At 41.0% G+C, this 56275-nt stretch overlaps 1 protein-coding gene across 1 annotated transcript; it reads left to right on the plus strand.

The window, feature by feature from the left end:
- Window positions 1-10806: 10806 nt before the first annotated feature.
- On the plus strand, window positions 10807-49612 carry LOC134546243 (mediator of RNA polymerase II transcription subunit 27). Its single transcript, XM_063388926.1, has 6 exons — window positions 10807-11111; window positions 31711-31855; window positions 34019-34143; window positions 41291-41384; window positions 42135-42341; window positions 48923-49612. Exons 1-6 carry the CDS (start codon window positions 10939-10941, stop codon window positions 49055-49057), a joined length of 879 nt encoding a protein of 292 aa, XP_063244996.1. The 5' UTR covers window positions 10807-10938; the 3' UTR covers window positions 49058-49612.
- The last annotated feature ends 6663 nt before the right edge of the window (window positions 49613-56275 follow it).

The raw sequence follows: 56275 nt of genomic DNA on the forward strand, positions 1-56275 counted from the left end.
ATGAATATGTACATGCATTGTATATTTACTCTGGCTGAGCTAAGCCAGGCAGAAAGCTCTTCCCAGTAATTTCTGGGGAAATATAATTGACATAATACTCGAACAGGAACAGTTATTTAGGTAGCCACCTCCCTGGAGAACCACTCCTACTCCTACCTCCTTTGGTAGGCAGCGACCATTCTAAAGGACCGCTCCTACTCCTACCTCCTCTAGTAGGCAGCGACCTCTCTGGGGGGGACCGCTCCTACCTCTTCCTGCTCTTGGGCAGCGACCCCTGCTCGGGGACCGCTCCCGCTCCTCCCCTCTGCCCCTCCATTACAAAAAGGGCCGGCCGCAAGCGCTCTCGCCAGCAGGAAGGAGACATCAGAGGAGCTGCTGAAGCTGTACCAGCTGGGCTACTTCACTGGGCCAGCGGAACCCAGCCCTACATACCATCCCGAATCCCTTGGACAATACTCCCCTGTTCCCTACTCCCCAGGGCACTCGCCCTCTGCTCAATTCCTGTTCCCTCATCCCCCTACCCCAGTCTCACCCACCGGCTCTCCCGCTCCTCCCCTCACCCCCATCGAAGTTCCTCCTCTCCCCGACCGCCGCCCCCCGAAGCCCTATACGGCCGGTGACAGCCCTCGGGACCCGCGGCCGCAGCCCATCTCGGCCAGACTTGCTGCACGGCTGCAAGAGCTCTTAGGCCCAGACGCCTGATCGCGTCACTCATCGGTTTTTTTTACCCCCACCTGAACCACTCCAGGGTCCCCCGCAGAAGCCCGGGACAAGTCAGTGTGTGTGTATAATAATAGTAAACATATTATACAATACAGAGTAAATTTCACATTTCCTTAAAACGAGTACCTATGTAAAAATGAAAACATCAGTAAAAATAACTTTCTTGTCACCTTCCCCTTTCTTTTCCTCCTACGCACATAAGCACATTATTTTCAAAACAACCAAATTTTTATCATATAAAATATATTCTACTGTATTTTGTGTAAATAGAAACATCTGAGATAAGCACTAGACCTTTAGCTTATTACTTTTTTTTCTGATATCAAAATATAATATTTTACAAATTGCAAAACATTTACTTATGATTGAGCACTATTCACAAACTAAAAATCATTAACCAAAGCATAGATTGAAAGTTAAATTAAAGCATAAAGGTAACTTTAATCAATTAATGGAGATAAAAACAAGAAAAACAAGGAATAAATCCTGAATAAATGGCAATACTTGCCTTCACCCGGGGTCTTGTGTCTGTGACCTGGGGGTAAGCCGAGGGGATGCTGGTATGGACATGAGATATTAAATATTCGGCAGAGCGCCAGTCTAGCTTGATAACTAACCAACTGATGTTGTTTGGGGCGTCAGCCCCAGCATGTTCCACTAGGCCATAGGTTACTGGATGTTACTGAATGAAACAACTAACTATTGAAGCTGGTACACACTCCCTAGACATCATAGAGGGCTGATCCCTGTCTAAGTCAGATTGTAACTATGGAATGAAATACAGTTTGTACAACTGTGTGGTTCTATTTACACATTACACTTGTTACATTGAAGTGGCTCACGCTGGCAAATTACACTCATAGTTGAACACACTGTACTTCGCATTGGTTATTATATATAATAAAACCCTATCGGCAGTTTTGCTAAGGGAAAAAAGTTCTGTGATTGGAGGAGGCCAATCCTGTAAATGGTTTAAGTAACTGTGAATCGAAGCATAGCTACTATAGCCTTGAATCTACGATAGACTAAAAGCTGCAATGTATGTGATGTCGGTAGGCATATGCACGTCTAATTAATTGAAACATTCTTCTGTAATGGCCAGTCTCATAAAAGTTTGACTCCGCCACATGGTTACATGGTGGAGTTAAATTTAATACAGGAGGGATAGGCTCGGCATCGTAAAATGACAGGGATGCATGGGCAGCAAAAAAAAAGTTTAAATATGTAGATTTATAATTACCAGAATTAATGAGATCAGTTAAAGTAAAGTTGTAGGCTCCCTATGGAATGGTACGTCCGCTCTGGGCCATGAGCTGATGAAGACTGCCGGAAGGGAGTGGCGCGAGGAAGAAAGACTGCATCACATCATGCCAAAACCCATTAAAAAGGTAAATAGAAAAATATTAAATCTTTACTTGTCACATCTACCTTGATAAAACTGCCGTCAGCTGCGGTCTCGTGTTCGAGATCGGGCGCAGGTCCTAGCGGGGTGGCTGATTTTCTTAGCGTTTTCTGCTCCGGGAGGGCGCCAGGCTAGCTCGGTGTCTAACCGTGTGATGGTCGTGGGTTCTTGCCCCAGCGTGGTCCGCTAGAACCATCGGCGGTGGTGAAATTTGTTTCCTGATTGGTTCGGGTTGTTTAAATTAATTTACATACACTGTTGGTTGTTCTACGGGTCGCACGTCGTGCACGGGGGGTGCGGGGTGGACTTTTATTGTTCACGATTGACACTGGTTCATTACATTGGGCGCGAGGTTTACTCGGCGGTACATGACTGCCAATGGGGCGTCGGAACACGTAGAAGTTTTGATTACACTATGATTACAATTACACTTGATAAAATGGCACTCTGTGGTGCTTTTAAGTACACGGTTACACTGCACACATTGGCACCTGCGTGCCTCTACGTGCGTTTACTTAAGTCCTCACGCCAGTTGCAGTCGAAGGAGAGTGTTCAATTAGCATCGGCTAATTTCGTAATCTGTAATTGGCGACGCGTGGGCCCACCTGTGTGGACCGCGGCTCGCTACTAAATTAATACACGTTTACTCTTGAAGGTAGCCTGTGCCTGTGCACTAGGCGATTAAATAAAGTTCTGGGGTGGCGGGAGACGGCCCGTACCGAATACTGCACGGCCCCACGTAATGCTTTGTGTGGGGCGTGTTAAATTGATGCGGCTGGGTTAGGCCCTACACCAGAAAAAGGACCGGGCGCACACGGGGAGTATTAAAGAAAAATGTTTTGGTTGTGACTATAATTACCAGATGGACATTGAATGATACAAAGAGATGCTGGCTCCCCGTGGGACGTGCGTCCGTCCCGGTCCGCGAGTCGCGCTGTACTGACGTGCAGCCCTGGCGCGAGGGGAGGGGTGAGCTCCCTGTCGCGCCAGAGTTTCTAAAGTTCCGTTATTCGTAAAAATCTATATAATTAATTAAATTTAAGTGGCTCTAAATTCACATAATAAAACATAATGATTAATCTAATATCTATATATGTTATATAAATGACATTTAATAAGTTTGTCTAAAATAAGTTTGAATATTAGAGTTGACGTCGTCTGGCCGACGACCACCCCAGAGCCCGACCTGCACCCGCCAGTATACGCTCCCGCTAACGGAACACACCCCTGGCCATGGCCCACCCGAGTCAGGCGACCCGAACAGCAATTAAAGGCAAAGCCGCAGAAAGCTGAGTAGACAAGAGAAGAACCGTACCCATTCCTCCTGAAACATTAAATTAGGATTTTAGCGACAATAAAATCTCTTCCAGACACACCCGTTTGGAGTCTAGCGTAATGAGGTCACGCCTGGCGCGAGAGAGGCCGAGCCTCCCTCGGACGCCATGCCAGTTCGGCAGTTCAGCGCAGCTCACGGACCGGGGCGGACCTACGTCCTACGGAGAGGCAACATCCTTTGTCTACATCGAAAGTAACGTCCGGTAAATATAGTCACTAATTAACAGAACCCCTTTTATTACTTAACCTCTCCGTGAGTACCCGGTCCCTTTTTTCGGTCCAGGACCTAATCCGGCCGCATCAATTTAAAGACACCCCGCACCACACTTGGTCAGCGGGGCTGCTCTTCAGTATACGGCACGGGCCGCCTCCCGCAACTTACAGAACTTTATTTAAGGTCACGCGCACGGCGCTGACCACAAACACGCAAGGGAACTTGGACAAACTTAATTGCGGTGCGTGTTTCACCACAGTGGGCACAACACCCGCGCCGAGACATTTGCATACGGGATTGGCCGTCTCCAATCGTCCACCCCCTTAATTCAGTGTATTTTTGTATCCCGTATTTTGTATTGCTAACTTACGTTACCCGAGTAACGAGTGCCACGTAACTTGTGCGCGCCCCCTTAATTCAGTGTATTTTTGTATCCCGTATTTTGTATTGCTAACTTACGTTACCCGAGTAACGAGTGCCACGTAACCTATGCGCGCCCCCTTAATTCAGTGTATTTTGTGTCCCGCCTTTGTGTTACGAAATTACGTTACCTGCGTACCCAGTGAGACGTCTGAGACGTAACAGCGTCCGAGGCCACGTAACGCGGAACACAAACCATACGGCGCCACGGAATAACGAGTAAACCCCCCCCGGGGACCTCTGTAGAGTGTTGTATTGTGTACGACTCGTTCCTATGAATAAAAGGTACGACACCACCACCTCAACTCCACGCCTCTTATTTAAAATCATCTCACGCAACACCGCCGCCAGCCCTAGTGGGCCACGCAGGGGCACATACATCCACGACCCCAAACTCACGACTAGAACCGAGCTAGTCTGGCGCCCACCCGGACAATACGTAGCAAGAACCGCCTTTTCCCACTAGGAGCCACACCGGGACTCGAGCCCGAGACCCCGGACGACGACATTTGGCGCCCGCTGCGTGGGGCAGAAAATAATGTGAAAATTTTTTTTTCCCCCTTCTGGACATTTTCGAGATAAATTCACCAACAGGCGACAGCGGAGACACGAAACGGCCATTTTGGACACAGGAAGGGTCGAAGGCCAGACAGACCGGCGTGACGAGGCGAGCGGACAAAGGACACTCCAACCACCCCCACCCCCGCACGTCATCACGGCGAGGCGAGCAACGGAGCGACGTCACCACACCCACCCCGCGCGGACCGTTTTCGCCTCCTCTTTGTGCGGCTGTCCGGGCGCTCTCGGCCATCGCCTCGCACACCCATCCGCAACCCCGCCCGCGCCGCGGCCATTCTCGGTCTCCGTTTTGTGCGGCTGTCCGGGCACCTTTCCAGCCGGCGAACGCGACCCCGCGCGCAGACTTGCACAGCGCGCACAGAGCCGCGAGTGAAAAACACGCATCGACACAGCTGAACACGCACGATAACAGGAGCACCAAGTGCGCAGAGATGTATGCGGACAGATGCATCGGGTGTTACCACCCCTGCCAGAGTGGGTACTTATACGGCAGGACCGCCGCTGGGTACGAGTGCGGCTATTGTGAAGAGTACCGCACATACGGGATGACGATGTGTGGAAGCCGGTCGTGTCCCGGAGGAAGTAGCGGGGGCTACCACTGCGACGAATGTGACAGCCTGTGGCATCGTGACTGCACCAACGAGCGTGAAGGGACTTTGAAGCGCGAGTCCTTCACGTTCACGTGCACGCGATGTACCGCAGAACGAGCCACCCAGGTGCAGTACAGGGCAGCGACGCTAATAATTCCTCCCCAACGATACGCCGCGACGATCCACGACATTCGGACACCACCCACGCCGACGCACGACGTACCACGAACGCACGTCTCGACGACATCCGCACCGTCACGTACCATGTTCCCGCCACCTTCCGTCCCGATGCCGACGCTCGGCTTCCTGACGCCAGCAATCCCGCTCCCACCGCCTCCTGTCCCGGAGCCACCAACCTCGGCGTCCCTTGTAGACCTGACGCCTCCCGAACCAAGTCTGGAAACACCGTCACCAGCGGGTCCACGCTTCATCGACCTGACGCCACTCACGCCGACGCACTACGCCTCACCAAGGACGCCTTCCGTCCGGACGCCGACGCTCGTCACCCTCTCGCCGCCAATCCTGCTCCCTCCGCCTCCGGGCCCAACGCCACCAGCCTCAACACCCCTCACAGACCTGACGCCACTCAACATGACTGTGACGACGCTTGACCCGCCAAAGCCGACCGAACGACGCACGACGCCGACCGTCCCACCGCAGTCTGCCACGACGACCCGAACCCGCATCGTGTCGGAGACACCTCACGATGCCGGGATGGCCTCGCCACCGCACCTGACCACTGTCACAGTGCCGCGAAGGACCGTTCCGAAACAACCCGCGTCGTCTCCGACACACGCCTCATCCGGGACGCCACCAGAATCGTCACCGACACGTCGCGCCACACCGTCGCCACCGCCTGGCTTCAACGACATGCAGCCGTCGTCACTACCACACGAGTACGCGGTCTCAAAAGGGACGCTGGAAAACGAAACGCCCAGGGCCACGAAGCCAAGATGCCTGTGCGAGGCCCCGCCACCGGGACTCGCCCCGCGGTGCCCGCCTGGCTTCGAGGCACAGGGGATGGAGCCCACCAAAACGAGACAGACGCGCACGACGTCGACGTCGACGCCGTCTTCGTCACCGCCTGAAACATCAAAAACGCTAGAGACTCCACGACGCCACCCCTCGGACAGCCTGCCACAGCAGCCACCGAGGCGACGCGCAATCTGCCCTCAAGAGGCGCCACGACGTCGCCCCTCGGACAGTCTGCCACAGCAGCCACCGAGGCGACGCGCACTCTGCCTTCAAGAGGCGCCACGACGCCGCCCCTCGGACAGCCTGCCACAGCAGCCACCGAGGCGACGCGCACTCAGCCCTCAAGAGGCGCCACGACGCCGCCCCTCGGACAGCCTGCCACAGCAGCCACCTAAGCGACGCACACTCTGCCCTCAAGAGGCGCCACGACGCCGCCCCTCGGACAGCCTGCCACAGCAGCTGCCGAGGCGATGCGCACACTGCCCTCAAGAGGCGCCACGACGCCGCCCCTCGGACAGCCTGCCACAGCAGCTGCCGAGGCGACGCGCACACTGCCCTCAAGAGGCGCCACGACGCCGCCCCTCGGACAGCCTGCCACAGCAGCCACCGAGGCGACGCGCACTCTGCCCTCAAGAGGCGCCACGACGCCGCCCCTCGGACAGCCTGTCACAGCAGCTGCCGAGGCGACGCGCACACTGCCCTCAAGAGGCGCCACGACGCCGCCCCTCGGACAGCCTGCCACAGCAGCCGCCGAGGCGACGCGCACTCTGCCCTCAAGAGGCGCCACGACGCCGCCCCTCGGACAGCCTGCCACAGCAGCCACCGAGGCGACGCGCACACTGCCCTCAAGAGGCGCCACGACGCCGCCCCTCGGACAGCCTGTCACAGCAGCTGCCGAGGCGACGCGCACACTGCCCTCAAGAGGCGCCACGACGCCGCCCCTCGGACAGCCTGCCACAGCAGCTGCCGAGGCGACGCGCACTCTGCCCTCAAGAGGCGCCACGACGCCGCCCCTCGGACAGCCTGCCACAGCAGCCACCGAGGCGACGCGCACTCTGCCCTCAAGAGGCGCCACGACGCCGCCCCTCGGACAGCCTGCCACAGCAGCTGCCGAGGCGACGCGCACACTGCCCTCAAGAGGCGCCACGTCGCCGCCCCTCGGACAGCCTGCCACAGCAGCTGCCGAGGCGACGCGCACTCTGCCCTCAAGAGACGCCACGACGCCACACCGTGACGACACCGCGGCTACCGGGTCGCCCGAGCTCCCTGCATCTGCCTGACGCAATGCAGGTCGACGCCACGGCACCTGGACCCCCGACCGCCCCACCACCGCACGTGACCGTAACTCAGACGATGACGCCTGTCATTCGTCTGACACGACTGGCCGCGAAACGCCCGCATGTCGACATGGCTGAGCCGGGCCGTGCCAAGCGCCACCCGCGCTTGCTGCCCGCCTGCCGAGAGCCACCTGACCTTGGTCGCCGCCGCCCCTGCCGGCCGGCACCCTGGCCACCACCGGCACCACGACGCCGCCCCCGGCATGCCTGCCACGACGGCAACCGGGGCGGCGCACACGTTGGCCCAGTCGGCCACGATCACCAGGTCCAGTGCGCTGGCCCTACCAGCCGCTGACCCCACACAGGCGCCACGACGCCGCCCCCGGCACGCCTGCCACGACGGCAACCGGGGCGGCGCGCACACTGGCCCAGTCGGCCACGATCACCAGGTCCAGTGCGCTGACCCTACCAGCCGCTGACCCCACACAGTCGCCACGACGCCGCCCCCGGCACGCCTGCTACGACGGCAACCGGGGCGGCGCGCACGCTGGCCCAGTCAGCCACGATCACCAGGTCCAGTGCGCTGGCCCTACCAGCCGCTGACCCCACACAGGCACCACGACGCCGCCCCCGGCACGCCTGCCACGACGGCAACCGGGGCGGCGCGCACACTGGCCCAGTCGGCCACGATCACCAGGTCCAGTGCGCTGACCCTACCAGCCGCTGACCCCACACCGGCACCACGCCGCCGCCCCCGGCACGCCTGCCACGACGGCAACCGGGGCGGCGCGCTCGCTGGCCCAGTCGGCAAAGATCACCAGGTCCAGTACGCGGAGCCAGCCAGCTGCTGAGCCACGAACCACGCCGGGATGGAGCGGCCGGAGCTAGGGGTGGCCCCATGTTAGCGGGACCATAAGTGGCGCAAGGTCGGGCTTCACAAGGGGGGGGGGGGGGGGGGGGCGTTTGACGTCGTCTGGCCGACGACCACCCCAGAGCCCGACCTGCACCCGCCAGTATACGCTCCCGCTAACGGAACACACCCCTGGCCATGGCCCACCCGAGTCAGGCGACCCGAACAGCAATTAAAGGCAAAGCCGCGGAAACCTGAGTAGACAAGAGAAGAACCGTACCCATTCCTCCTGAAACATTAAATTAGGATTTTAGCGATAATAAAATCTCTTCCAGACACACCCGTTTGGAGTCTAGCGTAATGAGGTCACGCCTGGCGCGAGAGAGGCCGAGCCTCCCTCGGACGCCATGCCAGTTCGGCAGTTCAGCGCAGCTCACGGACCGGGGCGGACCTACGTCCTACGGAGAGGCAACATCCTTTGTCTACATCGAAAGTAACGTCCGGTAAATATAGTCACTAATTAACAGAACCCCTTTTATTACTTAACCTCTCCGTGAGTACCCGGTCCCTTTTTTCGGTCCAGGACCTAATCCGGCCGCATCAATTTAAAGACACCCCGCACCACACTTGGTCAGCGGGGCTGCTCTTCAGTATACGGCACGGGCCGCCTCCCGCAACTTACAGAACTTTATTTAAGGTCACGCGCACGGCGCTGACCACAAACACGCAAGGGAACTTGGACAAACTTAATTGCGGTGCGTGTTTCACCACAGTGGGCACAACACCCGCGCCGAAACATTTGCATACGGGATTGGCCGTCTCCAATCGTCCACCCCCTTAATTCAGTGTATTTTTGTATCCCGTATTTTGTATTGCTAACTTACGTTACCCGAGTAACGAGTGCCACGTAACTTGTGCGCGCCCCCTTAATTCAGTGTATTTTTGTATCCCGTATTTTGTATTGCTAACTTACGTTACCCGAGTAACGAGTGCCACATAACCTGTGCGCGCCCCCTTAATTCAGTGTATTTTGTGTCCCGCCTTTGTGTTACGAAATTACGTTACCTACGTACCCAGTGAGACGTCTGAGACGTAACAGCGTCCGAGGCCACGTAACGCAGAACACAAACCATACGGCGCCACGGAATAACGAGTAAACCCCCCCCGGGGACCTCTGTAGAGTGTTGTATTGTTTACGACTCGTTCCTATGAATAAAAGGTACGACACCACCACCTCAACTCCACGCCTCTTATTTAAAATCATCTCACGCAACACCGCCGCCGGCCCTAGTGGGCCACGCAGGGGCACATACATCCACGACCCCAAACTCACGACTAGAACCGAGCTAGTCTGGCGCCCACCCGGACAATACGTAGCAAGAACCGCCTTTTCCCACTAGGAGCCACACCGGGACTCGAGCCCGAGACCTTGGACGACGGCAGAGTCAAGCTGGAGTCTGTCTGTTTCTTGAAAACTACACCAGTGGCGAACGATAATGCTAATTTAGGGTGGTTTGAGTTACGTCACACGTTTCCCTACTGAAATTAGGCTGAAGGCCGCAAGGGTTGCACTTACAGCTGTTTTAGCGGAAAACTACACTTGAGTGAGCCGGGCACTCCTACGTCGCACTTTATTAATTAGGGGCTTTTGTTTGTTTTTGCTTACTGTATTATTATGTGGGGGATTTTATAGGCACGGGGATTGCGTTGCATGCGTAATTAAAAATGGTTCGCTATTCTCTACCTTGGGCTGCGGTCCGCTCACTTGACTCAGGTGGGCCATGGCTAGGGGTGCTTTCCGTTAGCGGAGCCGAGTACTGGCGGGTGCAGGTCGGGCTTTGGGGTGGCCTTCGGCTGTACGACGTCAAAACAATGTTAATATTATGTTACGATCTGAGTACTTTAAAATAACTTAATCTTGTATTTGTTATTTATTTCACATAAGGGTTCAAGGTGGGACTCTTAGAGGTGGGTCGCTTATCTCAGCCGTGGCTGTCTCTCTGTGGGTGCGTTCCACAGGCAGGGGTGACAACTGGTGGCAGGGTAGTGACCGGACTTCAGGCCTCGTGAAAAGTACGATGTCATGCTTTAAATGGGTGATTAAACTACTATAGTCATGTGAATCAAGAACAAAAATATTTTACACAGTGGCGGTAGTAAATTTTGTATTTACTATGATTTTAATTGTTTTGTGTTATCAAATATATTCATAGAAAATACATTGCTTACGACATTCATATTAATAAGTTTATAGTGTCATCATAACATGATAACATTATATATAATTGAGGGAATGTGTTCGCAGCAAAAGTTGGATAGTTTGAGTCCTGGATGAGAGTAATAAGAAAATCTTTATTTTATCGACTATTTGCCGCTCACTAAGTTGTACACTTTTTTACTTGGAGTGCTAAATGAACCCACATTTGTAAATATTGATGTTTCTGTTCAATATGTACTATCTATGGACTATGCACCAAATATAAATATATAAACTGTTGATAGCATACGTTAGCGGTTACTTATGTTTACGCTGTTTTAAAGTTAATTGTGTGGAGTTTTAAGTAGTTGCAAAAATGGAGCCACTTTACACAGCTTTAAATGCAGTGAAAATGTTACGGTCCAGTGTTGGTCAAGTTTTTGACTCCCTTGGAAATGGGTTGCGGTTTGATCACGGAGAAGAAGGAAAGGATTCAAAATTCCTCATAGAACTTCAGGAACTCCTTACTACTGTTAGCCTGAATTTAAGGTGTCGTCTATATACTATGTAGTCTGGTTTGGGTAAAATTTAAGTTTATAAAATGTGGTTTGAGGTTAGATGGATGACGAGGTGTTGGTTTTCAGTGAAAGGCTATTTTCTAATTTTAAATTTGTAAAAGTATTAAAGCAAGCTGTAATTATTTAGGCGAAGAAGAACATGTTAACTTAACCATAGTCTCACTAAACATGTTAGCTGTAATTAGAGCCTGTGTACAACAGGATTTATTTATATTGTGCTGAGGTAGTCAGAGAGGACACAGGCAGGCTAAAGGAAGATAAGTCAAATAAAGGGGCTGGGAATGAGGGGACTATGGAAGGTAGGGGAATCGTAAGCGTTAAGGTGGCATTATTCGGGGATTCGATGCTCAGATATGTAAACATACCGGGGGCGTATAAGGCAGGGAGGAGTGGTGAGAGGTTGGAGGATGTAAGAGATAGAGTAAGGCTAGCCAGCTTGACGGAATAAAGAAGGAGGGCCAGGAAAGTTTGAGGAGGACATGAAGGGAATGCTTTGTGAGTTAAAAAGGAAAGTGAGGGGAGACATCCTGGTAAGTGGAGTGCTGCCTAGGAGGGGTGTGCCTATCCACAAGCTCAGGGCTGCGGAAGCCATCATGCTGAAGCAGTGTCAGGAGTGGGGAGCAAACTACATTAGCGCAAGGAGTCGACTTCAGATGAGACACATGGCAAGGGATCAAATCCATCTGAATAGGGAAGGCCTGGGAATCCTGAAGCAGGTGATGATAGACGGCTTAAGAGCGGGTAATGTGGGGCAGGGAAACGGGGTAGGGGGGAGGACAAAGGTAGGATGCAGCTAGTAGAAAGGAATGAAGTGAGAAAGGTGGGTGGGGAGGGGGGAGGCAGGGGAAACAATCAAGAAGGGATGGAGAGAGGGAGGGAAAGACAAAAGCAGGACGGGGAGGGGAGGGTGCATATAGAAACAGGAGAAGAGGGTAGGAAAAAAAGGGAGAGAGTAAATATAATGGTTGTTAACTGCAGGAGTATCCTAAACAAAGTGGACAAGTTCTGGACAGTGGTTGAGCTCTATGGGGCAGATATAGTGGTGGCAGTAGAGACATGGCTGGATGAGGATGTTGCAGACAACGAAATAAGGAGAGGGAGTTACATAGTTTTCAGAAGGGATAGAAACAGGAGAGGGGGTGGGATAATGGTTCTTGTACGGGGGGGAGTTAGATGCAGAAGTCAAGTGGATGGGAGAAAAGGAAGAAATACTTCATTTGGAGATCTCAGGGAAGAAGAGGAAAATGCAGTTGTTTGCGGTGTACAGGCCGCCGGGTGATGGGGGTACAGAGGTGGAGGCTGTACTCGAAAGGCTTGATAGGCTGAAGGAGGACAGCATGGTAGTTGTAGCAGGTGACCTCCATGGTATTAGGAAGAAAGGAGGTAAGGGCATGCGCATCTTCCCTCCCTCCACTCCCAGGCCTCTGACGTCACCTGGCGGCCAGGCCATGCGCCTGGAGGGGCGGGCGCGGGCCGGACGAGCAGCGCTGCACGTGTTTACCAGGAAGTTGTACGCCATTGTCTGTGATTGACCTCGTCAAATGTTTAGGAGACGGCAGCGGTTTTAAATATACTTAATTATAATATTATTTGTATTAGTTTGTTATAGTTATAATTCAACTCACATATATGCAAGACTTTATTTAGAAACCATGTCATACTGCTCTGTCTTTGGGTGCAACAATAGCAGTAGGCGAAATAAAAGTGTGAATTACTTTCGTTTTCCTACTTGCTCTGAAATTCAGAAGTTATGGATAAACTGCTGTCGAAGGGCAGATGTAATTAATGTCAAAACCAGTAAGTCATATTATAATACACCACTTTTAATATTGTTTACACGAGAATTAAATCGTTTCTATGTTGTCAATAATCTATGTACGTGTTTTGTTCATTTTCAGCACAAGTATGTTCAGCTCATTTTAGCGAAGAGTGCTTCTACAAAAGCTTACGAGAGAAACTGCTAAATTACTCACCGGTGAAAACTCGAAAATTAAAGAAGGACGCAGTGCCTAACTTGAAGCTTCCAAACGTTACCTGCACTGTACAGTTAAATAGAACTGAAAGACAGAATATCAGAACAAGGAAGAACTTTGTAAGGAAAATTCTACTACATGCAAACAGAACAACAGAGTGAGTAGTAATTAAAATCTGTATACTAGCATTAATCTGTCATAGTAGTTACATTAATTTAACATGCAGAGCGATTTTTAATGATAAAGAACACATTTTATATATCTGTCTAAAACATGTTTATGGGTATTTTTTGCTGGCTTGCGTTCTGTTTTTATTTAACAAATAATATTTCCGAGAAAATTAATTTTTTTTACATGCTTTTATATCATCGTGATAATTTAATTATTTAATTTTCACTCGTATTAATTCTGTGAAACCCACAAATGAATTACTCTGCTAAATTTAACCGCCTATAATTACGTATTTCTTTATCGTTGCTGTATATTTTATTCTCGTGCAAATTCCCTTACAAAGTGAATTAACTTTTGAATTAGGCTTATATATAACCTTAAAATTCTGAAGTATAAATGTTTAGTTTTTTTCCATATTGTATTGTAGGTCTATATACTGTTGAGATAATGTTAGTCCTATTTCAATTACTGCCAAGTGATTATTAAAGTATAATATAAGTTTTGAAAACTAATACATATAATATAGCATTAATGAATTTCAATAGCTCTAATATGTTTGTAAATAAAATTCAATACAATTAAATTTCATCTGTCAACGCTTGGTTTTTACAGGCTGAGTCCGAACACCGAAGAGCATGAATCACTGCCGCCTGTCTCTACTGCCTGCCAAGACTCGCCTCCTGTTCGTTCCGAGGATGATGATCGAAAACTTCACGATAGGATTAGAGAACTGGAATCACAGGTAAAAGAAACTTTGATTAAAAATGAAGAATTAGAAAAAGAGAAGACATCTCTTAAGGAAGAAATGGAAGCAATTAAAACACTGCACACTGATTCTAATATTAAAGTGCAGGAAGTGTTAGGGAGATTTTTCACTCCGGGACAGATTCCTTTGATTTTACAGAATAAGAAACGAAGGATTTGTTGGTCTCCAGACGATATTGCTGCTGCCATTTCTTTGAAGAGTGTAAGTGCGAAAGCATATCGATACCTTAGAAACAAGCTTAATTTTCCATTACCTGATTTAAGTACTCTACGGAAGTGGGCTTCGCAGTTGGATTGTAACACGGGCATTTTATACGATGCTGTGGCTTTGATGAAATGCAAGAGCAGGGAACTTGGATATTTTGATAAAGTCACTGTCATTTCTTTCGATGGGATGAAAATTAGTAATCAGATATGTATGGACAGGAAAGAGCAACAGATTCTAGGTCCTTACAATTACGTACAAGTTGCAATGGCTCGTGGCCTCTTGAGTAACTGGAAACAACCTATTTACTATAATTTTGACGAACCCATGTCTGAAACAACACTGAAGAAAGTGATCGTGTGTTTAGAAGAAAGCGGTTACAAAGTTTGCGCGGCAGTAAGCGACATGGGAGGAGGTAATCTAGCTGTTTGGAAGCAACTCGGCATATCTCCTAGCAACACATCATTTAAAAACCCTCATGATAGCACCAGGCTAGTTTATGTTTTTCATGATGCACCACATTTATTAAAACTAGCACGAAATCATTTCATTGATAAAGGCTACGTCCTTCAGTCAGAAGTTATTGATAAAACATCTATTGAAAAGCTACTGTGCAAATCAACACATGATCTAAAATTAGCACCGACACTGACCCAAAATCATCTTGATGTCCAAGGGAGTGGAAGGCAGAAAGTCAAAATTGCTGCACAATTATTTTCAAACACGGTTTCGTATTCACTGAAGTATGCACATGCTAAGAACCTTATTGAACTTGACGCTAGTGTGATCCCAACATCAAATTTTCTCAAATTATTTAATTACTGGTTTGACATTTTTAATTCTTCTGTTCCACAAACTGCATACGGGAAAGGTTTGGTTAATCAGGATAAGATTTTATGTGAAATGACAAACACAATCGAACTGCTGAGAGTTAAAGGCGGGAAACATAAATTGCCTTTTCAGAAAGGAATTCAGATAAACAATCAATCTTTGAAAGATTTATTCGCCTACTTAAATAAGTCACTGAACGTTCGGTACATCACGACTGTTAAACTTAATCAAGATGTATTAGAATGCTTTTTTTCATATATCAGAGGAATGGGCCATCAAAATACACATCCATCACCAGTAGAGTTTAAATACAGGCTAAGAAACTATGTATTTGGTAAGCATTCTGCTGCAGTTTTTTCTGAGAAACAAAATACCAATGAGAGACCTGAAGAATCGTGCTTGCTTGAGGTCGCATCTCATGTTTGCGAAGGAGAAAAATATGTGGGTGAACGTAACAACTTATTACTTCAAAGAGAATTTGACGTAGCATCAAAGCTGCAAATGCAAACTTTAGCTGCAAGTGACTGTGTAGAGGAATTTCCTTTCGAACACAATGAACATTCTGAAGTGACGGAACATTCGATAAGGAACGAAGGGTTAAAATACATTGCAGGCTATGTTGCTCACCGCTTCAGAAATGCACATCCTGAGTTCGGCTCTGTGAAATTGACAACGGAAAATTCTTTTATTGCTACACAATCTGCGGGAGGCTTAGTGAATCCCGAAAATGAATTTCTTGAAAAAATTTCTGTCTCAGAAAAATGTTTCAACGATTTTCATGGTCCACTATTTTCCACTGATAAAAATATATTTGAACTTTTGACAGGTGTAATTATGAAAGAAATAGGGAATACCTTACCTTTTAAAGTTGTTCACTGCTTCGTAAGGACAAGGACGTATATACGCATCAAGCATTTGAATATAATGAACAAAAATGAAAAAGACAAGAAGAGGAAAGAAATAATCAAAATGAAAAAAAATTATTAACTAATTTTGTTGAAAACGGTTCACTACTTTCACATAGGCTGTCAATGTTTCTACGGAGTTGAACATAAACTTTATGTTTTGTGTAGTAAAAATTTTTGAATGCATTATCTTGTTCCGTGAGAATGCATATGTCGAAAATAATAAATATTTTTGTTATTTTTTTATGTTTCCCAGGTATTGTTGTGTTCAAATAAAAAAAAATTGTGTTTCGTAAATGTATACTTCTTTCATATTTTTTTTTGTTTACTATAAAGTTCTACTTTGGTAAGTAATTTTCGTAACACGTTTGACTGGCCTACATTTTAATGCAAGTTCTAACTACTTCAGAAACACTCATATATATAATTGCATTAATTAAGTAAAAAATGTATTTGTGATCGTTCGCAACGTTGTCGGCCGGTTCAACATTGTACATACCGCTGTCACCAATGAGGTAAAATAAACCACAGTAGCTGGCTGAATAGGGGCCGAGCGTGTTGGCCGAGCGGAGAGACAAGCCAGATGACGTCATGCGCAGTAGCCGTCGAAACTCGTCGGCCGCTTGCCTGCCCCCTGGGTGACCTCAACCTTCCAGGGGTCAAATGGCAGTGTGGTAAGGAACTGGTGGGGCCACTGGGACAACGGAGGGCAACTAAACTGGTGAACATGGGGTTACAACAGGTGGTGGTAGAGGAAACTAGGATGGGTGGGGGAGCTGGCGGCTCACTATTGGATGTAGTGCTGGTAAGACCCGAGGAGCTAGCCACGCACTCTAAAGTGGTGGATGGGATAAGCGATCACAATATTCCCGTTGTGGAGATTTGCCTGGACAAGAAGGTCATGAAAGGCAGCAGCAGGCAAATATGGTAGTATGGGAGGGCAGTACAGACAAGGGTGGAGGAGTTTCTGGAAGAGAGATTCGACCAATGGAGCATAGGCATCGATGTGCAGGAACTGTGGAAGGATTTCAAAAAGGTGGTGGGAGATGCTCAAGAGCAATATGTACCTAAAAAGAGGATTAATGTGGGAGGGGACCCACCTTATTATGGAAGGGAAATTTGGAAACTAAAGAGGAAGGGTAGACTGTTATATGCGCTGGGGAAAAAGGAAGGAAAGAAGACAGTAACAGAGGAGCTGAAAGAAATAGGAAAGCAACTGAATAGAGAGATAAAGAAGGCGAAGGAGGCCTATCTCGGGGACCTGATGGTACATGGGACAAAAGGCAACTGGCAAAAGCTATACGGGTTTGTTAGAAGCACGAAGGGCACAGGGACAGGGGTACCAATTTTGAGGAATCAGGAAGGTGAAATTGCAGCGGGATCCAAGGAAAAGGCAAACTTGTTGGCCATGCAGTACATGTCAGTGTTCGAGAAGGGAAATCAGTGGGAAAGGAAACATGCTGAGCATAGTACAGGGCGACATGAGAAACGGCTGGAGATCAGGAAGGAAGAAATTGAGAAAGTAGTGAAAAGGTTAGACAGCAGGAAAGCCATAGGCAAGGATGGCATAGAGAATGGGATGATAAAGCTGGGGGGGGCAAGCCATGGTGAAGTACCTGGAGTTGCTATTCAGTAGATCGCTGCAGGAGGGCAAGTTGCCGCTAGAATGGAAGGAGGCGGTGGTGGTACCTATATACAAGAAGGGGGGTAGCAAAGAGGACCCAGCCAGCTATAGACCAGTTAGTATCACGTCGGCAGTAGGCAAGGTAATGGAGAGGTTAGTGCACAGGCATGTAGTAGGGGAGCTGGACGGAAGGAAGTGGATTGACAGGAGACAGCATGGATTTCAAAGGGGATATTCATGTGAAACTCAGCTGGCTGGCCTGTTGGAGGAGCTGGTGGAGGGGGTAGATAATGGTCTACAGATTGATGCCTGTTTCATCGATTTTGAAAAAGCATTCGATAAAGTTCCTCACGAAAAAATGATGAAAAAAGTGGAGGGAGCTATAAGTGACAGGAGGGTGGTGGGTTGGATTGGTGACTTCATAAGCAACAGGACACAGAGGGTACGTGTGGAGGAGGAGATGTCAGAGGAAGGAAGGGTTACGTCAGGGGTGCTGCAGGGCAGTGTGCTTGGCCCACTGCTCTTCACCATAATGATGAATGATATAGGAGAGGAGATACAAGGGCATATTAGGATTTTTGCAGAGGAATGCGTGGTTTACATGGATGCGGAGAGAAATGGGTTACAGGATGATCTGGAAAGGCTGGAAGAGTGGGTGGAAAATAATGGTATGAAAATAAATGTGGGAAAGACGAAAGTGGTCAGGTTTACCAGGAAGAGGAAGATTGTCAGGAGGGAATATCGCTGGAGGGGAGACGTGATAAGTGAGGCCGACAGCTATAAATATCTAGGGGTGGTGCTGCAGGGTAACCTGGGGTGGGGGGAGCATGTAGACAAGGTAGTGAAGAAGAGCAGACAGGCCCTGGGCATGCTGGGACGAGTGCTCAGGGGGGGAAGCAGCAGCATACGTGACAAGGCCTATAAAACTATGGTCCGCCCCATGCTGGAGTATGCCGCAGCAGTGTGGGACCCATACACGGCAATACTTGAGAGGGAGCTGGAGGGGGTGCAGAGGAGAGCAGCTAGATGGGTGAAGGGCAAGTGGAGGAGAACGGACAGAGCAGGGAAGGGGGAGTGCAGTACCACAGGGATGATGATAGGAATGAGATGGGAGAGCTTAAAGGATAGAAGACAGAAGGAGAGATTGGTCAAGATGTACCAGGTGCTGAGTGGAGTGGGAGGATGGGGAGAGCTGGGGGGAAAAGTCAAAATGGGAATACCTATAAGTAGGAAGGAAAATACTAGGAAGGTTTTCAAAGAGAGGAGGAGAACAGAAAGGGGAAAAAATGCGATGTTCGTGAGGACAGTAGGGGAATGGAATAGGCTGGAGGAGGAGAGTGTGTCGGCTGGGAGTGTGGACCAGTTCAGAAGGAGCGTGAGGGGAAAGTAGGGAGAATGCTTGCCACCGGGCACTTTGTACCCAATTGCAGCTATATATATTATTAATAATATGTAATACATATCCAGTTTTGTTATTGTATGATAATAATTTAATTTAATACATTCAATTTACAGGCAGGATATAATTACACAGGATCATGCCATCAGGATCAAGGGTAAACTTTGATAGGTAAATATGTAGTTGAGCGGTATTTGCGAAAAAAAAGGTTAAAATCCGAAAATACCTTTATTAGACGCTCTTCAACTTCCTCTTTTCATTAAAAGCGGCAGAGGTAAGAAATTCCAAATACTTTAGGAGATATCGAATTTTTAAATTTCATCATATGTAGTTGTGCTGTATTTGCGAAAAAAAATGTTAAAAGTCCGAAAATACCTTTATTAGATGCTCTTCAACTTCCTCTTTTCATTAAAAGCGGCGGAGATAAGAAATTCCAAATACTTTAGGAGATATCGCCGTTCTTATTTTGCATACAAGACCTGTGTTTATCATTCGACCGTCGCCATTTTTTTATTTTGCCGTGTGTTTGTGAATGCCTAATTAATGAAAATGGTCAATTAGGTCAGGTCAGTTACATTATAAATACTTTGAAACTAAGCGTACATTAGAAATAATATGAAATTATTTCAATGGTTCTTTAGTTTTAAAGTATTTATAATGTAACTGACCTGACCTAACAAACCGGGACAAAGGATGAACAGAAACAACTCACGTAAAATTTTTTTGTTACTTATTACTTGCGCAACAATAAAAAATATGACTTTAAAATTAGAAACGTTAAAAACTCGCCTAAGTTGGAGGCGGTAATTAAACACCGTTTTAAACAATAAATTAAGTAAATAATCACATATTGGTAAATTTGAATTCTGGCCTATCACAAACAATCACGTGACATCATTATCCAATAAAAAAATAGATGCTCGTAAACAAGAAACAATGGTGACAGCCACATGAATGCACTGCTATAATTGTGATGAAATTAAAAAATTCTATATCTCCTAAAGTATTTGGAATTTCTTTTCTCCGCCACTTTTAATGAAAAGAGGAAGTTGAAGAGCATCTAATAAAGGTATTTTCGGATTTTTAACATTTTTTTTCGCAAATACCGCTCAACTACATATGATTAAATTTAAAAATTCAATATCTCCTAAAGTATTTGGAATTTATTACCTCCGCCGCTTTTATTGAAAAGAGGAAGTTAAAGAGCATAGAATAAAAGTATTTTCGGATTTTTAACATTTGTTTTCGCAAATACCGCCCAACTATATATTTACCCTTTGATACGTGATACAGAACTATTAAGTGTGTGAAAACCATGTTTTCTGATTTTTTCTTCTTTCTGTTGTAAAAAGCCACGATGCCTGATAATTACCTATTTGTTGATTGACTACCAGCTAAACTTTGGGTAAATTTCTATATTATCCACTTATCTGTATAAAAAAATGAAAATTCTTTCTGCATTTTGTGAAACTCAGTTTATAGGTGAAGACGTACATCCTGTACAGTGATGCACCTGCCGTCAAGTTGTGCTTTATTGCCGTAGCTGAGAAGGTCTTCCACGCGGGATTGGCCTGATTGTTGTTTCTGCGTTACAGTTTACTGGATATTAGCTGCAATTAGATTCGTGGTTCTCCAGAGATCCTTATGAAAGTATCATAAATGGGACTGTTTAAAAAAAGACGGATATTTAATGTCAGTACATTACGGCCACCGCCAAAATCTTCTTGGCCCTAATTGTGTCTGGAAAATTCGATTTCCTAATAAGAGGGCTCAGAAAAAAAAATTTCACCACAAAATTGACATTTTTGTAAACTATGTACTCATGTTTCTAAAGTATCCTTTAAAACATTGTTTTTAAATTCACATAAGATACCTAGAAAAACTCTATAGTTTGGATGGCTATGAAGATCAGTAAAATTATGTGGTTAAAACACTTTAAAATCAGGAAACATTTTATGCTAATTTATGATGATTTATAAAAAAATTACAATGGAAGCAATGTTAATAAGTAATATTCAATACAATTGATTGGTTTGTATGATCTAAACATCACTAATTTTGTATTTACAATGCTCATAAAATTTAATTTTATAGACTCCATTGTGAAAAAATATATTTATTTTTCCCAAGAATAGACAAATTCCCCAAATTTTATTTACCATATTATTAATGTGGCTTACCAACAAATCCAAACTTCTGCACAATTTAACAATATCGTAAATGTAATTTTTTTAATTGCTTGTTTTGAGCATTACTTCCTAAATAAGGCATTTTGAAATTTTAAATATATTGTTATAACTTCTTTATTTGGCAAGGCCATAAAGAGGAGGAAATTTGTGGGTAAAACCAGTTAACAGAGGCATGGAAAACTGTTGAGCCTGATTTTATTGAAAACGCATACGAACATTTTTCTTAGAGGATATTTATTTCACGACTACATTACAACACAATCCTCTCTACATCATGGCTACTGCAAGACTGCATAGACTACAACAATAAAACAGTGAAACAGTGAACTCTTACAGTTTCCTTCTGCTTTCAACTTGATTGCAAATTTACTCTTCAACACCACCCTTTAAATTTGTAGCTCTCCCAAGAGGGCAAAGAGCTGTCTACCAGTCCAAACTTATCTGTACAAAATTTATGTTTTGCCTTTACCAACGGCTTCGTTAACACATCAGCCAGCATTTCCTCAGACTACAGGTATTTGATGTTTATTACTTTTGAATCAATATTCTGTCTAAGGAAATGATGTCTATGTTCTTTGACCGGGCATTGGTCATAACATTTTTAGCCAACTGAATCGAACCCCTGTTGTCACAGAACACGTCAAATGTCCCTTCTACACTCTTGGATTCTATTTCTGACATCAGTTGTCTTAGCCATAACAGCTCCTGCACAGTAAATTGAACAGCCATGTATTCAGCCTCACAGGTTGACAGTACGACAGTTTTTTGTATTTTGCTATGCCACGAGATCAGGCCGCCACTTAGTTTGAAGCATGACCCGGTGACGGAGTGTCTTTGATTGACCTTGTTCCTCCAGTCTGCATCACTGTACATCTCCAACCTCCTGTTACCATCTCTGGAAAATTCTAACTTGTAACCCAGCATTCCCCTTATGTATCTGATAATTCTTTTCACACTTACCCAGTGTATCTTCTTATGTGAGTTGTTGTACTTACTTAGTAGATTCACTGCATGGCAAATATCAGGTCTGGTTACTTGCGATTGGTACAGAAAACTGCCTATCGCCTCTCGGTATGGAACGTTGACCTCTTCCTTTGAAAACTTCTGATTCATCCTTTATGCTGTGTTTCACTCATAAAACCCACTTTGTCTTCAGGACTTTTGCGTCCTTTGGTTCATTGACCTCTTCGAAAGTATTGTTTTTAACCAGTGACAAGAATTCCTTTTTCATGGCTTTCATCCACTCTACAGAATGTTCACCTTTGAGCGCATCTTCCACATTTATACGTCCATCCGACAGACTTGAACTCTCAGCATAACATATTACATGATCCGGCCATTCCTTTGGTTTTCAGGGCCTGGAAGATTTTCGCGTCTCTTGCTGTTCACTTTCGACCTGTAAATTTTGTTCTTCCTTTCTAAAATTTTGAAATGACTATTGCTTTTTCTCCCAGTTTCTCTTGTTCGTCTTGTCCAAAACCTCGAAATGGTTCCTCTTCCCTCTCGTCCTCACTATGTTGCTGTTCTGGAAATTTTTCAGTCTCAAGTTCCTGTGTAGATACAGTCTCAAGTACCTGTGTGGATACTGTACTGAGTAATTGCATTCCCTCCTCACCTTAAGTGAGCTTCTCTTCTTGCTCCATGAACACAACGTCACGACTTATGATTAACTTTCCCATTTCATCATTTATGAGTATACCCTTTATGATTCTCACAATAACCCACAAATATCAATCTTTCCGACTTTGGATCCCACTTCTTTCTGCATGGCTTTTGAATGTGCGCCATAGCCTTGCAACCAAAGACTCTCAGGTGTGACAAGTTGGGTTCACTTTTGTGCCAAACCTTGTAGGAGGTATCCTTCTGGAGAGCACTTGAAGGAGACCGATTTGTCAAGTAAGCAGCAGTGAGAGTTGCCTCAGCCCAATACTGCTTTGGCAGGTTGACATCTAGGAGCATCATGCGTGCCTTCTCTACTAGTGTCCTGTTGGCTCTCTCCGCGACGCCATTATGTTGTGGGCTGTGTCGTACTGTTTTTTGGCACAATGCCTTGTGAGGAGAGATATTTTTTCATATCTCCATTCACATACTTGGTTTCATTGTCGGAACGTAGAACCTTTATGGAGCGACCTGTCTGCTTCTCTACTAAGCACTTGAATTCTTTGAACACACCTGTAACCTCCGATTTTTGCTTCAAGAAATAAACTTTTATGTACCTCGAATGGTCATCTATAAAAATCAGGTAGTACCTGCTGCCCCTTATAGATGAAACTTCCATAGGCCAACAAAGATCGGTGTGCACTAGGTCCAGAATGCCCTGCGAATGCCTTCCACTTATTTTGAATTTTTGCCTATTACACAAAAGTTGCATGGGTCTTTGGTCACCGCATCTTCCCCCAATCCTGTCGATACCTTGGCTAGCTGCAACATGCCTTCGCAATTTAAATGCCCTAACCTATGATGTCACAGACAAGCTTCTTGGTTGGCAACATAATGACATACAGTAAGTCCTCTATTTACGTCGTACCGATTTACGTCGTTTCGGAATAACGTCGCTAATGTTTGAGTACTCATGTTTCAATTTAAGTTGGTCGCCGATTCACAATAACGTAGTTTACAATGACCGTAAATCTTTATTTTAACCAAAACACCGTATATAATTCTTTGTTTCCTTCGGTAGTTAATTTATGCTATGTAGCGTAAGCTACATGTTCACCGCCTTATCTTATCATACATCATGAGGGACGCTTCCTGCTCTCCGCTGCTCTCCGCGCGGTGATGCAATACTACCAGCCCGCCCGCTCGGCCACCCACGTATCTCGCACGTAGAAGTGTTATCTACTTCCCGCAACGACACAGCATTTTATCCTACCCCTTTTCTTCCAACTCCTTGGCACTTCAGTCGCTATGATATCATTGAGTTGGCCGGAGTTTTAAACGTGCTGTTGTTAACTTTATCGTGATTAAATGCGTTTGTAGTAGGCCTACAGTATCAGCTCACTGCAATTTATGATTTTTTCTTCATAAGATGTCTTCCAAATGACTAAATTTATCTTCAAACGTTATTTCAAAAAATTAGAACAGAACACATGTTTCATTAGCCACGAAAATGGAAGTTTTGAGACGTTTCAATTCGGGCGAGAGGGCTGTTGAGATTAGTAAAGTGTTAGGTCTGCCACCTACCACAGTTCGTACAATTCGATCAAACGCGGACAAAATTAAGAGTAGTTTACTGAACATGTCATCTGTCAGTGCTAAAAAGACGAGTTGTTTTCTCCCGCGAATGACTCAAAGTAAAATCTGTGTAGCGCTAAACCACTTTGTATCCTTACACTTTGAATGCATTATGCGTTTATATTACGTACAGTATGTACTATATATCTGTTTTTATATTTCAATCAATAAAGGTAATAAAGCAGCTGGTTAAATAAACATTCTATAAAGCTGAGAAGTACTAGTTGGACTTGTTTCCCACGCTGTCGGTTGTCATGTCTGTATGCCAGCGCTTCCGGCCGACCTTGGGCCGTGGCCGGCCGGTGGCATGAAACATGGCTCATTTTGCGTCGTTTCTATTTACGTCGCGGTTTTCAGGAACGTAACCCCGACGTAAACCGAGGACTTACTGTATTTCATTTGTGTCAGTTGTGGAGAGACGATAAATACCATTCGTAAGATCGGTCTTAGCTATCAAGTTCCCATCTGGGCTATATTTAAAACTGACTTTGCTGTTGAAACATACCTTGTTTCCTTTGCTACCTTGCTTCTTTTGCTACCTTGCTTACGGAGAGGAGATTTACAGTTGAGGTTGGTATATGTAGCACATTACTTGGCCCCTACTTCAATGACTTAGTTTTTCACACAAAAATTTAAGTCCACACATCCAGAGGCCTTAGCCACAAGTTCATCCCCGTTTGCCCCTGTAACTGTGTTGTCACATACTCTCTTGTTGTGCAACCCTTTTTCATTGTGCGTGATGTGTGTTGATGCACATGAGTCCAGGTACCATGAGTTTCTGGATCGCACGTCCTGAGGATCTGTAGCCAGGAACGCCTTCTTCTCACTTGGTTTGACGTTCGACATGTTCTTTTTGTGGTCTTATCGTTGAGTGTAGCTCTTGTGTTCGCTATTGCAGAATTTCGCAATGTGGTTTGGCTTGTTGCACTTGTAACATCTCACTGTCTTCCTTTGCCCTTGTGCTCTTGAATATAGAGCCGTCTTGTCACTGTTGCTTGTCCCCTTCATCTTGATTTCCTGCAGCAACTTTACCTTCACACTATCGCTTGTGATTCTAAGTCCAGAGTTTTCCATGGCCATGATCATTGGTCGATATCTCTCGGGTAATCCGGCAAGCAGTAGGGTTCCAATCCACTCGTCACTGACATGAAACTTCATCTCATTCAGTTTGTATGTGGTCGTTATTATACGATCACAGTAGTCTATTGATAGACATTTCTCTAGAGTCGTCGTGACTAGTACATTCAACAGACCGTCGGGCCTCAACCCGGAATCTTCGAACGCACCTTCCAATGCCAGCCATGCCTCAGCTGCTGTCTTGGTGTCCCTGATGTGTGAATAATTTATTTTATCCACAGACAGGACTATACGTGATTGTGCCTTCTGGTCTCTTTTCTTTTAGGTGCTATGTTCCTCCGAACCTTGTGGCTGCGTCTCAATCACGTCTGAGTTCATCATGAATTAGGTAGGCTTTCATGGCGAACTTCCACGAAGAATAATTTTCGCGCCCGAGAAGTTTTTCCACGACCGGTGATCCCGATACACCCGAGGTACCCATTTTTGAGCTAGACATGTTTTTCAAAACTACTGTATAACAACAAAAATTATCCCGCAATTTTTGCGACCGTGTGGCACTTTTAGGTTATCACTCTCTTGTTCCCTTTCACTTTCGTACGCAGTCCACAATCGGGCTCTCTACAGAAAGATATTTGTGAATCTGGGCCCATAACCTGTTGAGTCTGATTTTATTGAGAAAGCATACAAACATTTTCCTTAGAGGATATTCATTTCACGACTACATTGCAACACAATCCTCTCTACATCATGGCTACCAGAAGACTGCATAGACTACAACAATAAAACAGTGAAGTCAATACTCTTACAGATTCCTTCTGCTACCAACTTGATGATTACAAATTTACTCTTTAACAAAAATAAATTAGGGTGGAAAACAGCATTGGCCCCGGCCAAAACGTACTGACATCAAAGTCCTTGTCTTTTAGAAAACAGTTTTGGGCTACGTTATGTTCCTGAGGGTCTCTGGCGAACCACAGGATCAAGTTGAAGTATCAGGTACCTGGGTCATTCTACAGAGAAGGTGCCATTCCGGTATGATTTTTGTTCGAAAGTAAATTTAGGCCAGTGAAGCTGAAATTTTTTTTCCATACTTTTGTGAGCATTCCTTTTACCTCTATACTACCAGTCATATTAATTCTCTGTGCAGTTGTTTTTAAAGTAATATTGTTAATAGCACTTTTGAACAGAGGAGACCAGTAAGTAACGGAGGAGACAAAATCTTGTTATGGAGCAGAGCATTTTTTAATGGTGGTGAGGAAGTAGTGTGCTGAATATAAAGTAAACAATAGTACTTAAAACAAACCCTTTTAATTAAAATATAAAAAAATATAATTTAATTTTGTTTGAAATAACTCAATTTAAAATAAGTATGCTACATACATTAACTATTACAAAAATGTTTAACCTTAACAGAGAAGAAAAAATTTAGTTTACTAATAAGAAAGGAACATTTAGCACTGGCTAAAAATTAATTAAAACTAGTAATCTTGATATTTAAGCAGTTATATAAATGCTTTGCATAAAAGTAACTTTTGTAAAACAACTGCAGTAAATAAATTGCACTGTACATTTATTTTACAGTGTTCATGTCCAACCAGACCTAGTTCAAGTTCTTAAACACAGACATATCTCCAAAGAAATATTGTCCACAATTGTTCACTGATAGCAAATGTAACACTTTTATAATGTCACTTCCATCTACAACAGAAACATCATCAGTCTCAGGAAACACAAACATTCCACCAGAGGATTTCCGCATAAACGTGACAGAAAATTCATGGAATGATGGTGCTGTTCATAGCCAAAACTTGAATCCCAGATGTTGCATTTTGAAGGCAGTGAAGAAGTGTTTCAAAATCTGGGATATCGGTCCCTGTTGCCACCAGCCGGTTAGCTGTCCGTTTTAAAGCCCGTCCTATGCCATCGAGCGCTCCTTTGCCATGACCACTTTCAGAGAAATGCCATTCTATTATCTCACAATCTAAAATGTTTAACAAGTAATTACTGATCAAATTAAACATTTTCCTGTTCCTATATTGGGTTGTAGGGCCATCACTAACAAAGTGAACTACTTTTAAAACATTGCACAAAAGTTTTGATTTTTTGTAACACAGGATTCAAATGAGCACAGATAGCAACAGAATCGTGTCTCAGAGTGTCAGAAAATGTGCAAAATTATAGTAATTTTGGTAATTTTCCCTCTGAATTAGCAATGTATACCACTATTGTGTGCATAGATACTTGTGATTTTGAACTTCCAAAGTAAGCTGATTGAATTTCATTTGCATATTTACATGCATAATTTTCAGAGAAATCCATGTGTATAAGAATTTCTTCTTCAGAAAGACTCTTCTTTATTGCATCTAAGGTTTTGTACTGATGAGTGATATTAGCACAATGTTGCATGTATCGATCAACACTATTCAACAAAGCATCAGCTATGCCTCTCTTTGAACATTTCAGTTCTTCTTTGATGGTCCGCTGGCAAAGTTTTTCTTAATTTTTTATAGTCACTTTCACCTTTTTCTTAACCCATTTCTGAACAGATGTTTCCTCATTGTTAAATTCCTTGATATACACTTCTTTGTGTTTGCAATTTTGACACTTTCTTTCCATACATTCCTCAGTTACAGATTTGCAGCACAGTGACATAACAACAGCTTTTGGGTCATTTTCTTTAATCATGTTTAGTTTGTGCAGTTTCTTTACCAAATAGGCAAAATTTTCATGTATCATACACTGGCATGTATCTCTGTCTCTAGCCTTTGGTACAAGAATCCAGAATGGGCGGTATGTACAAAAAGCAGCATATGCAAGTTTAATGCTGTAATGACATTCAATAAAATTTTTGTACAAATTCATTAAGGTGTCATTGAGAAACCTCTTCTGTTTCTTTTGTTTATTTTTTGTTATAGTATCCTTTTTCCCGGAAGACAATCGACTAGACTCGTCTGTTTCCAAAAAATTAGCAACCAATTTTCGTTTGTTAATGTTGCCTATTTTTGTAGTATTACCAAAATGTCTCATTCCTTGTGGTACCATTTTACGAGAAGTTAGGCATTTAAGCTGCTCGAGACATTTATACTTTTTTACTATGTTCCCAGATAGTCTACGCACAAATTCTCGTTTCTTCTTTAGCTCTTTTTCTTCACTAAAAGCACCTTTGATTTGATGTGTCACAACTTAGCCAAAAATCAGTTTCCTACGAATTTGTGATGAAACTTTATGTCCTTTTAAAAGTTTTCTTTTTTCTATGTTTTTATATTTTAGTTTAGGAACTTAATTTTTACATTTAATTACTGTGGGTGATCATCACTATCTGCCACACTGTACTATATAATACAAAATAAGTAATTTACAACTATATGTTATGAACAGTAAAGACACAATGCTGATAACCACTTACCAATATTTTACAGTGATTATAAAGTGTCACCATGCTGAGTGCATTGCAGCAGCTTTTGCTCTCAAAACTTCGATATGGCTTCCTTTCCCTCCTTTTTAAAATAAACACCACACCACCTATGCACTCTGGTGAGAATTATTGCAACTTAACATATGAGTAACGGAGGAGACACACTGGTTGTGGGACACAATTCCAAATTATTTCTAAATAATAAAATTAATTATTTGAAAAACAACAAACATATCAATGGAAGTATTACATTTTCTAGAATTCATAGTACTTCAAAAATGTTGTGATAATGTAAAAAATATTACAAAATTCATCCAATTTATTCTGAGAACTGTATGGTGGGACATGTAACGGAGGATACTAACAACAACTTATTTGTGGGAAAAAATCAATATAATAAAACTTCTCAATAAATATTGTTCCTTGATATGCTTAGTATGTTTTGAAGTAATGCATTACCATGTACACAATTTCATTTTTAACAATATTTCTTTTACATTTTTGGTTGGACATAATATATCACCTTTTTTTTAGAATGACCCACCTACACAATATGGCTGTGACAACAGGATCAGGAGAATATCATCTGGAGTTGGCTACGCTACCGAATAGCTGCATCATAAATTATTTATAACCAAGATAACAAACTCATATTAAAAAAAAATTAGAAAATTTATGAACTTACTTAAAATTTACTTATGAGGCAATCATAACATAATTCCATGTAACATGGCGCAATGAAGCACAAACATAAAAACACCATTGAAAAGTTAAATGTTTCAAAAGATGGTTGAAAAAAAAAAAAAAAACCAAACAACCTGGTTTTTTTTTTTTGTTGATTTAAATCAGGTTTTCTATTACATTAGTTATTTTGGTTCTCAGCATGTTCAAGTGAAAGCCATACAACATCCCACTTTCTATCACTCATGTTTAACCAGAAAAGTTACATCAAAGAACTGAAGTTCAGCATATCTGCACATCTGACTGAGACTTCCAGAAAGAGTATTTCTCCACAGGAGAAGGATTCTTCATAGAATGGCTATTTCCCACAGAAAGGGGATTTACAGTACCTACTTCAGGGATTTCCCACAAAATAGGATATATTTTTTTAATAATATATTTATTTTCTCTTTTTATTTACACTTTTGACTACAATTTACTACTTAATTTAATTTTAGAGGAGTATTTAGCTGGGTATAATTTACAACTTATTCAAATAATTTAAATTATATTATTTTGATTAGTATATAATTATTTGTTCCAGTAAATCATAAAAAATTATTAATGAGCAAACTATTGTTATTGGAGTCTAATTAAACCTTTCATTAAATTTTATTATGATCTTCTATTTGAAAATACATAAAAAAATTAAAGCCACTTGATTTAAATCAAGGTTGAAACCATGATTTAAACCATTGTGGTTTAAATCAGCCAACCCTGTCAAAAGTAAGGAAAGTCTTGGATTATTGCAATCATGTTATTAAAGAATTAATACAATATAATCAAGTACTTATATATCGTAACTTTTAAATTTTTATTTCACAAGAGCACATACTCAAGTAAATTACTGACATCTGAGTCACGAACGCAGAGTAATATCAGGGAAATTTCTAAACAGTAACTCTCGAATATGTACATTCTCTTGCTGTAGAGCAGCTTATAACTATTTTTAAATATCATTTTGCGGAATATTAATTTTTCTTTTGTTTTTATATGAAAATTTTAATTGCGCTCGATTATCTGATGTGGCGGCATCTTGAACGTGCCAGATAATAGGTTCTTTACTGTAAAAGTGTGTAAATCCCAGTGAATGGGCACAATATATGTAAGGTATTTATTTATGCTTAATGTTAACTTTACATGTATTAGGTACAAAAAAAAATTTGATCAACCGTCAATTTGTGTTGTCTGTCATTGTCTAAAATAATGTGTATCAATAAACAGACATCTTTAAAATTGTCCGTAGAATACTTTGACACCCGAACATCACCGCGCAGAAAGCTTGAACCTCAAAGACACGGAAGGAGATAACAGAGTATTTTCAAGTAATGTAGGTTTATAGTATAGTAAAACCTAGTTTATCTGGCCCTTGTTGATCTGGATCTCTGGATAATCTGGATAAGATTTGTAGACATTTTATTTAATGTTCACATAAAAATTGTAGTTGAATTTTACATCTATGTAAACAAAGATAGTTAGCACATGAGATGTACCTGATCATGCTTCATTCAAACGCCATACATGTTTGAAACAAAAGAAAGTTGACGAATTCTTTGCTAAGAAATGATGTGAAAAGTTATTTTTATATTTTATAATGACTTGTAAACAATGTAATTTTGTTACAAAAAATAGTTTTTTTTATCTCAATAAAATCTGTGTGCTTATTAAAAAATTTTATTGTGCTTATAACCTACCTGAATTATTTTGATTTTGATGGTCTGAATTGCCTTTGCCTCCAGTCAGTCCGGATAAACGAGGTTTAACTGTGTTACATATGTATGTACAGTATACTTAATACAAAATATTTTTGTACATTACTACTCTTATATGTATTGAAGTTTATATTGATAGTTTTGTAAAATTAAGTACAATATGTATGTATTATTTACTTTTAAGTTTTAAAGGAATTTATTTTCCGTTTCGGCTCAAGCCTGCAGTGAAATTATGTTACTGTACAAATGTATGAAAGAGCTTTATGTTACCTGTCGCAGCCCTTGTGGGGATGGTGACAGTTAATGGAGGTAGTGTTACAATGGAGTTGCTGGTGGTTGCTGTGTGGCAGGGAAGTGGAACAAGCTGTGGGCAGCCTGACGCCCCCGCCGGGCCCGTTCAACCTGGGCAACACCACCTACCTCTCGCAGGAGAGCACGCAGGAGCGCCAGGCGCTGTACTCCCAGCTCGTTCACAGCCACAAGTGGATGGACAAGGTCGGAGCTGCTTGCCTGCCGGCTGCACACGGGCTGCCTCGCCATCACTGCTGTTCGAGGGCTTTGTCCGTAAATTGGACCTCAGAATACCCTCGTGCTCCACCAGCCAATATGCCGACAGGCATATGCCTGTACAATAGCGTACCACTACATGTTAAAAATATGAAACCAGATTTTTTTTTGGCAATAGTTGCAAAAAATAGCAAAAAAAATTTGTTTATAATCTTTCAAACACATTGAAAACTTTTGGGAAAATAAAAAAAAATTATAGGTAATTCAGATCTTGTATGATGACTTACCCCAAAATATAAATTTATGTTATATGTTTGCGGTTTTATACAATAAGGTGCACATTTTATTTTATTATGTTTTGTATAGTTTCACATAATCAGTGCGATGATTTTATTGCAAGTATAATGTAATTATATATGTTGTGTTCCTTATTATATTTTTATATACATATTTTATATATACATATTTTATATATACATATTATATATATATACATATTATATATATATATATATATATATATATATATATATATATATATGGTATTGGATAATTATCATACTCCAGAAATGGGGTTGAACGATATGTAAAATAAAATAATTTTTTTTTATCTTGATAGCATTTTTGCAGTTTGTGTTTCATTTAGAATTTTCTCAACAGATATTTTGCTTAAGATTATCTGAGAGCGATATAAGATTGTGTCAGTGATCATTATTATTTATCATTTGCATGGGTTTTCACAGCTAGAAAATGTGTGGTAGATATCAGGTGAGAAAATTATTGTGGCCCAACTACAAATTCCAGTGAGCTATGGGAAAAAAGTAGCAGGAAAAACTCTCTTAATATAAATAGTAATGATAAGAAACAGAAATAACCAATTCAGCATGTGAGAGAGTGCCTGAATGAGGTTAGTTTCTGCCTTTGATTTAAGTACAGAAGAATGTATTTGAGAGATTACTCCTCTCCTTTTCAAAAAAAAAAGGGCCAGTGTTAAAAATAGTTAATGTACCTATGAAAAATACCACCTAGAGTTATTTCTCCTAAAATGTCCGAAATCATGTTTTCTGTTCAAGGAATCACTTTTTCGACCTAGCTTTGTGGTATAACAAAAAAAAAAAAAAAAACAGATTCATGGCAACATCACACTAGCTTATCATTTATCTGTAATTATTTTGTTAATTTTATGAGAATATTTAGCTTTCAAAGTAGGAATGTTCTCTGAAGCATCTATCAAAGAAGTGACACCTGGTGATTACCAGTTTGTACAAATATATTTTAAATAAAGTTAAATTAAGTGGATAGCTATATTAAGTATTGGGCAGGCCCATGAACAATTTTTTTGGAGTAAGTCAAAAAAATTTTACTGGGGGAAAAGTACCTACTCAGTAAAATAAGACTTATAATTATATTTCGGCATTACTACTTATGTTTTAATTTTTTTTCCATTTTGTCACCTTGATATGGCTTATTAAAATAATTAATTATTTGGAATCATAGCTTATATGAGAGATGTGAATGCATAGCTGACAACCTCTTATGAAAACTTGCATAATTTACAAAGACATACAACAAACTCACTCTAGACGTCTAGAGTGTTAGGTTGTGGTTGATATGGCTAGTTGGCTGTAGTTCATGTTCACGTGATACTAATTCCAATTAATGATCATTGATTTGGAGGTTGCATGAACATTATAGCAAGTGTTTTCAAAAGGTCTCAATATTATTTAACCTTAATACTATCTGAATTCCGTACGCAGCATTAAGTGTAGCTTCCACTGAAAACACAAATGTTTTTACTAGTATTTTTATTTGTTATTCTATTATCTTTATATGGTTGACCATTTTAAACAAAACCATCAGATTATATTTGATCATTGTAGGCTATGCATATTAAGATTTGACCAAAGGATACAATTTCTGAAATGCTCTAATTCATAGAAAAAATATGAAATTAGTAACATAGTATATAGTTTATGAATTAGGATACAGTACTAAAAAATAGTACAAGTTAGCATCTGTATGTGTGTTAGACTTAACTTGGATTTAGAAGAGGTGATAGAGGTCCAAACACAAAGGACTCACCCCTTGGGTACGGCCTTGATACTGGTGCGTGACGCACTGCGAACTAGAATTTATTTGTTACCATTGCAGGTTCATGAGTACAGCAACCTTGCACATGCCTTGCTGGCCAAGAATACGTTGCGGAGGTCAAACATCAACTCCAGCAGCGCCAAGAGGAGACGTACTATTACGAGCAGCCACAACGTCTCCCCACAGTAAGCCACGCAGGTTTTTTCTCTCTTCGAAGATTCTGCAAGATGCACGTGATGATTCCTTAGAGCTTGTAGAATAGTTTGTTTTTTATAATTAATTAAATTTAACCTTTGTGTTGCCATATATTTATTACCTTAAGCTGTAAGTAATGTTTTTATGGTCTTTAATGAAAACGGCACATGAAATTATTTATATCATCAAAATGATGTTTTTATATGAAAAAAAATTGCTGTGTTAGCTACTTTAGTAAAATATATGATTTGAATTGTCTATAACTTGAAGAAATTTTTCAGGCTCATACATTGTATTCTGTCTGTTTTTTTTTAAACATATGAGTGAACGTGGTTCGTAAAAGTTAAAGGAATAACAAATAGGTAGTCAACAATCAGATTAGTCTGGTATCACATTAACCTGTCTAAACTTTTTCCCTAGCCTTATTTATATAAGCTACAAATATTCCAGTTTTCCAAGGCCAGTGTTTTATTATTACAGAATTCATAAGTGGCTTATGTAAACATAGTTTCACATTTGAATTGGTTTTGTGTATTCTGCATTAATGCATTGCCAAAAAAAACACTTGCTTCGGAATAACCAGCATTGGAAATGGAGCAGTGAAATATGATAATTAGTAATTTCCTTCATTAGAAAGAAGTAAGAGTTGCCTCAAGCTACCCTATAGAATGTAATAACTTGTGAGGGAACATTAATTACAGACCTGCCAACTCTCACGATTTTGGTGTGAGGCTCACGATTTTAAGGTCCATCTCACGCCCTCACGCCAAAATAGTGTTTCCTCACGATTTTTCGGGGCCCCAAGATTTTGTTTGTTAAAGTTACAAAACAAGTTTTACGAAAGCTTACAGTAACGAGTTTCCATCAATACTCCAGTCACGTTAAGGAAGCAATTTTGCGTTTTGTAGCATGTGCCGTGCTGATTTTTCTATCTCGCATAGTGGAAGAGGAGACGTGAAACATTTCACTACAAAAAAACACAACTAACACGTGAAGTGTATTGCTTCCAATAAAAAAATAATAATTTTGCTGTGAACAGTGATAATAGTGTGACATCGTCCGGGGCTACGCCCAGCTCGATATGCCATCACACCCCACCACTCCACTCCTTCCCTGGCGTTTGAATCTCCCGCCGACATGTGTGTGTGTGCGTGTGAGAGCGCCGCGAACCACAGGAAGAGGGCGCAGTAGAATCAGTGCTTCGTACCCCTAAATTATTAGTAATTGGATGTTTGTAATTCGCTTTTCTTTTTCACCCCTGTTATTTTTATAATATTTGTCATTTCAATAATTAACGTAAATTTTAAGTGTATTGATGAAATATCCTGCAGGCCGCCAGAGACGTAGACTTGCCGAGGCCATAATGCAAAACCGATCTTCATCTTTTATTTAGAACTGTATAATAAATTTCTAATGTAATTCTTATATTTTATAATTATATGTAAGAAATTAAAGAATAGCTTTTAGGGTTTTCTTGAGTAAGCCTCGGCGCAATACGGCCCGAATAACGGTACCCTCCGTTTGGCGCGCTGCGTCATTGTCTAGCCACCCCGACGGCCATTGCTCGCCCCAGTCGATCTCTAGCGCTCACCGAGGTAGGAAGCACGCCGCACTCCGGGGACTTCAACTTTGATATTCATCTGATCCGGTAATTCTGTCGACTCGTAAGTAATCTAAAACGTTTTCGTATATCCCCGGGGCCTACCTCGGGAGCCGACTGTTTGATTAATAGCTGTTAACTCCGGTAACGGGACTTGAAACCTTCGCGAACATTCTAGCACGGCCACGTGGTGGCCGGCCTCACCTAAGCCTATTGCGCCGTAAGGCTTTTGACTGTTAAACGACGAGACTAGGAGTGTGTAAGGAGTTACCGTGTCTATGTGTATGCAAGGCCAATAAAAACCCGGATCCGTACCTTGTGTTGTGATTGGCCACGTGTGTGTTACCCGAGTACCTAGGGGCGTGTGGGACGCCTTAAGAGCCCACGGTAGGGATTAAAGCGTGCCCGACGCTGATAGCGGGCTATAGGTCTGGTTATTGTATAGGCAGTATTCGGGGGAAAACGAGTCACGTCTCCACACGGGCGACGTCACGCCCTGGGATCGGAGTCTTGCCGGGTCCACGTGCCCCTACACGTGGTGGCGCCCATTAAATTACCGTCTAACATCCGAACAACAACCCCCGGCCACGTCATGTGGCGCCCAAGAGCGTGGGGCGTGACAAAACTGCAGGAATAACTAGGACCGAGGCGCGAAGGAAATGTGCTGTTGTTGCACGGAGCGAGCGGAGCGGATAACGGTACTCTGGCGCGCCGGCCACGTGTTCAGCCAAGCGCACGCTTCCAGGAATCCGCGCACAAACAACGCACTCCGAGCGCAGTGAGTAACACGTTGCTGATGTGGACGTGAGGACTGTTCGTGTGTAGAGTAACACGTGCGTAGACATGTATCCGGACGAGTGTATCGGGTGTTACTACCCCTGCCCGAGCTGGGACTTGCATGGCAGGACCGCCGCCGGGTATGAGTGTGGCAACTGCACCGAGTACCGCATACACGGCGTGACGAAGTGTGGCGCTAGTTCGTGACCTGGAGGAATTAGCGAGGGCTACCACTGCCAGGAATGTGCCAGCCTGTGGCATCGTAGCTGTATCAGCGAGCGTGAAAGGACCATACTGCGCAAGTTTTTCACCTTCACGTGCGCACGATGTACCGCCTACCTAGCCGCCCAGGCGCAGTACCAGGCAGAGGCGCCGAAAATTTCTTTTCCACGACACGCCTCGACGCCGCCCACGCCGACGCCGCTCAAGCCGAAAACGACGCAGATCGACTCGCCGACGCATCACGTGCCAACGACGCCGACACCAGCATCACGAAGGTACGTCCCGACGTCACCCGCATCGTCACGTGTTCCGACGCCTACCGCCCTGACTAAGACGCCCGTCGTCCCGACGCCGACGCCCGTCGTCCCGACGCCGAAACTCATCGACTTGACGCCTCCCGACACAAGTCCGATCCCGCCGCCGCCTGCCACACTGCGTTTCGTCGACCCGACACCACTTATCCCGACTCCGACGCTCGCCGTCCCGACGCCGACAATTCCGCTACCGCCACCTCCTGTCCTGGAGCCGCCAACCCCGGCACCTCTCGTCGACCTGATGGCTCCCGACGCTGGTCCTAACGCATCATCGCCAGCAAGACCTCGTTTCGCCGACCTGACGCCACTCATCCCGACTATGATGACGCTTGACTCGCCGAAGCCAACCGAGCGACGCCCGACAACGACCGTCCCGCCGCAGTCTGCCACGCCGTCCAGCACCCGCCTCGTGTCGGAGACACCTCCCGACGCCGGAATGACCTCGCCACCGCACCGAACCGCCGTCCCGACGCCACCAAGGTCATTTCCGGCGAAACCCGCATCGTCTCCGCCACACGACTCGCCACGGACGCCACCAGACTCGACGCCGACGCTTCGTGTCACCTTGTCGCCACCACCTGGCTTCGACGTCATCATGCCGTCGTCACCGCCAACCGAGTGCTCAGTCGCAAAAGGGACGCTTTGCGACACGATGTCCAGGGCCATGACGCCGAGACGCCTGAGCGCCGCCCCGCCGCCTGGATCGCTCCTCTGTACCCGCCTGGATTTGCTCCTCTGTGCCCGCCTGGCTTCGAGGCACAGACGGATGAACCGGACCGAAAGAGACGGACGCGCGCGACGCCGACGCTGACGCCGCCTACAGGCCCACCCGACGCGACGCCAGGAACGACCAAGACGCCACGACGCCCGATTCCGACGCCGATCGCCACAGTATCGGTACGCCGACCAAGTGCCTCGCCACCCGAGACGCCACGCGCATGCCGCAAGTTGGCAACATTGAGACGCTGCACCTTCAAGTCACCGCAGCTACGGGGTCGTCGGAGCTCCCTGCATCCGCCTGACGCAATGCAGGTCGACGCCACGACACCTGGACGCCCGACCGTCCCACCACCGAATGTGACAACCACCCGTGCACCTGTCACCCGTCAGTCACTACGAGCCGCAAAGCGCCCGCATGTCTGCGAGGCCGAGCCGGGCCGTGCCGAGCGCCGCCCGCGCTTGCTGCCTGCCTGTCACGAGCCGCCTGACCTTGGTCGCCGCCGCTCCTGTCGGCCGGCACCTTGGCCACCGCCGCGCCGCCTCGCGCTGCGAGACGCAACAGACGCAGCAGCCGCAGCAGCCGCGGATTTGGAGCCGGAGCAACTGGTGGGTCTCCACACCCAAGGTTAGTCAGCCAGCGCCCATTCTGCCCGTGTGTATTGTCCGTCATGTAAATATTACTCGCCCGCCATCATGTCAACATCGTCGTTCGCCTTCATGTAAACAGTGCTCGCCCATCACGTCAACATTGCCACCTGCTCGCACGGACGTAAACAATAACATTGCCACGTGCGCGAGGTAAACATTGCGGGCCACGCCCACCCAACTGTCAACGGCGCGCGGCCATATCGAGCTACTTTCGGGGGGGGCAATTGACATCGTCCGGGGCTACGCCCAGCTCGATATGCCATCACACCCCACCACTCCACTCCTTCCCTGGCGTTTGAATCTCCCGCCGACATGTGTGTGTGTGCGTGTGAGAGCGCCGCGAACCACAGGAAGAGGGCGCAGTAGAATCAGTGCTTCGTACCCCTAAATTATTAGTAATTGGATGTTTGTAATTCGCTTTTCTTTTTCACCCCTGTTATTTTTATAATATTTGTCATTTCAATAATTAACGTAAATTTTAAGTGTATTGATGAAATATCCTGCAGGCCGCCAGAGACGTAGACTTGCCGAGGCCATAATGCAAAACCGATCTTCATCTTTTATTTAGAACTGTATAATAAATTTCTAATGTAATTCTTATATTTTATAATTATATGTAAGAAATTAAAGAATAGCTTTTAGGGTTTTCTTGAGTAAGCCTCGGCGCAATACGGCCCGAATAACGGTACCCTCCGTTTGGCGCGCTGCGTCATTGTCTAGCCACCCCGACGGCCATTGCTCGCCCCAGTCGATCTCTAGCGCTCACCGAGGTAGGAAGCACGCCGCACTCCGGGGACTTCAACTTTGATATTCATCTGATCCGGTAATTCTGTCGACTCGTAAGTAATCTAAAACGTTTTCGTATATCCCCGGGGCCTACCTCGGGAGCCGACTGTTTGATTAATAGCTGTTAACTCCGGTAACGGGACTTGAAACCTTCGCGAACATTCTAGCACGGCCACGTGGTGGCCGGCCTCACCTAAGCCTATTGCGCCGTAAGGCTTTTGACTGTTAAACGACGAGACTAGGAGTGTGTAAGGAGTTACCGTGTCTATGTGTATGCAAGGCCAATAAAAACCCGGATCCGTACCTTGTGTTGTGATTGGCCACGTGTGTGTTACCCGAGTACCTAGGGGCGTGTGGGACGCCTTAAGAGCCCACGGTAGGGATTAAAGCGTGCCCGACGCTGAGAGCGGGCTATAGGTCTGGTTATTGTATAGGCAGTATTCGGGGGAAAACGAGTCACGTCTCCACACGGGCGACGTCACGCCCTGGGATCGGAGTCTTGCCGGGTCCACGTGCCCCTACACGTGGTGGCGCCCATTAAATTACCGTCTAACATCCGAACAACAACCCCCGGCCACGTCAAGTGTTACACGAGCAGAATGTTATTTTACATCTTTTTTATTTGCTGCCTTGCGTGATCACTACACGACAGCGCTAAATTGTGTTCAACTAAATTAAATCTGCAACCTATAATTTGTTGAAATAAATTTTGAAGCAGAGACCATGTAACATATGTACAGGTGTGTCACTTAAATTTAAAGATTCTCATTTGTTGTTTTTTATATCTAACCTGTATTTATGGGCCTAAAAATTTTTATCGAGGACCTCATGATTTTTTTAATTTGAATGTTGGAAGGTCTGTAATTAGTAGGGAAAGTAGTATAAATAATGGGAAAATTACAACTTCGGCAACTCGAACATTAAGAGAATTATATCACTAGCCAAGTTCCTAAAATCACAGCTGTGACTAGCTTTGGAATCATGTCAGAATTTTTGTTAGAGCTTGAATTAGTAATTTTTACCTTTTATTGTTTTATTGCTAAAGATAGTAGTTTATGTGGTAATTTTTAGACCAATTTTGTTTCCAATACAGTAGTTTTCAGTGTTAATTGTTTCAATCTTTTTATTTTTGATTCTGTTTATTCATTATTATTCACCAAGCATAACACTGCAATGTTTCTTAGTAATTATTTCACAGAAGAAGTATAGTTTGGCAATAAAACAATTTGGAACACATAATTGCACTGAATTCCTTTCAAAAATAAATTGGCTAGTATTCTTCTGTTTAAAATATTTACCTATGTCGGTAATGTAAAGAGAGTTAATATGAGAAGCAAGATCAAACAAAGTAAAATAAATTTTTTCTTCTCCATTTGCTTAATTACATTTTGGTACACACTTCTTGATAAATAAATGACATTCATTGAGCTAAATATATTAAAGATTAAATATATGTGATTTGAGTTGAATTGTGTTTAATTTCTGATTTTTTAAATGTTTTAAGTTGCATTTTGGTGCTATATGATGTATTAACTTGTATTTTGGTGTTATATAGTATATAGTGTATTAACATTCTTTTTTGTGTTATTTCAGTTTGATTGGAATTCACAAAAAAATCTTGTCAGTAGTTATTGCTCTCTGTTTTAAGTATGGCCTATGTTGGAAAATGGGATGTTAATAAAGAGTCCAAACAATTTTTTTTATTGCACTATCATGTGTTATAGGTCTAGGCAATTAATAATAGTTATGGTGTTTATCTCACTGTGTGTTGTAATATTTTAAAATATTTGTTGATGCAAATACATACCTAACTGAAACATTTTGTCACCCCTTAACATAAGCAGGATCTGTGGGTAAATATTTTCAATATGGTATTATCTACATCAGCATTTGTGGAAAAATTTAAAGGTGAGAATTTTCTTATCTTGAAAATTCCACTTGAAAGCATTTTTGAAGTTGGATGATTAATGGGACATCATTAATGGCAACTCATCATTAAGGAGATTTTAAGTCATGACATAGGAACAGAAAGCAAATTATGGGTTTGATCTTCTTTGATCTGTATTCCAGGATAGTGGATGGAGTGATAGCCAACATCGACAGGATGTTTCCAGACATGAACATGAATATCTCCAGGCCCTTTGCTTCAAATGCTGTCTTGCAGGTCTGGAGTTAACATTTTATTCTTAATTTTACTTTCTCCCCATGCACAGCTTAATTAAGAGAAACACTAGATGTGTTTAACTAAGCCAGTGCGAAGCCTCAACTGAGCGAATAAAATCAAAGCTCTTTTTAATATTCAATTGGACTTTGCTAATAAATTTGCTATTCATTTTATTTGAAGCTTTGAATGTAATGCAAAGTTTTTGCAATTGATGTGAAGCTTCACATTTTTTGTGAAGTTTTAAAACACTGGATGCCTAAGAAAGCCGTTTCTCAGTTATGAGACCAAATTTTTAAAATTAGAAATAGTGCTCTTTAATTTCAATGTATTATGTGTTGAAGATTTTTTGTGGATGTCTGTTTTTCTCAATCAAAACTGAATTTTTTTTTTAGATGTTTTATTAATATCATTTGATACTAAAAATATGTAGGCTGACTGCTAAAAGTAGTTTCTTCTGTAAAATAATAATTGATGTTTTTCATTGAATTTTTTTTTTGTTTGTTTCTCAATGACAACTGTAATCATTCTGCCAATATACAAAAGTGTATGGTCTTAGAAAAATCAAAAGCAGGAAAATAAAAAAAAAATATTGTAACTTATTATAATTAAAGATAGAATAAAATATATTATTGATGTTAACATGCTGGGTAGTATAATTCTGGCAACAGTGGTCGCTGTTTACTTTGTACCGCAATCCAAGCCTGAGACAGACTATAGCAGTACGGTTGGCTTTTTTTTTTTTTTTTGTAGATTACACTTGGCCAGGTGTTGAAAGCGCTGATGGCGTTCAAAGGTCTGATGATTGAGTGGGTGGTGGTGAAGGCGTTCACGGAGACGCTGGACCTGTGGACGGAGTCGAGGCACAAGGTGTTCAGGAAGGTGACGGAGAACGCCCACGCGGCCATGCTGCACTACTACTCTCCGACGGTGCCTGACCTCGCGGTGCGGTCCTTCATGGTGAGGGCTTCCTGTGTGATGCGTGCGATTGCTTACAGGGGTGGACCCAGCTTCGAGTCTTGGGACCTACCAGTTTCATTGGAGGTCTAAAATGTTGAAAAATAACAGCCTTTTTTAAAGTTTAAAATTAATTATAAATGATATTAAGTAGATTATTTGTTGTTTTTTTGTTGTTGCCTCTAGTTTTTTTTATTCTAGTGGGTTTTTGAGGCCAGGGGGGGTGGTAGGGCTATAACCCCTACCATAGGACCTTATAGTGTTTGTAACTCTTCTTGTAGGAGTAAGATGGGTCATCTAGTCTCTCATATTAATTAATAAACTATCCGAACAATTTAATCAGTTTTGTTTTAGTAACAAAAACTATTTTAACAAAGGTTCCTAAAAAAACTAAAAAAAAATACTGTAGGCAAAGAACCAGAACTCATCTCGGATTCGTTTCTATCATTTATTTAGGTATTGATTATGTAGTTTTAATGTTTTTAAATTCAGACTATTTTAACTGCATGTTCTCATTTCCTCACAACAGTTACCTACTGTCAGTTCTTATTTTCCTGTAAAATGTTTGAGTCATGGTTTGAGATGCCTTTTGGTAAATAGCATTCTTAAAATGAAATATTGAAGAAGATTTTAGGTTGTAATTTGTAATCATTTAGAAAATGTATTTTATGAGCAGCTACATAGTATTAAATACGTAGTTATTGAAAATTATTATTTTTTAAACTCTAAAACTATGTGCTGATAGCAAGTTATAAAGTTGTATCTATCTCACTAGGCTATGCCATAGTACCTTCGTAATTAAAACAAAGTTTATAAAAATAAATGTTACGTTCATTCTTAAAAATTTTAAATAATAATTTTTGATAAGACATTTGATGAAGTTGCAAAATACAGTTGCTGTGCAATTTGGAGTTGTTTCAAATGAAGACAATGTAAGGTTTAGGCTAGGTGTGTGTGAATATCAGTTTTTTAGTTCGAATTGAATACAAAAACAAAATAATTCTCAAATACGAATATTGTTTTTGAATTAAGAATGAGAATTTGAATCACACTTTTTTTTTTCTTTCTTTTTCACATTACAAGGAGAGTCGGTGTTGTATGTTGTCCATGGTTCTTTACATTTATTTTTCTACTACTGGTTCGTGTGACAAAATGAAGACAGTAATTAGTTTTCCAGTTAAGTCATAAATTGTCATGTTTTGAATCGTTCACAAGATTTTTCTGGCTACTGTTTTATGAGACAGTAGTGAAATAACTTTGAATACTTGTCTAAAAGTCAAGAGTATTGTTCATGGTTTTAATCATGCTGCCCCATTAATACACCTGAACTGTGTATTAATATCACAAAAATGACATAATCTCAACATTAACGTTGATAAATGACCAACTCAGTTCCTCATTTCTAAGTGTTAGTAGTGATGGGTCGATTCCGATTCCGGAATCGGTCGGTTCCACCGATTCCACTGGAATCGTGGGATTCAGAATACAATGGTTTTGGAATCGACCATGACCGATTCCTGCATTGTTTTTAAGTTTGCAAAATACATAATCTACGCAATGTAAGAAAATATTAAAATGCATGCAAATATAATTTTTAAAACTACATAATACAATCTTTTTTTACGGAACTGATTAACGTATTTATTTACTTGCACCGCCATTTTCCCTACTGTACAAATGCAGTATCTACTTTCCCACTTTAAGCAAAAGCATTTTTAGGAAATTACGTTGCAGCAGCACTGCATTTAATAGCAAACCTTCAAAAATAATTAGACAAAACCATAAATGTTTAAAGAAAATTATGTAAATGTAAACGGCAAATAATGTAAACGTTAACTATTTGATCATGGCAGCTACATTTGCCATTGTAAACAACCTAATTTTTTTTTGTGCTACCTGCCATGGTAAACCATACGGCCATGAACAAAATCTTTGGTGACGTGAACGTGAACATCTCTACACATTAAACTTTAAAGAATTAAAATGAAATAATTTTTGAATGAAATTTTACCCAAATTCACAGTGGATTATTGCAACCATATTAAAATAAGTTTAAAAGCAACATAACCAAATTGCTTTAAATCGGCGTTCTTGTGCGTGTTCAGCGATGCTCGTTTTACGTTAGATATATTTTGGAAAGGCAGTTGGCAAGTCTGAATTTCCAAACATTGCTGCGGAAACGTTCGTAAATTTTTATTACCAAACGGCAAACATAAACAATCTTTTGAAAGTAGTTGTGTTAGTTTAACAGAATTGTTTCCGATAAATTTCTGAAATGAATTAAATGTTAACACGCGATTATTTGAAGAGTTTAAATATTTTGTGTAGGAAAATCTCACCATAAAATGTGAAAATTTTGAGATGCTAAAAATTGCACAGAACTTTCTTACTCAAGAACCGAAAATTTATTTTCTCTTTACGATTGTGAGGAACTGCAAGACTGGATGGATTTATTCTTTTCACCAAGTGAGATAATTAAGTTCTAGGTAATATATTAAAACGTAAGCATCTCTGACATTTTATTTTAGTGTGGTGCATATTTGTTTGTCATTTCCATCATAATGAGATAATAAAGTTTTATTTTTACATTTCCCTTTTTTATTTTTTTTCGCCATGGTCCCTTGAAATATGTATAAACGAGGTTATATTGACATTTTATTTGGATCATTATTTAGTTGTGCTTGAAAATAAAATTCTTAACCTAACCGTACAAACCCTCTTTTTTTACAATTAATTAATTGAGTTGATAATGTAAGGTATCTAAAGTTTGTTAAGTTATAACATTATTTACAATTTAAGTCATTAGACATCTTTGATTATTGGCAGTGTTTGAACACGTGTTTCGTCTAACTATATGCAAGGTTAAAAGGCCAAATTGTGCTAGAAATACAAGGTAGCGTAACTTGATGGTAATGAACATACTTTTTAACATTATATAAGCTGGATATAATGTTAATTTCTGCACAGAAAATGAAACACAACATAATTACATTTTTAAAATCATAAACAACCTTTTTTTTCTTAGTATATTACTCTGTTGAACATTGTCAGATAAAAATTAAGGAATCCGAATCGGATTCGAAGAATCAACCCTTTAATTTAAGAATCGAAAATGGAATTGGAATCGGTATATTTTAGGAATCGGCCCAACACTAAGTGTTAGTATTCAAAATAAAATAGAATACTAATAATAAACTGTTCGTATTTGTATTCATAAATTCAAATATTTGTACAGACATAGTTTAGTCGTGATTCTAAGTTTCGGTAAGTATAATTAAATTAGTAGCATTTGAACAGATTTATGCAGGCAATAACACAATTACTATAAAGTATAAACTATTTGTGCCAATTGGTAGTTACGGTATGTATCTCATGTAAAACTATATTTCAGTGCATAATACCTACAAATTTTCTCAAAGGGATTTCTTTTATAAGGCCTAATATAAACGCTTATTGTGACAGACAAAAATTACAATGGAAAAATTATTGAGCACAGTAAAATCTTAAGTAATTAATATTTAAGTAATAAAATTTTTGTGTGGTCTTCCTTTTGAACAAAGGACAATAGTTTTTGAGACTAGTGTAACAGTAAGAGTTGTTATTTGTATAAGCTATTCTTATGATTAGTAAAATTAACTTATACAAATCATAACTCATAAGTTATAAACTCATATGTTATGAGAAATCCTGTAGTTCTGATATATTTTCACAGATGAAGCAGTGTCTATATTTCATTATTGGTTAATTTAAAAGTGTTGGAAGTACCAACAACCTGCTTGTTTGTAAATTTTCAGAATTTTTTTTTCCAAATAGAACAGGGGAGGGGCCTTACCCTTCCATGGATATGCCCTTGTGTGCACGTGTACAATACAGATAGTTGCTCACTCATGCAGGATACACTACTGCTTTCATGTGTATATATTTTTAAAAAACTTACCGTTTTTTTACATTTTATAAACAGTTCAAAGATAATTTACTTCAATTATTAAGTTGCTGCATTAAGGGCTTGTATGCAGATTAGTGATAGGTCGGATCTCAATTTTCTTGAATCCGAATCTAGATCTCAAGGGTCCAAAATAAAATAATGTGTGAGACATGAAAAATATTAACGATGGTGTTGAAACATTTAACCCTTTAAATGTTTTATTCACATATTAAGTTTCCAGAACAAATACATATTAAATATTTTATGTTTGTAATTGAATGTTAAAAGTACAATATCTTGTGGAATGATAACGAAATAGGTATGAAGAAAAAGATTGATCTTGTGAACTTCATAAGTTATCGGTGTTTAATTTTTTACTTTACTTTATTTCCTTTGATGTTTTTCTTCAAATCTTTTTCCTCGAATATTGAATTCTTTGAATACAGCTGAACCCCTCTCGTCTGCCCTCAGCTGGTCTGCCACACTGGTTGATCCAACCGTGCCCGAGCCGAACTTGTCTCGACTCGACGGTGGCTCACCACCCGTCGTGCCAGTGTTGTCTGCTTTAGTGCTCCGTCATCTCTTGTATCATTTCTGTTGTGCGTGTTTTTCGTACTTTACTGTGCAGACTTTAGTGCTTACAGTTTTTTGGTTTTACGACAGGGTTCTTCTGTGTTTGTTACAGTATTTGTTTTACATTGTGTGTACAGTTGCTAAATGATAAAAATAACATTAATAATATTGCTGGCCTGTAATAAATGCAATATATTATTTCTTTAGAACCAGCTATTGATTTTTTATTATTATTAAGTTTTATTTATATACATACATATTAATAAAACTAAAATCATATGATGTCAAAAATTAACATTTACACTTTAGTTCTTTTTTTTTAAATTTAAATGTAATTTTCATCAAAGACTGGACAAAGGGGAATCACTCCAATAAAGTGTCAAGGAGCTCAATGTAGGCATTACGACAGTAAAAGATTGGAGAAGAAATCGGAAAGACATTGAATCATACACAGTGACAATAGATGGTGAAAACTCTCTTAAGAATCGCAAAACATTGAAAAAGCCTAAACTTTAACTGCTTGAATGCATTGTGGATGTATGTGATTCTGCCAAGAAAGAAGGAAAGGAACCCCAATATCTGGGTAAATTATAAAAGAAAAGGCAATAGGTTTGCACAAAAAATTTGGAAAACCCGTCATGGCATCCAGTTTGTTTCAATTTGTGGTGAAAAACTATTTGCTGATGCCGAAGGTGGATAAGTTTTCTGTGAAGTTTCAAGAAATTGCCTAAGAATATGAACTGTGACCTTGCCAAGTCTATATATAACATAAAGGCAGGCCTAAACTGTAAAATGCTGCCAAACAAAATGCTCGCTGCATTAAATGAAACCATGGCCAGAACGAAACTTATAAAATATAGACTAACTGTTGCTCCTTTCAACAACACTGATGGTACACACAAGCTGCCCCTGTTCGTTATTGGCAAATCTAAGAAGCCTAGAGCATTCAAAAACATAAACTTATCTTCTTTGCCGGTTTATTACCACAATCAAAAATCTGCTTGAATGAATTGCAGTGTTTTCAAATCATGTTTTTTTATGGGTTCGTTCCATCTGTTGAAAAATACTTGAAACAAAAAATGCTTCTGTTCGTGCTCTATTGCTGTTGTGTAACATACCATCACATCCAAGGAGGAATTAGTAATTAAAGGAGACACAAAAGCTATCCTCCTTCCACCAAATGTCACATCTCCTATCCAACCAATGATTCAAGGAGTTATAGAATTTTTAAAGGGGTGGTATTGCAGAAAGTATATCAGCTCAATTTTAGAAAAGTCAGAAGAAGGTTGTTACATATCCCTCAACATCAAACATGCTATCTATATGATTGCGAAACCTTACACACACTGAAAATCTTGGCATAAGGTTTGGCTAAAAGTTATGACCAAAAGTGACCAGTTCGAAGACGAGCAAAACAACGACACGCAGGAAATCGTTAAAAGATCTACAAACTGTACAACCAAATGTCCTTGCCAGTGAAGTTGAGGAGTGGATTTCCCAACGTGACAAAGACTGTGAAACCAGTGAACGCCAATGACAACCAGATTATTGCCGCTGTTTTGGAAAATAATGGTAAAGAAACCGTGAACGAGGTCTCGGACGGTGATGATAACGAACCTCCTACCCAGATTTCACACATCAATGCCAAGAACGCTTTTGATATTGCCCTTCAGTAAATTGAGCATAACTCAATCAACCTCAACAGCTATGTACATTTTTTGGATATAGAAATGGAGAAACACTGTTGCTAAGTCTAGAATTTCATCTGCTAAAAAAATTCTATAACTGTCTCTTTTCTAAGTAATTTTTAAGTATAGGCTACCTTCAATTTTTGCAGTATGTATGTATTTATGTATAAATACATACAGTATGTATTTCTGATAATCCGACTTTTTTTTCATTCCGACCATAACCTCAGTCCCAAAGGTGACGGATTAGAGGGGTTGTACTGTACTAAGTATTTGATGGTATTTGAGGATTTGATTGGCCGATACGTAATACAGATACATCTAAATGAGATTTCACTGTACGTTGGTCGCAGTTAGCTTGGACTTGGGGGAAGGAACCATGGATCCTTCTGTTGCAGACATGGTTCCACAGCTACAGCACGCTGTTCAGCGACCCCTGCAAGCGCTGCGGCAACCACCTGCACAACTCGCTCCCCCCCACGTGGCGGGACTTCCGCTCCCTGGAGCCCTTCCACGAGGAGTGCAAGCCGTGATCCCTGCCGACACTGCACTGGACGGCATGTGTGGTCGGCTGAAGTGTTCTGCTACAGGCCACTAGACGTTTCTAATACCTCCATCTGGCAGTACTTCCCTTGTGGTGCTTTAACTGTGTGGGCCAATCATGGATGCAGGTCGCTGCTACGAGTGATTGAATTTGAAAAATGGTTATGAAATAAATCAGCGAATGTTTGTGGTTCAATATTTCAAACTGGGCTGCATTTATAACAATGTACCGTAGAGACCAGACATGTTCATAAACAATGGCTTCCTGTAAAGTCAGTTCAAAATAAGGTCAAACCTGAGCAAAGTCAGGTCAAACTTATCTAAGTAAGTGTATGGCTCTTCTCTCTATGCAGTGGTATACGTTGCTGAGTTGCTAAAGCAATGGTTTTTCCTATTTTGACAATGGTGAAATCCGAGCCAAAGTATAAGAAATTTAGATAATTTTCAAGATTTGTGATGTTTATTTTATGCTCATGTGTATGTATATTTTCTGGCAATGAAATATGAATATACCATAATATATATTAAAAGTACTTTAATATGCATGTTAAGTTGTGTTACTGTACTCTAACAATGTTTAAGTTTGCAGGGGAGGGGGGGGGGCGGGGGGGAGTGGTCATGTGACATGTTTGTAGCCATTTAAGATGTTTGCTATAAAATATTCTCTACTGTGCAACTAAATGTTCAATCTACACATTTTTGCTGTATGTTGACACTGAAGCGGGCACAGATATGTGGTCAGTGACTTTGTGATCTGCTCTTTTGGGATGTCCTGATGAGGAAATTTGGTAACTGCTTCAGCCAGTGTTAACAGGAAGCCAACCCACAGAAATGAGTAACTACAGGCTAGCTCATACCACCCACCATTGCAGATAAGATCAGATATTTACACACTGGTAAACAGGGCTTGTAGGTGGTAGTTAAGCACCCTTTCAGGGATAAATTTTATGGTGGGCTTTAAAACTAGATAATGGACAAAGAAAAAAAAAAAAAAAATTACCTGCAGGTTTTTTTATGGATTCAATTTTACAGATGAAAGGGCAAAACTTTAAAAGTTTAAAAAGCTTTAATAGTATTAATTAAAATCTTTTTGCTTTAAACGTCATTACTGAGTTTGTATTAAAACACTTTGTTATGACATAAAATTCTAATCTGAAAGTGAATGGAAGTATGCTTGTCAGTAATAACTAGAGACCAGAAATATTTGCAATCCGTGAATTTGCGAAAAGTTGCTAAACACTATTAAACAGTGGGAAATTTCTTTTAATGAAAGTTATATATTTTTTAAAGATGATAAACTTTAAAATTTATTTATAAATAATTTTATTTAAGCCTTTTTGTATCTATTTAAAAATTATACAAAAGTTTTCTTTATTTTTTATTTCTTCATCATAAAGATATTGGTGCAAATGCACACTAACTATGATACATCATGGTACACTACATGGAATTCAGTGTTACAAATTATTGTTTTCTGTACCCCAAATTATGGGAGGTGATTGCAGAAGATTCTTTCCGTAGCACTAAAGCTGCAGAGTGAGGCAGAAATGATATTTTGTCTCAGTTTCATACAACTAGCATTTGAAAAATATCACTTATTCACATGAGTGTCAGCAGTTCCACCCCAGTCTACTACATTTTCCCCAGCCACAGATTTCCAAGCCAATTGCACTAACCAGATGTCAATAATGATTTCAGTAATCTAAAAGACTGGGTTGGGAAGGCTTGGAGGTCAGTTTCTTTCATTATTTCATGGAAATAAATATATTCTGGAATTTATTAAATTAGCATCAAAATTAACTTCTCTGAAAATAATTTGTTGGTAGAATTTATGTGGGATGGAATAATTTTTAATTAATTTACTATGTTGTATAAATTCTTATGGCTCTTTAGTAAGCATTGCCTTTTTAGCTTTAGAAATTTATTTTTGACTTAAGATTGTTTCCAATTTTACCCAAGAATTTTGCAATGTCATCTAAGAATTTTAAAACTAGCTACTCAAGAATATGTTGGAAACCAAGTAATAACTAATAAATAATAGCTATGAAAGTTGATATATAGAAACATACAATTCTACAAGCTGTTGAATTAATAGCATAATTTTTCAGTATGTATAGTGAATAAATGATGTGTGCTTCTTGCAAATATCCATCTTCAGCTATGTAGTTCATCAGAAGCAGAAATCAGATAAAAACAACCATAAATTACATTAGCACTATCATGATTGTTAATATGTGTAAAAAAATGTAAATAGTATGTATTTAAGAAGTCAAAAAGAAAGTCTTCCTTATCCCCTCTTTTCCAAAAAAAAGTATGTTATTTCATTATTTACTTTCTTCTTAGTCAAAGGTCGGTAATATTAAAATATTATAAAGATGAGCATTAGTATTTCCTAGTTCATATGTATGCTGAGTATTCATTAGTTGTGTTTGCTTGATGAAATACTACAGTGAAATATCATTACAAAGCCCCTCTCTGTGTAGAGTTTCTCATGTTATAGTACATATTTTTACATCCCTACAAGATGGTACATTTATTAGCAGTTCAGTGCAAAGAATTTTCATTTTTAAGAACAAAAACGGGTTTTTTCAGGTGATGTTGTGTTGAGATTTCACTATACAACATACTGTAATATGTTTTAGTTTGTACTTGTGTGTGTTTGAAAATTTCTGAGTACTACCTATAGTCTTGTCTCAGGCTTATGTTGCAGTGCAGAGTAAATGACGACCACTGTTGCCAGACTGATAATACCCAGCTTGTTAACATTAAAAATTTATTTTGAATACTATCTTTGATTATAATAAATATTAATATAATTTATTGTAATTTTACTGTGTTTTTTTAAGGTTATAAATTAGTGTTTATCAACAGTAGATTCATTCTGAAAAAAATAATAATTAAATGATAAACACCAATTATTATTTCACAGGAAAAACTATTTGTAGCATTTTTTCACTATTAACAAGCATTCCATAAAATTATGCGTTATGCTCTAAAGAGCAAAAAAATTTAATTTAAAATTATGTAAAAACATTAAAAACACAATGGTGTATTTCATTACTACTCCTTGGAAATAAATACAATACAGTAATAAATACAGTAAACTTCCAATTATCCGGCACATCCGGGCTTAGCTGGTCAGGATTACTAAAAATGCTGAATCAATAAACAGTACATTTCTTAATAATAAAAGCTAAGTTGTAGAGCAAATAGGTCTGCAAGATTGTCTGCAAATATTGTTCAGTAGAAATATAAGGATGAACATTTCAACACACACACAGGCCAAAATTAAAATTGTCAATCAACCTAACTAAAACTAAGTGTGAAGCTGAAGAAACTCTAAGCATGCCGATCAATCCTGAACTGTGTCGAACACTGCAGACTGTTGCCAGGCTGAGCAGAGCATTTCTGACTGCCACTTATGTGTGTACCGTAAAAGAGTTTTTCAATCCTAGCTAAAAAAAATTTAGGTTAATAGCTTAGGTTCGCTTAGTTGGCTTTTAAGTCTGTAGGTACATTCATTGGTGGTACTGGACCATCAGGCATTCCGGACTGTTTGATTCCGGACTATAGGAAGTCTACTGTATTATCAGATGATGGTCTTAATAAAATACAAAATAAAATTGTATTTCTAAAATTCTCATTAAAAATTTACTTTACAAAATAAAATGGTTTAGATACATTTAAAATTTTTTTTTATTACATTACAAAGTGTGTATAAAATTGTTTTTGCTTAGTGGTGTGGATCTGGCAATAGAGCACACCGAAATAAGAACAAAGCTAATGGCAGATATTGTTAATTGGAAAGGGTAATGCTCATTTAAATGCACACTGCGATCTAAGGATGAGAAGTGCTATAGTATAGTTATAGTTAGTGTGCCTTGTATGTAAAATCAGTACCTATATGAAAATAACGCTTGAGAAAGTGATAATAAACTTATTCTTTTTTGATGGAGTATGTAATAATTTTACAGTTATTATGTATGTACTTTCATGTTTATGTTTTCATGTTACGTATATGCCTTTTTTGAGCATCTTTTTTTAGTTCAGAATTATGAAATATAATTTATTGGTCTAGTTATAAAACCTCTTAACTCCCGGAGAAAAATTTTACAGGTGTGAAGAATAAAAAACTGGTAACTGCAACATTATTGCTGATTGTAACAATATGCATACCTTGTAACTCCTTCAGGACACTATAAACACACACTCATGACTTATTCTGTAAAATAATAATCTTGTAGGGATAGGAAAATATTGTGAACCATGAGTCCAATACATTTTCCTTTAAACATGAATGTTTTACATCACAGCTTTATTTTTGAAATACAGTAGAACCCCGATTTAACGAAGTGCTACGGTTACCGAAAATGTTTACTCTAAATCGATGTTTCGTTAAATCCGATTTACCGATTTTCAATGACCCCCGCACTCATAATCACGTACCTACGTTTCCATATCGTAAATAGGGTCGACGCTGATATCTTGTGCTGCCGTGCTATCTCAGACTTCGTCAACTTTCCATCTTCAACGTTTTTGATCTCGCTCGTACGGCCCCCGGTTCGTACGTACACCTCGGTCGTACATACAGATTTTTATAAACCGTGAAAAATGAGGCATAAAAAAAAGTTTAAAAATATGTAAAGTGTAAGAAATACGTTAAAGTTTATTAAAATACAGTCGCAACCTGCAGCGTATATAACAAAAACGAGCTACATACACATTGCGTCACAGTAAAAAATTAAAAAAAAAAAGGCCGCAAATTGATGGAAATTTACCGTCCATAGCACGCCGTACGCGGAGAAAGGTCATTGTACTCGGTCAGCTGCTGTTGCGGCGCGGCGTGGCCGCCGGCTGACTCTCTTTGTTCGCTCAGCTGCGCAGCACTTATAAAAAACGTATTCCAAAAACTAAACACCGCGCACAAAGCTCTTACTGAGAATATAGAGCTGTAGCAAACCGTATGTATTCGGTACTGAGTAACGGGTGCACCATCTAGTAACGAGTAACGAAACGTTACACACGGCTGCATCTCGTTACTCGCATTTTGCGTATGTTTTACGCATGCGCGCGCATATTCGATGAATTTGCGTTACAAAGAACGATGTTTGTTTATTAAGTAAAGTATAATTTGGAAATTCGTCGTCAAAGTTTTTTACTGTTTATTAAAGGTATTGTGTGTGTAGACAAAGTTTGAGATTGGAACAGAAACAACGTAAGAAAGTATTGTTTACAAATTAGAAATATGTATGTTTTTGTTTTTTATTATCGCGTATTTTCACGTTTTTTTTTTGTTATTATCTTAAAAGAGATAATATAAAAAAGCCGCATTAATGAGATTTAATTGTTTCTTGGTTAACAAAAGCTGTTAATTATCAAATATTGTTAATTGTTTATATTCTATTTATTATTATTTACGCGACGTAATAATGTACGCGTACGCAATACGACTCGATTCGTTGGTGCAACATAACATAGCTTTTTAATGCGGTTTCAGAAGTAACGAGTAACGTAACGATACGATAGTAATGAGTACTAATTGTTATAGTAACGAATACATATGGGTACGCTTTTTTTCGTTACTTTTACACATCTAGAGAATAATGATAATGGCGTATTGGTGTGACATGGTCACAAGTTGAAAAAACCTGGAGGATGGGAAAGGGAATATTTGGAAACGTGTGATTATTGGCTAGCACTGTTACTATGCGGGCGTATTTGGAAGATAACGTGGTGAGTCAAGCCAAGGATGGAGAAGGGGGAGGGGGATGCGGACAAAGAAACCCTTCATGACGTCATGTGTCGCGGACAGTCTATCTATCCAGGCGCGCGCAATGGCACGCACCTACGCAATTCAGTTACAGCACCAAGAGTTTTTAAGCAATTTGAACAATTTTTTTAATTTTTTCGTATTTGGACAGATGATGCAAAGGCACATATTAATATATAGTACCTCCATTCTATTACTGACACCACAGAGTGTATTTTTTAATAAGATTCCATTACTATTTACTTGCATTTTTTGGAAATCTATATTATTATTTTAATAAATTGGTGATTTTTGTTGGTTCCTGAAAACCTTTACGTTAATCGCTGTTTTCGTTAAATCCGTGTTCGCAAAATCAGGGTTCTACTGTATGTAGTAACAGAGTCATCTCATATTTATGTTTAAAACTTGGTATTTACCATTTTGGATATTAACCGCGGCAACATAAACTGTAATTTTGTTCAGCAATTTTATGAACACACTAGCTTTAAATTACTTCTATAATATGGAACCATTATTTATGTTTATTAATTTTGTTTTTGAGTTCTAACACCTCTTTTCTCATAAATAAATTTAGCAAGAAGGTTGCTAGAACCATGTCACTTAATGGTAGATTGATTGTAACTATAGACTTTTACCTCTTTGCAACTATCGCATTCACCTCTTCCTTTGATGTCCATGGTAAAAAAAATAGCCATGTAATATGTTGTAGTCCATGTTCATAGAAGTTAGTTTATTTTAAAAACTCAAGTTGTCATAAATGTATTTTTTTTAGCAAAATGAGAATTTTTTTATGATGAAAACAATATATTTTTATGACGATATCAGCTAGTTTTATTTACAGTAGAAGTGGGCCTCTATAATGAGCCGTCTATGTTAATGACAAACTAAGTTTAAAAACAAATTTTAATTAAGTTTGGAGTTACAAGTTTGGTAATTCACCCTTTAAATCTTTGTTGTTGAGACTTCTTAAAATTAAAATTGTGCCCCAAAAATATTTCTCGATATGAAACTTGGAGTGGACATGTAGAACTTAATTCTGGGGAGGATGGGGGGAAGAAAAAAAAATATACGTTACAGGGTTTATAGTTAGACAGACTATTATTTTACTTATACTCTTTTTACTTTTACTTGTAATCTTGATAGCAATTTCCAAAATCTATTAAATCTGTACATTGTTTTGCTGTAATTCATACCTTTAAATTGTAATTCATTCTTGGTTGCAGAGTGTTCATAGTATAAATTCTTGGCTCTATTCAAAAAATGTTTTAACATGGTTCTTTTATTAGTATTAATACATTATTTTGTAACGGCTTTACGTGTTCCACGTATGAATGCAAATCTTCAGTTCAAGGTTTCATTCATTTTGACATGCAACGTAATACACAGAATCAAAAGCTTTAATGTCACCATTTTAAATAGCTGCACAAAATATTAATTT

This window comes from Bacillus rossius, chromosome 1 (genome assembly GCF_032445375.1).
Source record: "Bacillus rossius redtenbacheri isolate Brsri chromosome 1, Brsri_v3, whole genome shotgun sequence".
Classification (NCBI taxonomy): domain Eukaryota; kingdom Metazoa; phylum Arthropoda; class Insecta; order Phasmatodea; family Bacillidae; genus Bacillus; species Bacillus rossius.

Excerpts from the sequence above, each read along its gene's own strand:
- LOC134546243 (XM_063388926.1), top strand. The coding sequence starts at position 10,939 with ATGGAGCCACTTTACACAGCTTTAAATGCAGTGAAAATGTTACGGTCC. Across the intron at positions 11,112-31,710 it reads ACTGTTAGCCTGAATTTAAG|GGAAGTGGAACAAGCTGTGG; the intron begins GTGTCGTCTATA and ends GCTGTGTGGCAG. Across the intron at positions 34,144-41,290 it reads AGCCACAACGTCTCCCCACA|GATAGTGGATGGAGTGATAG; the intron begins GTAAGCCACGCA and ends TCTGTATTCCAG.